This window comes from Scyliorhinus torazame, chromosome 8 (genome assembly GCF_047496885.1).
Source record: "Scyliorhinus torazame isolate Kashiwa2021f chromosome 8, sScyTor2.1, whole genome shotgun sequence".
In the NCBI taxonomy this organism is placed as follows: Eukaryota; Metazoa; Chordata; class Chondrichthyes; order Carcharhiniformes; family Scyliorhinidae; genus Scyliorhinus; species Scyliorhinus torazame.
Window position 1 is genome coordinate 258,584,794 of NC_092714.1, and position 69,008 is coordinate 258,653,801.

The 69,008-nt window shown below is 45.4% G+C and overlaps 1 protein-coding gene across 2 annotated transcripts; it reads left to right on the plus strand.

Annotated features, from left to right (window-relative positions):
* Nucleotides 1-14,159: 14,159 nt before the first annotated feature.
* pigu (phosphatidylinositol glycan anchor biosynthesis, class U) lies at nucleotides 14,160-49,276 on the plus strand. Of its 2 annotated transcripts, XM_072515183.1 has the most exons (12): nucleotides 14,160-14,337; nucleotides 26,973-27,037; nucleotides 28,622-28,681; nucleotides 28,772-28,834; nucleotides 30,064-30,173; nucleotides 32,514-32,614; nucleotides 33,662-33,759; nucleotides 36,158-36,312; nucleotides 37,612-37,755; nucleotides 40,822-40,946; nucleotides 46,866-47,008; nucleotides 48,342-49,276. In XM_072515183.1, the coding sequence occupies exons 1-12, from the start codon at nucleotides 14,208-14,210 to the stop codon at nucleotides 48,453-48,455; spliced, it is 1,308 nt and encodes a 435-aa protein (XP_072371284.1). In that variant the 5' UTR covers nucleotides 14,160-14,207; the 3' UTR covers nucleotides 48,456-49,276. The 2 variants fall into 2 exon arrangements, with proteins under 2 accessions (XP_072371284.1, XP_072371285.1); XM_072515184.1 differs by lacking the exon at nucleotides 37,612-37,755.
* Nucleotides 49,277-69,008: the final 19,732 nt, after the last annotated feature.

Sequence of the window (69,008 nt, forward strand, 5' to 3'; positions counted from 1 at the left end):
ACGGAGGTGTGTCTCCTGCAAAAAGACAACCCCCGCTTTCAAGCTCCTGAGGTGCGCGAACACAGGCAACCTTTTTAAAAAATAAATTTAGAGTACCCAATTCATTTTTTCCAATTAAGGGGCAATTTAACGTGGCCAGTCCACCTACCCTGCACATCTTTGGGTTGTGGGGGTGAAACCCACGCAAACACGGGGAGAATGTGCAAACTCCACACGGACAGCGACCCAGAGCCGGGATTGAACCTGGGACCTCGGCGCTGTGAGACAGCAGTGCTACTCACTGAGCTACTTGCTGCCCTCCCGCGACCTTTTAACCGGCCCATTCAATCCCCAGATGTTCCACGTTACCAACCTAAAAATCACCTCTACCGTCCGTCATCTTCCCAACTTAACTCCTGCCCCTTTAATTCCACTTTGTACCTAGCCCTTTCTTCGCCCTTGATCATGTCATCTCTCACCCCCTGCCGCATCGCAGAAACCCCCCTGCCTTCCCTCTTCCCCTTCTTCCCCCCTCACTTCCCCTTTCCCCCCTCCCCCCGGCCACCCCTCTTGGCCTTCTCCCCCACCACCTCACTTCCGTTCACCGGCATAACCTGCTGGCACGGCTGCCCCTGCCCAAAGGCACATCCTAATGACCTCCCCCTCCCTCTCCCCCCTCACTCCTCAGCTCCTCCAGTTTATGCTCCTTAATGAAGTCTCCGGCCGCTTCTGGGGTCTCGAAATAATACTCCCGGCCTCCGAACGTCACCCATAATTTCGCCGGGTAGAGCACCCCAATCCTGATCTGCCGCCGGTACAGCACCGCCTTGGCCTTGTTGAAACCTGCCGGCCGTTTTGCCAACTCGGCTCCGATGTCCTGATAAATCCGGATGTTATTTCCCTCCCAGTCGCAGCTACGCTTCCCCCTGACCCACCGTAGAATTTTTTCTTTCCCCACAAATTTATGGAGTCTCACGATCACCGCCCGCGGCGGCTCCCCAGCTCTAGGCTTTTGCCTCAGAGACCTATGCGCTCGGTCCACTTCAGGTGCCTTATCTGGCACCCCTTCTGTCACCAACCCCGCCAGCATCCTCGAGACATACCTCGTGGCACTCACACCTTCTACTCCTTCAGGCAGGCCCACTATTTGCAGGTTCTGCCTTCTCGAGGCATTCTCCTGCTCCTCCACCTTTGCCCTCAGCGTTTTACAAAGGTCTCCTAGGAGCCCCACCTCCGCCTCCAGAGCCACCACACGATCGCTGTGGTCCGTGATCACTCCTTCAATCTCCCGAACCTGTGACCCCTGCACCTCCAAACACCTCTCCATCTGCTCTAGAGTACTCTTCAGGGGTGCCACAGCTTCTGCAATGGCCTTTGCATGATCCTCATGCATTTCTTTCCTCTGTTTATGGAATTCCTCCTTGATAAAAGTCATCAGTTCCTGTATCTGGGGCCTTACAGCTTGCCTCTCCCCCGCCTGCAGACTGGAAGAGACTGTGTGTGAAGCACAAGACTGTTTCAACTTTCCAGCCAAACCTCTCACTGTTTTCTGCCGGGTCCAGTGATCAGAAGACAGACCATTCCAGGGGTAAACTACTCCTCTAACATTCACCTATGCCTTTTCATCAAAATTTCACCTGGATCTGTGTAAAACGAGCCCTTTTCTGTGACTTTGAACAGGAACAGCCCTTTATGTGGCTAATCACTCCGTGGTCACAAGCGGAAGTCCTTCCAATTTGTTTTTAACGTTACTCAAAGTCTAAACATGTCATGGTGGGATGTGAGCTCATGTTCACGGCATTATTAGTCAAGGCCTCTTAATTAATCTCCTTCTACATCTTCTTCAGGATACAGGTGAATGCAAAGTGATGTTTCCCTCCTCGAGGGGTTTGGTCACAGACCTCCAAGTTAACGGTAACATTTACCACATTTACCTACCTTCTTCCCGTGTAGGCTTGACCACTGACATGGGTGACTCTTTACTCCAAATAAGGAAAACCCTACCTTGCTGCGGCAAAACTAAAATTGAGGTCATGTTATTTAGTTTCCTGGACCTGGCCTCAGTCATTTCAAGATCACACAATGGTTACGTTAGGGTAACCCATGGTTCAGAAAGGATCATAGGAATCTCTCTTCAGTTGAGAGAGCTTCAGGGGGCCCATTTTGCAAGCATGGGGCATGTCAAGGAGGCAGGCCTCCGTGAACTGCCACAGCCAGTACGGGGATTGAACATGTGCCATTGGCTTTATTCTGCATTACACTCTTGCCCTCACCCATAATGACCTGGCAGTAAAATATCCTGTTCTACCAAAATGAGGAGAGGACCTCTTTAGATAACAGCATTCTTTTTTTCCAATTAAGGGGCAATTTAGAGTGGCCAATCCACCCAGCCTGCACATCTTTGGGTTGTGGGGGCGAAACCCATGCAAACACAGGGAGAATGTGCAAACTCCACACAGACAAGTGACCCAGTGCCGGGATTGAACCTGGGACCTTGGCGCTGTGAGGCAGCAATGCCCAACAGCAGAGACCTGATGTCCTAGATGTTACATCTGGGGTAGCGTGGCCCCTTTAAAGGGGCGGGCTCCACAGACCACATGACTGGCTCAGGGCCAATCGTGCGGAAGGGGTGGGGCGTGAACCCAGGCCAATGGGGAGTTTGCATCGGGCCTGGGAACCCAAGTGTAAACACATGTTGTATTGTGTTACTTAACTGCCTTTTACCTTTCATCGATAAACCCCTTTGTTAGCTAATGGAAGCCCCCAGGTGTCTCAAACCACCACACCATCCCAGATATTGAACAACAAAACAGGTGGTTACTAGAAGGAGTGTCAATCTGCCCGACAGCCAAACAGACCATGTAAACAAAAGTGCACCCCTATATCTCACTTAAGAATAGAGGAAGCTGTACCATCTTGGTAAAGATTCAACACTTTCTTTTCATTTTTAACTCTGGTCTTCAAAGTGTTATATATTTTTCTTGTAGAATCTAAAAAGAAAAAGAAAAAATTGCTGGGTGATTGAGATTTTAAAAAAATGTTCCACTCGTTCTGACAGCCCGGAAGAGTAGAGCAGTTATTACATCCTTCAGCTCACAAGCCTTGTCAATCGACTACGCTCTAAGTGTCAATCACAGACCAACCTAATTACAAGATCAGGAAACTGCTTGGAATGCTGCATAAAATCTGTAGAAATAAATAGACAGAGGGAAGGAATGGAGCTGGGGGTGGAAAGCGACAGCACGGTAGCATAGTGGTTAGCGCAATTGCTTCACAGATCCAGAGTCCCAGGTTCGATTCCTGGCTTGGGTCACTATCTGTGCGGAGTCTGCACATTCTCCCCGTGTCTGCGTGGGTTTCCTCCGGGTGCTCCGGTTTCCTCCCACAGTTCAAACATGTGCAAGTTAGGTGGACTGGCCATGCTAAATTGCACTTAGTGTCCAAAATTACCCTTCGTGTTGGGTGGGGTTACTGTGTTATGGGGATAGGGTGGAGGTGTGGGCTTGGGTAGAGTGCTCTTTCCAAGAGCCGGTGCAGACTCGATGGGCCGAATGGCCTCCTTCTGCTCTGTAAATTCTATAAGAGAGGCGTTGGGATGCTAATTGTACAACCCAATCAATGATGCACGTTGACTTCAAATAGAGAGTAAAATCAGACAGGGTCTAAAACCACCATTGCACCAAAACCCATTACTTTTGAGACTGGATTAGTGAATTAAAATTCCCAATTGGATGGGATGTAAAATCAGCATCCCACCTCATTCCAATGGGTTTTCCCCAAAAAGCTGGAGAGAGATGACGGGAGACAGAAGGGGAAGATTAGCAGATGCAGAGACGCACAGGGGATTAATGATGGATTGTGAGAAAGAAAAGAAAAGAGGGAGAAACTATCCAAAAGCTAGTCATCATCAGTTAGCGAAGGAGGGATGGGGAGGATAGACGGAGGAAAACAAAGAGAAAGAGATAGAGAGGGACTGGACAACTGGCCAGGAAGCAGGCAAAAATTCACTATGTGAACATGGGAAAAGAAGAGATTGAGAAAGAGACAAAGACGGACAGAGACATGTAAGAGATTAGAATAGATGGCAGATTGAGAGAGCACAGGGCACACATAGACAAAGAGATTAGAAATGCAAATTAGAGAGAGACAAAGATGTGAACAAAAAAGAGACAAAGGAGTGAGAGAAGTACGACTGAAGCAGAGATACAGAGTGATAGATAGAAAAGTAAAGCACAAGCTTGATAAATTAGAGAGGCAGAAATAGAGTGAGAGAGGTAGAGACAAAAGTACAGAAAAACATTTCGAAGGATATTTAATAGCCAGAATCAATCCCACTTTAGCCGAGAAAATGGGTGATGTTATATTGTACTGGTGATGTTATATTGTACTGGTGATGATAAATTGTACTGGTGATGATATATTGTACTGGTGATGATATATTGTACCGGTGATGATATATTGTACTGGTGATGTTATATTGTACTGGTGATGTTATATTGTACTGGTGATGATAAATTGTACTGGTGATGATATATTGTACCGGTGATGTTTTATTGTACCGGTGATGTTATATTGTACTGGTGATGTTATATTGTACTACAGGTTTGTTTCGATGTCACTAGCTTTTGGAGCGCTGCTCCTTCCTCAGGTGAATGAAGAGGTATGTTCCAGAAACACATATATAGACAGATTCAAAGATGCCAAACAATGCTTGGAATGCGACCATTAGCAGGTGATTAAATCTTTACTCTGGATCTGTAAAGATTTAATCACCTACTAATGGTCGCATTCCAAGCATTGTTTGGCATCTTTGAATTTGTCTATATATGTGTTTCTGGAACATACCTCTTCATTCACCTGAGGAAGGAGCAGCGCTCCGAAAGCTAGTGACATCGAAACAAACCTGTTGGACTTTAACCTGGTGTTGTAAGACTTCGTACTGTGCTCACCCCAGTCCAACGCCGGCATCTCCACATCATTATATTGTACTGGTGATGATATATTGTACTGGTGATGATATATTGTACCGGTGATGTTATATTGTACTGATGTTATATTGTACTGGTGATGTTATATTGTACCGGTGATGTTATATTGTACCGGTGATGTTATATTGTACTGGTGATGTTATATTGTACCGGTGATGTTATATTGTACCGGTGATGTTATATTGTACCGGTGATGTTATATTGTACCGGTGATGTTATATTGTACCGGTGATGTTATATTGTACCGGTGATGTCATATTGTACTGGTGATGTTATATTGTACTGGTGATGTTATATTGTACTGGTGATGTTATATTGTACCGGTGATGTTATATTGTACTGGTGATGTTATATTGTACCGGTGATGTTATATTGTACTGGTGATGTTATATTGTACTGGTGATGTTATATTGTACTGGTGATGATATATTGTACTGGTGATGTTATACTGTACCGGTGATGTTTTATTGTACTGGTGATGTTATATTGTACCGGTGATGTTATATTGTACCGGTGATGTTATATTGTACTGGTGATGTTATATTGTACCGGTGATGTTATATTGTACTGGTGATGTTATATTGTACCGGTGATGTTATATTGTACTGGTGATGTTATATTGTACTGGTGATGTTATACTGTACCGGTGATGATATATTGTACCGGTGATGGATCCATAGAAGGGGATATCCAGGCTAAATTCTGCTTTTTCTGTAACATTAGTGATGTATGACTGACTGTTATGCATCAGTGAGCCGTGAGCATGTACTACAGAGTGCATTCTTGGCTTGTGTTGAAGTGTTTTGCATTTCCTAATTAGCTGCAAGATTCAAATAGAAGTAATATTGATTCAAATTCCGCTGCAGAGTAATCCTGCAGATTCAACATATGGTTATAAAGAGGCCACCTCAAGTATAGACATCGGTCCTGATTTTAACTGGGTCGGGGGATGAGTGCGAGCTACGCCAGGCTCTCCCTGATTACCAGTGTGTGACCAAGGCCATTTCAACACTAGGCCTCTTCTTAAATAAGTTGAGCCTGCAGTCCTGCCAAATCCAGGCTCAATAACCAGCTGGTGGGAGTGAACAAGCATGAGAGATGGTCCCCAGTTCAAACCTTTGGGAACATCCCCTGGCAAAGCAGAGCCTGGCATAGGGGGCATGAGGGTCGTGAGGAAGTGGATGGAGGACATGAGGTGGCATGGATGGGACCTATTTGGAGGGTGAAGGATGTGCGAGGGGTGAGGCCTGGGGGGCCTTTGTGTTTTTTTCATAGGGACAAAATCCCATGACACCGAGGTATGACTTTTAAACATCTCGCCTCGGCACCCGGTAGCCTCTTTTTCTGCCTCCGCATTTCTTCCCAGGCCTGCTAGCTGTACCCCAGCTTACACCCAGCCCCCAACACTGAAGATCCCACCTTGGCATTTACTCTTTCCCAAGGAGAGCAGGCCCAACCATGGCTTTTCACGAGTTCCCCTGACCACCTCGAGGATGAAAATCTAGGCCATGATGTCATGTTTTCACCATCATTAACACCATGGTCTTGTTAATGTAACGATTAAGCCATTACTCTTCAATAAACAGGAGTTAAGCCGGCCTCCAGCCTACAATGTTTAAAACTGGATGTGGCTGCAGAAAAATGTGGCACCAATCGCAGCTGCATTGAGCTTCTCAACACGTGTATGAACCACCTTCTTTAGAGGTACCACTTCCATTATCCACACAGACATGAGTTTCAACTTCGACAACAGTTTTGTTGCAAGCCAGTTTGAGCTGGTAAAACACGAGGTTGCATGGATCAGTAAGCATGAGGATCAGGGTCCCAGGTTCGATTCCCGGCTTGGGTCACTGTCTGTGCGGAGTCTGCATATCCTCCCCGTGTCTGCGTGGGTTTCCTCCGGGTGCTCCGGTTTCCTCCCACAGTCCAAAGATGTGCAGGTTAGGTGGATTGGCCGTGATAAATTGCCCTTAGTGTCCAAAATTGCCCTTAGTGTTGGCTGGGGATACTGGGTTATGGGGATAGGGTGGAGGTGTTGACCTTGGGTAGGGTGCTCTTTCCAAGAGCCGGTGCAGACTCGATGGGCCGAATGGCCTCCTTCTGCACTGTAAATTCTATGATAACCACCCGATGAGGCAGGTTTCAAATTTACACTGAAGCAGATATCACCAGTGACCGACAAAAGAGCTTGAGCGTCTCGCACCAATGAGATCAAAAAAGCTTTGAAACAGCAATCAAATCGATCACTTGCCAATTTTCACACCTTCAAAAATACACTTGCAAAGAGGTGCAACACTAATTGGTAAAAGGGGTATCAACTCTTAACTAAATCAAGACTTTTGGCAATTCATTAAAAAAAAATTTTATTGCCGAGACAGATGTTGTCGAAGTTTTTGGTTTTGCACTCACCAGGACAATGCGCAAGAATACCAAATGTAACGGGAACAACAATTTACACTTCAGAAGAAGAGTGCTGATTGGTTAGCAAATAGACTCTGTTTGGCAGAAGCAGAAGCATTGCCATAGGTCAAGGTTTTCCGGCCCCTTCCCACCCAGCGGGTTTTTATGGTCCAATCGGTTGGGTTCTCCGGTGGCGCATCTGGCGAGCAAAAGAAATGGCCATTGACCTCAGTGGGACTGGAAAATCCCACCAGCAGCCAGTGGCAAACCGTCTCTGCTGCCAGAAAACTTGCTTCTCGGGGGGCCAGTAAATCCCGGCTCATGGAAGATGCGCCAGTTAACTGATGGTTAACGCACGGTCTCAATTTTGATGTGCCTTTGTCCCACATCAAACAGGAAAGGCAAAAAGGTTTGTGCATGGACTGCTCCTCCTCTTAAACCTCTTATTGTTTATCAGTTATTCATGGACGTGGTGATGGAGTGCACTGGCAGAAAATGGTTTTGATCGATTTTCTTAGTTTGAAAACAAGGACAAATCAATGATTTGAGACCTCTGGTAAATGTTCACTTTGAGCGCTCTTGACAGAGAACTTTGTATGCTTTAAACATTAATTGGGTATGTGTCCTTTTCCACGTATGGGACTACGTGGGTTCCTATTTAGCTGGACGAGGCAGGACAACACATTTTACAGAATCCCAAAAAGAACATTGAACAGTTCAGTCAATGCTCCCTGCTTAATGTGGGGTGGGGGTGGGTTCCAACTCTGTATTTTGCACTGTGGCTACACATCCGCTGTCATGAGAATGTCGCGTTAAGAAATGCTTGGCTGCTCATGTTACTGCAGTGATGTCAGAGTGTGGGTGGAGCTGAGCTCTGGCTCTGCTTTTTAGTTTCACTTTGAGAAAAGCTTGGGTGTGTCTGTGTCTTTTTGGTTTCGCTTTCAATGTTGGAACTGAAGCCAGGCAAAGCAGCTGTACTGTTGTTCTCTCTGCCGTGAAAAGACTATCTCTTGATCATTTGGTGAATTCAGAATTATAAATGTTCTGAGTAGTGACTTTAACCTGATGTGCTTCTGTTAAAGGTTATGTTTTTTGTAAGACTTCTGGATGTTAAAAGGACAGCATACGCATTACTAAGTGTTGTATTCTTTGGGGGTTGTATTTGAATTAATGGTTGCTAAGATGTTCACTATTTGTTTTAAAAAGGTTAACTTGAGTTAATAGAATAAACATTGTTCTGCTTTAAAAAATACTTCTCCATTTCTGCTGTACCACACCTGTAGAGTGGGCCGTGTGCTCCCCATACACAACCTATTAAAATGGGTCGGGTGAACTCCATGATACACTTTGGGGTTCTCTAACCCCTGGCCCATAACATCCGCATTAATCAGTAATTAGCCATGTCCACAATCCTAAAGTCCTCAGTTGTACGTGATATAATCCAGAGCCAGTTGTGGCTGTGCTATTGGGGCTGACACAATTTAGCTGCTCCACAGTAAACTGTAGCTATTCCTACCAGCTGGTCAGCTGTCACAGTCTGTGTCGCTCGTCTGCCCTGCGCCATCCTCTCACATCCACTGTAAACCGTCCTTAATTGTTCTGTGACATCCGTCATCCAGCCACGCCCTGGTCAACCCCTCTTTCTGCTACCCCATCCCTCCCCACTTTGCCATCTGGAAAAGATCTCTGTAGCTTTTCAGCTTTGACCTAATGGCCAAAATACCGACATTTTCTTTTCTGGGTGTAACTTTTCAAAGTTCTATTCGTTCTTGCAATTTCATGCACCTCCTCTTTTTGTCTTGTGCTCTGCATACGTCTTAGCACCCAGATTTCAAAGGCCTCGTCCACGGATCTTTACATATTGTCTTTTATTGTCTTCAAATTAACCAACACCAAATTAAAATGTTGGAAGCAACCAAATCCCAAACCGAAACAGGCTTGCATTTATATCTCGTTACCTCAGGACATCCCAAGCTCTTTACAAAATACTTTTCACAATAATAATCTTTATTATTGTCACAAGTAGGCTTACATTAACACCGCAATGCAGATACTGTGAAAATCCCCTAGTCACCACACTCCGGCGCCTGTTCTGGTACACTAAGCAAAAAAATCAGAATGTCCAATTCACCTAACAGCACGTCTTTTTGGAACTTATGGGAGGAAACCGGAGCGCCTGGAGGAAACCTAGGCAGACGGCGAGAACGTGCAGACTCTACACAAACAATGACCCAAGCCGGGATCGAACCTGGGACCCTGGCGCTGTGAAACAACAGTGCTAACCACTGTGCTACCGTGGTGCCCTTTGAAGTGTTATCACTCTCTGAACATGGGAAATTCTGTGGAGTTTCTGGAGTGGAGAAGTTAACACTGGGACAATTGAATGTAGGATTTGCAAAAAAGTAGCAACGGATGCGAGGGAGCTGTCAAAGATCATGGAGAAATCTGACTGAAACTCTGGTTAACCTTCTGAGTGCAATGCTGAGGACACCTTCAGTTTGCAGGAGGCATTACAGGGGCCCAAATTCAAATGGTTTTGTTCTGCCAGTGGAAGTGAGAGGGGGCAGAAGCCAGAGTTACCAACTACAAGGAGCAAGGTGGACATGAGAGTACCCTGTGGAATTTCATTTAGTTTCAGAGCTGTACTCTGGGCATAACAGGAATGAGTGACAGTGCCAAATAATGTGTGAAAACATCAATTTTATTGAATATTGAACAATTATAATGGTGATATAAAAATTCAATTGATAATATAGAAATAATGGAAGGAGAAAACAATTTATATATTGGAAAAAAGGCAACTCTACTAACATACTATACATAGTCTAGAGAACAGATATATATATATATATCACAAAATGGATAAGCCCAAATTAGTCTGTTCCACGACAGAAACCTAATTTGGTAAAATTCCCCTTGGTTCATACATCACCAAATCTCTGAATAACCTGACGATGTCTAGGCACTATGGTCAGTCACTCACTTCCTGATTCTTCCTCCCATAATCGCCAATGGAGATTAAGCTGCAGCAGGGATCCCTGGAAACAGTGTCCCTTCGAGCCAAATTTCTGTCTCCATTCCAGCACTTTGAGGCCTTGTTCAGAATTCTCAAAACCGGTCTGGTAAACCTACATCCTTATCAATTTCCCCTCACAGGCACTGCAGACTTTCGCAGACGTTGCCATGTTCAACTTGCTTACGCATCCTTTAATTTGCCATTAATCAGGTTGTATGTATGTCATTCAAGCTTTGACTCCTGATTCCACACTATAGTTGACCATGTCTGAGGGGAGACCTGATCGAGGTGTACAAGATTGTGAGGGGCATGGACAGGGTGGATAGGGAGCAACGGTTCCCCTCAGTTGCAGGGTCAGTCACGAGGAGACACAAGTTTGAGGCGAGGGACAGGAGGTTTAGGTGGAAATTTGAGGAAAACCTTTTTTACCCAGAGGGTGGTGACGATCTGGAAGGCACTGCCTGGGAGGGTGGTAGAAGCGGGTTGCCTCACATCCTTTAAAAAGTACTTGGATGAGCACTTGGCACGTCATAACATTCAAGGCTATGGGCCAAGTGCTGGCAAATGGGATGAGGTAGGCAGGTCAGGTGTTTTTCATGCGTCGGTGCAGACTCGATGGGCCGAATGGCCTCTTCTGCATTATATTTTCAGTGATTCTGTGATGTTAGGCTATTCATTCTCCTGACTTGTAGTCCATGGGTTGTCAAATGGAGCAAGAAAAAGGAATTCTGAATTATAAAAAAAACAACTTTTATAATAATTATCTTTATTATTGTCACAAGTAAGCTTACATTAACACTGCAATGAAAATACTGTGAAAATCGCCTATTCGCCACACTCCGGCGCCTGTTCGGGTACACAGCGAGAATTCAGAATGTCCAATTCACCTAACAAGCACGTCTTTCGGGACTTGTGGGAGGAAACCGGAGCACCCGGAGGAAACCCACGCAGACACGGGGAGAAGGTGGAGACTTCGCACAGACAGTGGCCCAAGCTGGGAATCGTACCTGGGACCCTGATGCTGTGAAGCAACAGTGCTAACCACTGTGCTACCGTGTAGTCTATCTTAGAAAGGGAAAGCACACCACCACTGATTATTATTGACAGCTTCCACACACACCCAGCTGACAGTATTGTTACATTCATCTCCCTTTGGACTTGAGTGACAAGTATTCAGCTGTGAAACTAACCGTAACATTTATAAACATCAAGCTTTGATTGGCAGCTTCTGGACCACATCAAAGAGTTAAGGATTAGTTTTACTGCTGACTACTTCAAAGTCCTGAAAGTCCTTTTTTTTTATTCGTTCATGAGACGTGGGCGTCGCAGCTGTGCCAGCATTTATTGCCCATCCCTAATTACCCTGGGGTGGGGGGGGGGGTAGTTAAGAGTCACCCACGTTGCTGTGGATCCGGAGTCAAATGTACGCCTGACCAGGTCAGGACAGCAGATGCATTGGAGGCCAATCAGAAGAGGTTTACCAGATTGCGACCTGAAATTAACAGATGTATTATCAGGAAAGGTTGGACAGATTGGGTATGTTTCCATCGGAGTTTAGAAGAGTGAGGGGTGACTTGATTGTGGGATCTAAGATCCTGAACGGTTTTGACAAGGTGGACCTGGAAAGGATGTTTTCTCTTGTGTGTGTGAGTCCAGAACTAGGGTTAACTGTTTTAAAATTAGGAATCGTGCTTGTAGGACAGAGATTAGGAGAATTATTTTCCTTGAGAGTGCTGCGACTTTGGAACTTTGCTTCAGAAGGCGTTGGAGCCTGGGTTATTAAATATTTTTAAAGTGTAGATAGTTTCTTATAAGGAAAGTGAATCAAGGGGCAGCACGGTGGCGCAGTGGGTTAGCCCTAATGCCTCACGGTGCCGAGGTCCCAGGCTCGATCCCGGGCTCTGGGTCACTGTCCGTGTGGAGTTTGCACATTCTCCCCGTGTTTGCGTGGGTTTCGCCCCCACAACCCAAAGATGTGCAGGGTAGGTGGATTGGCCACGCTAAATAACCCTTAATTGGAAAAAAAAAGTGAATTGGGTACTCTAAATTTATTTTTTTTAAAAGGAAAGGGAATCAAATGATATTGGGGCTAGATGGGGATGTGAAATTCGAAAAACGGATCAGCCAAGATCTTTTTGAATAGCAGAGCAGGCTCGAGGGGCCAAAAGTCTTTCTTCTGTCCCATTTCATATGTTTGTATGGTTTGTACATATGTTCAATATTCATCCTGATTTTCAATTGTATTTTCTACCTGACATCTGTGACAAGCATATTTTTTCTTCCTAATCTTAATTTGAATCCCATTTGCCAACCAGGGACGCCTGGCTTTGTCTCCCTTTCCTTTTCAAGGGAATATACTGAACTATCTCTTCTTTGAAAGTAGTCCACTGTTCAGCTACTCTTTTTCTCAAATCTGTTCATTTCCGTTAAAGTTGACTTCCCCTCCCCCGTCAATTATTTTTAATTTTGATTGTACTTTGTCCTTTCCCATAATCAGTCCAAACCTTCCTTTATTATACAGATGTATATCCTAAACTCCAATCGTTCCTCATAAGATAACCCTTCCCCAATCCCGGGGATAGGTCGCAGGCACCTTTCCTGAACTGCATTTATATCCTTTCTCGAGGATCCCTACTGTGTAGAAGGAGGCCATTCAGCCCAGCTGTCAGGCAGCAGTGCCAACCACTGTTCCACCGTGCCGCCCTCCAAATGAATGTCCTTTTTAAATAGGTGACAAAACTCTACACCGTACTCTTCATCTCACTAATACCTCCAGACATCTGGAGCAAGCTCCCCTACTTTTACATTCCATTCCACTGGCAATAAACTATCACGTCCAATTTGCCTTCCTAATTACTTGCTGCAGCTGCACACTTAACCATATCACTAATCCTGTAACAGACCGAAGGTGCTCAGCAAAGCACTTGCATCTCTTTCAATCTGGTACATGGCATTCGCTGCTCCCAATATGGTCTCCTCTATATCGCAGAGACCAAACGCAGAATGGGTGATCGCTTTGCTGAGCACCTTCGGTCTGTGCACATTCAGGATTCTGACCTTCCCGTTGCTTGCCATTTTAACACAAGGCCCTGCTCCCATGCCCACATGTCTGCCCTTGGCCTGCTGCAACGTTCCAGTGAAGCTCAACGCAAACTGGTGGAAGTTAGGCCTTCCACATCTTTTGTTCTCTCTGGGGACTGCCATTGACCTTCCCCTTGGTTTCTGTGGCTATTGGCACTCTGTTCCCTTGGTTTCTGTGGCTATTGGCACTCTGTTCCCTTGGTTTCTGTGGCTATGGGTCATCTTTCATTCTCTCACGCCACAGCATACATATTTCCCACTTTATCTGTCTTTTAGCTTTGACAAAGGGTCATCCGGACTCGAAACGTTAGCTCTTTTCTCTCCCGACAGATGCTGCCAGACCTGCTGAGATTTTCCAGCATTTTCTCTTTGGTTTCAGATTCCAGCATCCGCAGTAATTTGCTTTGATCACTTATCCTGTAACTCAGTTGTGTTTTAATAATTCGCTGCTGAAGCAAACTGCTGCGTTATCTGCTCAGGACCTGGATTGTTTTTGCTCAACTCCACCCCCCCCCCCCCGCCCGAGCCCCAAGCATGCCAGTTTTAAGGTTTCGCGTTTCCGTGCGCTGACTCGAGGGGGTCGGCGCTGGAGCGGTCTGGGTCGGTGCCGGTTCGCGCACGCGTGCGCGCTGTGCTCCACGGTCCAGGGCGGCGGGACTTCGTTTCCCGACCTGCCCGGCGGGGATCTGCGTCACGTCCGCTTCCCTTCGCCCCGCCCCTCCACCGGGCCGGTGGTTGGGACAATGGCCGCCTCCTTGGTGTTGGCGCTGGTTGTGGCTGTGACGGTCCGGGCTGTGCTCTTCCGCTCTTCGCTGGCGGAATTTATCTCGGAGCGAGTGGAGGTGGTGTCGCCTCTGAATTCTTGGAAGCGAGGTATTTGTGTATTTCCTCTCCGCGTCAGCTCGCCCGCTGCTGCTGTCACCTGGCAGGGTGGATGGGCTGAAGGGCTCGGGGGTTTGGATGGTCAGTTCACACTGGAGAAGGGGTGGGTGCAAATGAAACTTCAAAATGCCCCCAATTCATGGCCAGCCGCATTTATCATTTCATGTGTTTAATGTCATATATATAATATGTATATGTACACAATTCCATTGTTCTTGCTAGGATTTCAGTAAATGTAACTATATAGGTTTTACTGCTTAATTTACTGCTTAAGTCTTGAATTGAGATAGTTCCAAATAACACCTTTCAGCAATAAAGGCCTCTGAAATGTAGTAGCACTTGGGCAGACAACATATGGGCGGCACAGTGGTTAGCACCGCTGCCTCACAGCACCAGGGACCTGGGCTCGATTGTGGCCTTCGGTGACTGTGTGGAGTTTGCACATTCTCCCTGTGTCTGCATGGGTTTCCCTCTGGGTGCTGCGGTTTCCTCCCACAGGTTGGCCATGCCAAATTGCCACCAAGTGTCCAAAAATATTAAGTTGGGTTTACTGGGTTATGAGGGTACAGTTATTGGGAGGTCTTTCAGAGGGTTGGTGCAGACTTGATGGGCCAAATGGCCTCCTCCTACACTGTAATGATTCTATGAACTACTGCAGCTATTTTGTTTGACATTGTTTAATCGGTGCAAAGAGGTGCGGGACCAAGTTGTTCAGTTTGTTGCGTTAACTTTTGTATTTGTGTAGCGCCTTTCATAACGTCTGGGCAGCCCAAAGCACTTTCCTGCCAGTAAAGCACATTTCTGGTGTGTAGTTGTTGCTGTGGTGTAAGGAATACAGTAGACCATTTGTACACAGTAAACTCCCACAAACAGCAATGTGCTGAGACTAGATTTTTAAAATTGTGATGTTGATTGAGGGATAGATATTGGCCAGAACACCAGAGAGAACCTGCCTGCTCTTCTTTGAAAGAACGATGTCGGATCCTTCACATGCATCTGAGACAGCAGACTGGTACCAGTTTAACATCTCAATTGACAGACTGCAACTTGCAGCACTTACTCAATACTACACTGGATTGTCTGCCTACAGTTTTCTGCTTCAGTTATCGTGTTGGACTTTAATCCATAGCTTTCTGACCCTTGAGTTGAGATGTATTGGTGAGGACACCTGAAAGAGCACAGGAATAGATGAAACCTTTTACGTTTCTTGTGAAGCAAAACTCACTACTGCAGTACTTCATGTGTGCTGTGGTAGACTGCTAGCCTGGATTATGTGCTCAGTTTTCACATTGTATGGTGTTCCCTGACAGTGTTGACTTTGGAAAATTTGGGCTGTGCAGTAGCACAGTGGTGAGCACTATTGCTTCACAGCGCCCGGGACCCGGGTTCGATTCTTGGCTTGTGTCACTGTCTGCTCGGAGTCGGCACGTTCTCCCCGTGTCAGCGTGGATTTCCTCCGGGTGCTCCGGTTTCCTCCCACAAGTCCCGAAAGACGTGCTGTTAGGTGAATTCTCCCTCAGTGTGCCCGAACAGGTGCCGGAGTGTGGCGATTAGGGGATTTTCACAGTAACTTCATTGCAGGGTTAATGTAAACCTACTTGTGACAATAATAAAGATTATTATATTATTTGCAAAGCTTCCAGCCGTACCATTGAAACCTCAGCTTGTTTCTGGGAAGGGCATTTTTGAGCTGTATGACATTCTGATGAAGTACTGTTGGTTGTGCAAGAAGTAGTTTGACCTGTTGACTTAAGTAACTAGTAGGCCTGTCAAATGTTCTATAAAAGTTCATTCTGATTAATCTCTTAATTGCATATTTTTCTGTTAATCTTGATTTTAATTACATATTTAAACATTTATATGTCAGCTTTGCTTTTATAGTTTCTGACAACCCTATATTGGTTTCTTATTTTGGCTTGTGCTCGTCCGTGCATGGGGAATTTGCCTGGTAAGGTAAAGACTGATTAGAAGTTGGATATATTAGTTATCGTGGGCTTTGTGTGGGGGGGGGGGCAAGCCCCCGCGGGTGAAGAGGACAATGCTCGAGCGGAATCGGGGAGATGGTGGGCTGGCGCTGCTGAATTTCAGTAATTACTACTGGGCGGCTAACATAGCCATGGTTAGGAGGTGGCTGGTGGGGGGTGAGCCGGCGTGGGTGCGCATGAAGGCAGCTTCGTGTAAGGGCACAAGTTTAGGGGCACTGGTGATGGCGCCCCTGTCGTTCAGCGAAAACAGCGCGAGAGGAGAGAGAGCCGGGACAGCGAAAACAGCGCGGGAGGAGAGAGCCGGGAGATTTTAAAAGCGCGGGAGGAGAGAGAGCCGGGACAGCGAAAAAGGAGAGAGCGCGGGACAGCGAAAACAGCGCGGGAGGAGAGAGCCGGGAGATTTAAAAAGCGCGGGAGGAGAGAGAGCCGGGACAGCGAAAACAGCGCGAGAGGAGAGAGAGCCGGGACAGCGAAAACAGCGCGGGAGGAGAGAACCGGGAGATTTTAAAAGCGCAGGGAGGAGAGAGAGCCAGGACAGCGAAAACAGCGCGAGAGGAGAGAGAGCCGGGACGGCGAAAACAGCGCGGGAGGAGAGAGCCGGGAGATTTTAAAAGCGCAGGAGAAGAGAGGGTCGGGACAGCGAAAACAGCGCGAGAGGAGAGAGAGCCGGGACAGCGAAAACAGCGCGGGAGGAGAGAGTCGGGAGATTTTAAAAGCGCGGGAGGAGAGAGAGCCGGGACAGCGAAAACAGCGCAGGAGGAGAGAGAGCCGGGACAGCGAAAACAGCGCGAGAGGAGAGAGAGCCAGGACAGCGAAAACAGCGCGGGAGGAGAGAGCCGGGAGATTTAAAAAGCGCGGGAGGAGAGAGAGACGGGACAGTGCTGGGAGAGGTGAGTGCACAAAAGGTGTGGCAGGAGCGCCTTTAGTCACGGAGTGCTGATTGGAACAGAGTGCACCTGAGTTTAGGTGAGTGATTTGAGTTTGGGCGAGTGGCGAGAGAGGGCTGAGTTTTTGTTGGTGTTCGGGTTTATCCTTGAGGTTCTATTAAAAAAAATTTTTTTTTTTAAAAATTATTTAAATTAAGTAACTAATTGAATATGGCTGGACAGGTGATTTGCTGTTGCTTTATGATGATGGAACTGGTGGATCCCATTGAGACCGTCAGTGACCACATCTGCAGCAAGTGTTGGCTGCTCGAGGAACTTCGGCTCAGAATTGATGAGCTGGAGACCGAGCTGCACACACTGAGGCACATCAGGGAGGGGGAAAATTACCTGGACGCTTTGTTTCAGGAGGCAGTCACAGCCGGTAGAATAAGTACTGTTAATTCGGACAATGGTCAGGGACAGAGTGGTGTGACTGCAAGGGAGGCAGGTAGGGGGATCCTGAGTTTAGGAGTTGAGGAGCCTCAGCCCTTGAGCTTGTCCAACAGGTATGAGGTACTTGCTCCCTGTGTGGATGAGGAAGAGGGCTGTAGGGAGGATGCGTTGACTAACCACTGCACCGTGGTACAGGAAGCCATTCAAGAGGGGGGAGCAAAAAGACAAGTGGTAGTTGTAGGGGATTCTATAATTAGGGGGGTTGATGGCATCCTTTGTAAGCCAGATCGAGAGTCCCGCATGGTATGTTGCCTGCCCGGTGCCAGGGTGAGGGACATCTCTGATCGGCTTGAAAGGATTTTGGCGAGGGAGGGGGAGGATCCAGTTGTTGTGGTCCACGTTGGGACTAGCAACATAGGTAAGGCTAGGAAAGAGGACCTGTTTGGGGATTATCAAACACTAGGGACTAAATTAAAGAACAGGTCCTCCAGGGTTATAATCTCTGAATTACTACCTGAGCCACGTTTTTAAGAAAAAGATAGATACCTTTCTAAAGAATAAAGGGATTTGGGGATATAATGTACGGGCCGGAGAGTGGAGCTGAGTCCAGAAAGATCAGCCATGATCTCATTAAATGGCGGAGCAGGCTCGAGGGGCCAGATGGCCTACTCCTGTTCCTAGATCTTATGTTCCCGCCGGCACGGTACGCCACCAGTCCGATGGATGGGGGGGTTCCGAATTTGACGGGTATTGAGAGGATGGGGGACTTGTTCTTGGAAGGTAGCTTCCCGAGTATGAGGGCACTGGAGGAGAAGTTTGCATTGGCTGGGAGAAATTAATTCTGATATTTACAGGTACGGGACTTTCTGCGGAAGCAGGTACCTTCCCACTCCTGCCGCTAAGGAGGATTCAGGATAGGGTGGTCTCTAGAGGATGGACAGGAGAGGGGAGCGTCTCGGACATATATGGAGAGCTTCTGGGTTCAGAGGAGACGCAAACCGAGGAGCTGAAGCGAAAGTGGGAAGAGGAGCTGGGGGGCGAGATAGAGGAGGGCCTCTGGGCGGACGCGTTAGGAAGGGTCAATGCTACCGCAACATGTGCCAGGCTCAGCCTGATCCAATTTAAGGTTGTTCACCGGGCTCACATGACAGTGGCCCGGATGGGCAGGTTCTTTGGGGTGGAGGACAGATGTGTGCGGGGGGGGGGGGGCAGCGAACCATGTCCACATGTTCTGGGCATGTCCAAAACTGAGGGAGTTTTGGCAGGGGTTTGCCGACACCATGTCCACGATATTAAATATGAGGGTGGCAATGAGTCCGGAGGTGGCGATTTTTGGGGAATCGCGGGACCCGGGAATCCAGGAGGTGTGCGAGGCGGATGTTCTGGCCTTTGCTTCCCTGGTAGCCCGGAGGCGTATATTGCTGGCATGGAGGGACTCAAAGCCCCCGAAATCAGAGACCCGGCTTTCAGACATGGCAGGCTTCCTCAGCCTGGAGAAAATTAAGTTTGCCATGAGAGGGTCTCTGCTGGGGTTCACCCGGAGGTGGCAACCATTCGTCGACTTCTCGCAGAGAACTAATCGTCAGCTGGAATGGGGGGGAGGGGGGGTTGGTTTGCGTAGGTTAGGGGGGTAAGTAATGGCAAGACCTGTGGGAGAGGGTGGTGGAATGTGCACTATGTATATATTTTTCTTGTTATGTATATTGTTGATTTTGTTGCTGTTAAAATGCCAAGAAAATACCTCAATAAAACGTTTATTAAAAAAAAAGAGTTGGATATATTAGAGCAAGCCACATTGATGGTTATACCTTTACAAATTAACTGCATGATACAGAAATATGGAAAACTCTCATAACCGAAATCTGAAGGAAAAGTAAGGGAAAATTACTTAATTTCTAGCATTTGGTGAAGGTACCGAGTGTATCATGCCCCAAAACCTATTTCACGATCAACCTCCTTGATATTTTCCCATTATCTATTAATCCCTCCATGTGGTTCTTCTCAGGTTTGTAAATATAAAACACAAGTAACCTTTTATTATGTGCAATTTTATAATTAAATGGACAAAAAAATGTAACTGACTATTTACTACCCCTTTCCCACCCTGCCTTCCTAACTTGCCCCACTCTCTCTCTCACACAGACAAACAGCAAGGGGGGAAAGGGTAGTGGAAAGGAAAATAAAATGTTCAACAAAAATAAAAGGACAAGGTTCTTGATGCTCTTGGATGATTTGCAGTCAATGTCTTTCTGAAGTTCAGGCTTTTATTTTGGTACGTCTTCCTTCTCGCCTTGAGATGGTTTTCTCTGGCAAGGTTGTCTGCTTTCTCTGCAGACTCCATATCATTTTAGGTCACAACAGAGGATGTGCCAGGCACTCTTTCAGAACAAAGATTCCAGAGATTCCGTACATCAGCGCCGAGCCAAGTTGCATAGACCCATTGTCACAGCCACACCAAAAGTGGCAGGGGGCTGGGAACCTGAGCGGGGCGACATGAGAGAGAGAAAAACAAAGATGGAAACTAAAGACAGAAAGTAGAAAGCAAAAGTGGAAGGCAAAGCATGTGTGCAGGAAGAGTCTCCGGCTGCATCTCCTGGAAGCCCGGGTTTCGGAGCTGGAGTGGTGACTGAACACTGTGGAGCATCCGCGGGGTACTGCATATGGGCAGCTGGTCACACCGCAGGCTCAGACCCCACAGACAGGAAGGGAATGGGTGACTCCCAGGCAGAGCAAGAGGACTAGGCATGCAGTGCAGGAATCTCCTGTGGCCATTCCGCTGCAAAACAGATGTACCGCTTTGGATACTGATTGGCAGCAACAGCCAAATTCATTGCACACGGTTGACTCAGTGGGCATTTTTGTGGCTGCAATCGAGACTCCAGGATGGTATGTCACCTCCCTGGTGCGAGGGCCAAGGATGTCTTAGAGCGGCTACAGGACATTCTAGAGAGGGAGGGTGAGCAGTCAGTTGGTCGTGGTACACATTGGTACAAATGATATAATTAAATAAGGGGATGAGGTCTTAAAAGCAAAATATAGGGAGTTAGGAAGCAAGTTTGAATAGTAGGACCTCAAAGGTAGTGATTTCAGGATTACGACCAGTCACATGCTAGTCAGAACAGAAATAACAGGATATATCAGATGAACACTTAGTTGAAGAGATAATGCGAGGGGGAGGGTTTCAGATTCCTGGGACATTGGGACCGATTCTGGAGCAGGTGGAACAAGTACAAACTGGGTGGGTTACACCTGGGCAGTACTAGGACTGATGTCCTATGGGGAGTATTTGCTGGCGTGGTTGGGGAGGGTTTAAACTAAAATGACAAGGGCCACAAGTCGGAGGAGGGGAAAACACGGACAAGAACAAAACGCAGAGGGGAGTCAGAAGAGTGTTAGGCAGAGAAATCTGGAGTCCATTATTAAAGATAAAATTGCAGAGTACTTGGAAAACTATGGCAGGATTGGACAGAGTTAGCATGGATTTATGAAAAGGATGCTTGACAAATGAACTGGAATTCTTTGAGGATGTGACTCGTAGAGTTGTCAAGGTGGAACCAGTGGATGTTTATTTGGACTTTCAGAAGGCTTTTGACAAAGCCCCACATAAGAAATTAACGTGTAAAATTAAAGTGATAGAAAACTGGTTGGCAGACAAGAAATGAAGACTAGGAAGAAATGGGCCTTTTTCTAAATGGCAGGCAGTGACTAGTGGGGTACCGCAGGAGTCAGTACTTGGACCCCAGCTATTCACAATATATATTAATGATTTAGATGAGGGAACTAAATGTAATATCTCCAAATTTGCAGCTGGCAGAGCAGGCTCAAATTGCCGAATGGCAGCCTCCTGCTCCTATTTTTTATGTTTCTATGTGAATACAGAACATTGAGCAAATATCAACAGGATTAGACAAAGTCATGATGATATTAGAAAGGAAACTTATGCTTGACATTTTGGAGTTTTTTTGAGGACTTAATGAGCAGAATTGATAAAGGGGTACCGGTGGATATGCTGTATTTGGATTTTCAGAAAGTCTTTGATAAAAGTCCCACTTAGACTCGTGTGCAAAATTAAAGCACAAAATTGGGGGTCATTTATTGGCATGGACTGAGAATTGGTTAGCAGAAAGGAAGCAGTATGGATAAATGGTGGAGTCCTGTGGGGGTCAGTGCTTGAGCCCCAGCTATTTACAATATACATTAATGATTTTGATGAGGGAACCAAATGTAATATTTCCAAGTTTGCTGATGTCCTAAATGTGTCTGAATGTCAGTGGTGAGGAAGATGTTAAGAGGCTTCAAGGTGATTTAGACAAGTTGAGTAAGCAGGCAAATGCATGGCAGATGCAGTAAAATGTGTATTTATGTGCGGATGAAGAAACCAAATGGCAGAAGATTTGTTTAATGGTGATAGATTAGGAAATGTTGACGTATAAAGGGACCCGGGTGTCCTTGCACACCAACCACTGAAAGCACGCATGCAGGTACGAGCAGTTAGGAAGGCAAATGGTTGGTTGGCTTTCATCGGAAGAGGACTTCGAGTATAGGAGCAAGGCAGCTGTATGGGGCCTTGGTGAGACAGCACCTGGAATATTATGTGCAATTATGGTCTCCTTCCCTAAGAAAAGGATGTACTTGCCACAGAGGGAGTGAAGCAAAGCTCTTTCCACAATCCGTGCACTGGAACGCACTCACTCGGATGTGTGCGCGCCTCGGTGCTTTTCCAGTCACGATGTTGAAGTACTTTTCCATCGGCAGACATTTTTCTTCCCAAGGTGGATGATATTCAGACCTGATTAATCAGATGACTTCAACCATGATGTTTGATTTCAGTTTTGTATCTGAGAATTCTTCCCTTCTAATCCCCCGCTTCCAAGTTGCTGCGCTGCCTCCGGAGTCCTGCTTCATAAGGTTCACATTCCTGGGACGGCAGGGTTGTCATGTGAAGCGAGATTGGCCTGTATTGACTGGAATTTCGAAGAATGAGATGGAATCTCGTTGGAACATATAAAATTCTGACAGGATTGGGCAGACCTGGATGGGGGGGTGGGGTCTAGACCAAGGGGTCACAGCCTCAGGATATGAGGTTTGGACTGAGATGAGGAGAAACCTCTTCACTCCTGTGGAATTCTCCGCCTCGGAAGGTTGTGCAGGCCGAGTCACTGAATATATTGAAGAAGGAAATGGATTTTGAAACTAAAGATGCCAAAGGGTTTGGGGGAGAGCACGGAGGTTTGGCATAGAGGATCATCCAAGATCATATTGAATGGTGGAGCAGGCTCAAAAGGCCGATAGGCCTACTCCTGTCCCATTTTCTATGTTTCCATGGCCCTTAACCCCCAGCGTCTCATTTGGAGGGTGTCCCTATGATGCACGGGATGCCTCTTGGCAGTTCCCACGTAAGGGAAGTGCTGACTTCCGCTTGGCTGGGAACCATCCACGAAACAATTTAAATCGCTAACTTGAGATGGTTCTGCCAGTTACTCTGAAAGAGTTAGACGGGAACAAAAACTTCTAACTCCAGAGTAACAATGTAAACATCCAGATCCAGTCTCACATGCGACACAATGTACAAAGGCGACCACCCCAGGGGACCCACCATGCCCAAAATGTCTCTGTTTCTCCACCCCCCCCCCCCCTCTCCCGGATTGAGCCCCCATCCCACCAGGACCCATGTGTCCGACCCCCCCAACACCATTCCTTAAGTTTATAACTTACCTGCTGCCTGTATATTGTTTGCACCTCCCCTTTACATGGCAGCTACTGCCATAAAAAGTGGGCGTAACTTAGCTCTCTACGTGTCAGTTACCCCACGACAAAGCTGCCGGGGGGGGGGGGGGGGGGGGGCCCAGCCTCACCACTATGTCTCACTTAGCCAGAGTGTGGGAGGTTAGGCGAGACAGGGTGTAGGAATCTCAGCACAGGTAAGTCTGGCGAGCGTGGCAATCCGCCGGAGGTTGCTACTCGCAGAAGTTACGGGCCTATGTAACACCGCTCCACCACTACGCATTGGGGTGTGGATGGTGAAGTAAACTACTTACAGTTAAAGGGTGTGTGCTGGGATTTCTATGTACAAGCAAAATGCAGTTGCTAGTTCTTGGTGGGATTTATTTAACTTCTGAGTGTGAAGTCTGTTGTAGCTGCAGTCAGCTGTTCCTCCACACTGCATTCATGCGTTTCCACCAACAGCCTTGGCCCATTTTCTTTTTCACTTGCTAACCCTGAGTGATAAACCTGGTCCGGGTGACTGGCAGACATAAATTGAACCATTACCATAAGACCATAAGATATAGGAGCAGAATTCCACCATTCGATCGTGACTGATATATTCCTCATCCACATTCTCCTGCCTTCTCCCCATAACCCTTGATCTCCTTATAATCAAGAAAAACCCCCTTATCAATCAAGAAGACCAGATTTGTACTTGAGGTGCTTTTACAGGGCTACAGACCAAGAGCTGGAATGTGGAATTAGTCAGAATAATTATTTCTTAGGCCATCAGAACTAAGCGCAGGAGTAGGCAATTAAGCCTCTCGAGCCTGCTCCACAGTTCAATACGGTCATGGCTGACCACCATAACAGGCCAAGGATTGACTTGAACACCTTCCATGACCTAATGTCATTACAAGGACATTTAAAGTGTGAGCACTGATATTGTTAAAAAGGTGCTTTAAACCATTTTACTCACCCTTATCCATCTGACTCATGTGCTCCTAATTACAATTTTCATTTCAAAAGGATCTCTCAGCATCAAACTTGGCACCAAAATTGAGCTTGACCACTGTTGGTTCATGAAGGTTAAAACCAACCCGGATCCCAGCTCCTGGTTGCCATCCAGTGACTTGCAGAGAAGTTGCACTTTGGATTGACGATGGGTGAGGATGACCGGATGAGGAGGAGATTTGGCTGTTATGCCCACTCCAGTCAAATAGTTTGTCAGCCCCTCGCAGTGTAGGATCATCTGCGAAAATGGTCTGTCACTCAGATAAGGTGCCCAAAGGCTACCTGTGTTGTGGAATTGTATTTTGGTACATTTCAAGGCTTTCAGGAAAGGCTGGGAGAACTTTGGGAAAAGTAGTGCTATAAAGAATACACCACTGGAGTAGTGAGCACTGTCATGAGACTTCAGGTAAAGCTGCTCGGCTATAGTCTGTTCATAGAGTCATACAGCACAGAAAAGGTCCATGGGCCCATCAGGTCTGTGCTGGTCAAAAACAGCCACCTAACTATTCTAACCCCATTTTCCAGCACTTGGTCCATAGCCTTGTACGCCTCTGCTGTCTTAAACGACCAGTGTACATGCACCAATTTTCATATTATCTAAACTTGCTGATCAACCCTCCTACATTCATATCTAAATCTTTTATGTAAACCACAAACACCAAGCGCCCCAACGCTGATCCCTGTGGGAACCCCACAGGACACAGGCTTCCAGTCAGAAAAACACCCCTCAACCATCACCCTCTGCTTCTTATCACTCAGCCAATTTGCCAAATTTCCTTGGATTCTATGGGCTCTTACCTTCGCTATCAGTCTCCCATGTGGCACCTTATCAAAAGCCTTGCGGAAGTCCAAGTAGACTACAAAGAACAAAGAAATGTACAGCACAGGAACAGGCCCTTCGGCCCTCCAAGCCTGTGCCAACCATGCCGCCCAACTAAACTACAATCTTCTACCCTTCCTGGGTCCGTATCCCTCTATTCCCATCCTATTCATGTATTTGTCAAGATGCCCCTTAAATGTCACTATCGTCCCTGCTTCCACCACCTCCTCCAGTAGCGGGTTCCAGGCACCCACTACCCTCTGCGTAAAAAACTTGCCTCGTACATCTACTCTAAACCTTGCCCCTCGCACCTTAAACCTATGCCCCCTAGTAATTGACCCCTCTACCCCGGGGAAAAGCCTCTGACTATCCACTCTGTCTATGCCCCTCATAATTTTGTAGACCTCTATCAGATCGCTCCTCAACCTCCTTCGTTCCAGTGAGAACAAACCGAGTTTATTCAACCGCTCCTCATAGCTAATGCCCTCCATACCAGGCAACATTCTGGTAAATCTCTTCTGCACCCTCTCTAAAGCCTCCACATCCTTCTGGTAGTGTGGCGACCAGAATTGAACACTATACTCCAAGTGTGGCCTAACTAAGGTTCTATACAGCTGCAACATGACTTGCCAATTCTTATACTCAGTGCCCCGGCCAATGAAGGCAAGCATGCCGTATGCCTTCTTGACTACCTTCTCCACCTGTGTTGCCCCTTTCAGTGACCTGTGGACCTGTACTCCTAGATCTCTTTGACTTTCAATACTCTTGAGGGTTCTACCATTCACTGTATATTCCCTACCTGCATTAGACCTTCCAAAATGCATTACCTCACATTTGTCAGGATTAAACTCCATCTGCCATCTCTCCGCCCAAGTCTCCAAACAATCTAAATCCTGCTGTATCCTCTGACAGTCCTCATCGCTATCCGCAATTCCACCAACCTTTGTGTCGTCTGCAAACTTACTAATCAGACCAGTTACATTTTCCTCCAAATCATTTATATATATATATATACTACAAACAGCAAAGGTCCCAGCACTGATCCCTGCGGAACTCCACTGGTCACAGCCCTCCAATTAGAAAAGCATCCTTCCATTGCTCCTCTCTGCCTTCTATGACCTAGCCAGTTCTGTATCCACCTTGCCAGCTCACCCCTGATCCCGTGTGACTTCACCTTTTGTACTAGTCTACCATGAGGGACCTTGTCAAAGGCCTTACTGAAGTCCATATAGACAACATCCACTGCCCTACCTGCATCAATCATCTTAGTGACCTCCTCGAAAAACTCTATCAAGTTAGTGAGACACGACCTCCCCTTCACAAAACCATGCTGCCTCAAATGCACACCCAATCACCTCTTTTAAAAAGTCAATCAAGTTGGTCAGACATGATCTCCCTTTAGTAAAACCAGTCTGACTGTTCACGATTAATCCTTACCTCTCCAGATTAATTCTGTCTCTCAGAATTGCTTCCAATAGATTCCCTACCACAGAGGTTAGACTGACTGGCCTAGTTTATCCCTTCCTCCCTTCATTGGGTGTACTCCAGTCCTCTGGCGCCATTTGCATTGAGTGGGGCTGTCAGCTGAAACATAGCTCGATTGCTCCTGCTTTCCCGCTCTTCTGTGTGCGGCTAAAATGCTGCTTTTCTTAACCCAGAGTCAGACTATTAGGAATTTTAATGAATTTATCAGGGTACATCTCTTCAAAAACATTTCCTTCTCTGTTTTTGTATTTTGCAGCTTGTTTAAGTGCCATAATATTTGTTTTCTTTATGTTTTAGTTGTGGAAGGGCTTTCTTTGCTGGATCTAGGAGTGTCCCCATATTCTGGAAATGTGTTCCATGAAGTAAGTACAATATTGTCAGTTGTGTATCTCTGCTCATCTTGGGAAATGGAATGACGCAGGTTTCGACATGGATCTATTGATGGTTAAACCAGCAGCAGACAGTAGAAAAAAGGGAGTGTGGCACTGCAATGTACTGGTGAATGTGTCCAGATGTTCCAGTGCGCACATTACAATGTACCTCTTCCTGTCCCTTGTGCAAGCTTCCCCCAATTTTAGCAGAACTGGAAGCATGGCTACCAGTCAGCTCCCACAAACAGCAATACGATAATGGCTAGATAATCTGTTTTAAATGTTGGGAAATAGACATTGTCCAAGACACTGGAGATCTCCCCTGCTGCCCTTTGACTAGTGCTGCAGGATCTTTTGCACCCACCTGAGGAAGCAGTTTGTGTGTTGATTTAATGCCTTGTCAAAGAAATGGCAGATATGACAGTGCCCTTAAGTACTGCCTGGACTATGTACACAAGTATTTGGAGTGGGACTTGATCTCCAATGTTCTGATTCAGGCGAGAATGCTCTCACAGGTTTATTATTGAGCACCGGCCTATATGACAAGTAAACCGGATTGATATAGTAGGATTGGGAGAGCTGTTAACTGAAAGTACAATTAAACTTTGGTGCTTTCAATTATGTAAAACAATCGTTTTGGAGATCTCATAAGTAGTCCAGTTCAGGCACTGCAAGTATGTAACTGAGTCGTATAGGCACAGAAACTATCCAGCTCGATATCTGCATTCTCTGGCCTCAGCTAAGATAGTTGTAGAGATTGGAAATAACGCTACATCTGTGGGCTCTGGGGAGTGGGGCAATCAGTTAGAGTCCATCAATATCCAGCCATCTTTTTTGCAAAGAATATGTTTGAAGATTTTGGTTAAGGTTATAGGATTGATCCCTCCAACCAAACAAATGCTAACATTCCACGTGGGAGCTCTCGCCTTAACAATGGCCATTCAAATGAGGCGATCGAGGGAAACAGGTATTTACAGACAGATCATATGTCCCTTAAAGTTTAATGTGGGAGCTCACTCCTTTCAGGCAGTGCTTGATCCAGTCAACCTCATCAATGGATTTGATTGCTTACAATGCTCTTGCACTGATATTTGTTTAACTCGTGGACAATCAGCATCTGTGTACCTGTACATGACACAATCTCCCCCTCTTTTCCTGCTGGCATTTCTCATGTGCCTTCCAATCCTGCCACTGAACAGACAGAGCTGGAGATGGCTGTGTAAAGGTTTGGGGCGGTTAGTGGGCTGCTCGTCTTCCATGATCCGATCTAAGCAGGCATCATTGTAAAAACACCTTTGGAGTCATATGGGCTGTGAGATGTGGGTAAACGGGGGTTACCGATCTGTTAATTAACCTGCAGCATCATGTTTGTTCAAGGAGGACCCACCCTAAAATCCTCCTTGTAAATTATTTCATTCTGTTGCCCTCTTGTTCGAACAGAGGAAATTGGGGACCCAATGTTCTACTGAAATATTCCAGGAAATATTGCTGTCTTTACTGCTTTTATCTGTCAGTTTGCTGAAAATCTATCTTGCAAATATTAAGTCATACTTTATTGTTTCTTTTATTTTGCAGACACCTCTTATTTTATACCTCTTCCATTTCCTTATTGATTATGCAGAGTTTGTCTTTATGGTAAGTAATATGATGGAGAGCCACTTGCTTACATCCCTTTTAAATGCTTTTGTGTGGATTTTTGAATCTGGATGAATTCTGTTTCCACAGGCCACGGATGTTATAACCGCAGTTGCACTGTATATTGCCGCTGAAGATTTCAACAAAGTCGTGGTAAGAAAATGGTGATTTAGATTATAGTACCAAGATGTATAAATTTGCAGTTTCTGTCTTCAGTTACTAAAAATGCTAATGCTAGCAGGAGCTTTTATGGGCAAACTTAGTGATGTGTCACAGCAGGGGATTGTCCCACAGTCAGGGGAGAGAACGAGCACTTGGATGCACAAGTTAATTTTGTGAATTGATAGTACTTGCGTGTAATCAGATTTTTTTTTTCCAGAGGGATTAGAAAGGCGGTTTGCATATCTGTTGAGAAGAAATGTAAGGGGCGGCACGGCGGTGCAGTGGTTAGCACTGCAGCCTCACGGCACTGAGGACCTGGGTTCGATCCCAGGTCACTGTCCGTGTGGAGTTTGTACATTCTCCCTGTGTCTGCGTGGGTCTCACCCCCACAACCCAAAGATGTGCTGGGTAGGTACATTGGCCACGCTAAATTGCCCCTTAATTGGAAAAACAGCATCGTACTCAACTGTAAAAATGTTGAATTCCCAGTGGCTTGCTGCATGAATGCAATATGCAGCATGACAAGTTATACATAGAACATACAGTGCAGAAGGAGGCCATTCGGCCCATTGAGTCTGCACCGACCCACTTAAGCCCTCACTTCCACCCTATCCCCGTAACCCAATAACCCCTCCTAACCTTTTTGGACACTAAGGGCAATTTAGCATGGCCAATCCACCTAACCTGCACGTCTTTGGACTGATAAAGTCCTAAACCGTTGCTGATTTAATCTGGAGCTGGTGCGATGTACAAGTGGATTGGGGAGAAGAAATCTATCGGTTTCCAACCACGATCTGATACCATTCTTCTGGGAAGTGAATGGATTTGTACATTGAGTGAGAATTTGATTGCCCTCAGCTGTGATGCCGTCTCTGGTCAAATAGCTTGGCAGTGCATATGACTGTGGTTCACTCATATGTAGGATAACCACTTTGGCAAGTTCCCAGAGCGCTGTGGAACTCTGCTCCAGCATGATGCTTCCAGGCAAAAGGTGGTGAAATTGAGTTGGAAGAGATGTGAAAACCCTTTCATTCTTTGTGTTAGATGTGTTACTGTTACAGAGCAGAATGTCTTGATATTTAACGGCTGCACATTTCATAAGAGCAGTGGGCCCACTGCTCAGGAGCGAGTAGAATTTAAAGACAATTGGAAAAAAAATGTGCAGAGTTGAATTCTAAACTTGACGTTGCATTTTTTTCAACGTAATTTTTATTTCTCAGTTTAGAAAACAGCGGATTGCTTTTGAATTCCAGAAATACGCTCCCGACATCATCACACTGGTCAGGACTCCGAAAGAAATGTATCATATTCCTCTTAAGGTAGCACTGTTGTAAGTAAGAAAGCACATTGCCATTATCAGTACTGTAATATCTGTGCTCGGGTATGGCTCAAGTGTGGCCATGCAGCACAGCGTGTTTGTACAGCGTGACAAAGTTTGGGAAACACTCATGTTTTCACCTGTCTGGCATTGGCACCCGAGAAACATTCCGGCACAGAACGATAAAAGCCAATTACTGTGGATGCTGGAATCTGAAACAAAAACAGAAAATACTGGCAATCACAGAATTGTGGAGAGAGAGAAGGGAGCTAATGTTCCGAGTCTGGATGACTCTTTGTCAAAGCTGACAAAGCAGCTGTGCATTCCAGACTCGAAGCGCCCTCCTCTCACTCCCTTGCGCCCTCCCATCAGCTCCCTCTTCTCTCTCTCTTCCCCCTCCCCTCCCCCCATTGTAAATTAACTGTATTGTTTGGGCATATTTTTAAAACTCTTAACTTTCTAATTACTTCAGTCCATGCCCATCGCCTAAACCCTCATCAAACTTGAGCATTTTAAACTTTTTTCATAATACTTTGACAGCTCATAATTAACTCTTGTTAGAAAAGGGCTTGGCTTGCCAATGATGGCTGTAGCTTGACTAGCCACGTGGACTATTGCAGTGGAATGCATTTCAACACACCCTGTGTGTGTTACTACATTCTCACGGGCAAGCTACTTGCAAAGTTTAAACCATGTGAGGTAAAAATACAACGTGGTCTGTCATTTTCCCATTTTTGTGTACATATACATGCAAATCAAAATGCTTGTGACCTGTTATTCCTGAAGCGTTATTGCCAACTCAAGAGCTGCGGAGAGGGAGTGTTGGAGGTATGGAGTGGACACGAGGAGAGGATCTCCGAAATGAAGTGATGGGGAAAATTGTTTGACTCCTCTCTACCCCCCTCCCACCCCACCCCGAGTGTGCAGTATCTTTAACATTGTAAGAAAAATGATCAAAACATTTTGCATTTTGTACAGTTGTTTTGTGGTCTGAAATGATAAATCTGTGAGAGAAAGGTTACATTTTGTGAGAGGGAAATTGAGAGCACATTCATGTATATCTACATGAGAGGGGGAAGCCTTGAGACCGAGATGCACAGGAAGTTGTATTATCCAGCCCCATTTGGGTCAGCTATGTCAGGTTTTGTACTTGCTGATGACCCAGCAGTCAATGGCAGTTTTCAATCCTTCTGTTCGCTAAACACTCACTTTGAATCTCTAGTTGATGTTTTACAAATTTAAATCCCCCTTCTTGCTCGTCATTGCGCACTTTTGATTGGTGACTATATTTTTCGCACTAACCCCACTACATGTATCCGACATCCCTCTCACCAAGGAGGCACCCTGATAACATTCTCGCCTCTGCTCGTTCACATTAAGCTGTCATAAAAGAGAGTGCAACTATTTTTTCTGCGGGGAGGGGGAAGGGGCAAGCCCAAAATAGTCAATAACCTGAAAATTAAATCTAGCATCATCAGCGGTGCTGTCAGGAAGCATTTATTCAAATAAAGGGGAGTAGAAGTCAAGAATACTTTCCTCCGAAAAATTAAAACTGGGATTGGTGATTACATGAGGCTAAGGGACCAATTCAAGGTTAAGGTACCAAGTCAAGTAAATGGCATTAAAATACAGATCAGCCAGGATCTAACTGAATGGTGGGAAAGGTTTCAAGGGTTTGAATGGCCCACTCCTGTCTCAGCAGTTTGCTTTCTGCTGCTTTATATAGACCTTAGTAGCATCAGATCTTCAGCATTTAATAAAATATGGTTCAAAAGAGAGATCTCGACACCTGTGGTATATACACATATATATATTGCTTTTGCCATGACTTTATCTGAATTAATACAATTAGTTTGAGCGATTTCCCAATTGACTGGAATAAGCCCACAAAATTAAAGTTTATAAATTATTGAATTTTTAAAAAATGTATTTTATTCCCCAATTAAAGGGCAATTTAGTGTGGCCAATCCACCCACCTTGCGCATCTTTGGTTTTGCGGAGGGTGAGACCCACACAGACAACGTGGAGAATGTGCAAAAAGAATTATTGAATTTTAATGCGTGCCACATAATCAAGAAAATATTAGATACAACTTTGTATTCAAGATAAGGTAGCCTGGACTGATTTTTAGAGATGCTATATATCAACCAAAGAACAAACAACTGATGGCCACAGCTTACTCAAGGGTGCAGAGATCACAGTTGTAACATCTTTGATTCATGTGTGTACAAGCCATATGCAACATGTCTGCCATCTTTGCTCTGTGCACTTCACTGATAGATGTGATGAGCTCTGTCTCTTGCAATCGTTACAAAATGAGATGCATAAAGGGAGCTTTCTGTTCTGTTCCAGCTATCTCCTGAATCCGTTCACCGTACTTACCTGCGTGGCAAAATCGACTTGTGCCATCCACAATGCAATTATTGCAATTTTTGTCTTGGCCACTGTGAAAGGTGAGTCTTGCTTATTTCTTCGTTGCAAAACAAGTGGCATGTTAGGTCCATTCCGTGTGTCAGGCATCATTATGTTTTTGGCGATTGATCCAGCGCATTAGACTGTAGAATGAGCTAGACTTGAATGAGCCTAGTTTATTATTCTTTGCGTCCGCACAATTTACTTGGAAATTAGGACGCTCGAGACACAAATCACAAATATCACTGAACACCTCAAGGAAGTGGAATAACAGCAATACTGTTGAATATTAGAGTATCTTGTTCTAACCGTTGAGAGGAAGTTGCAGAGTTAAAGGAAGAGGTCTCATTGGATTCTATTGTAACTTGCTGCAGAGAAATATTGGTTTCAGCTTACTCATGAAATAGGGGAAGGTGGATAACGTGGATAACGGTGCTAACTAACGTAGCACCGAAGTATATAGTGCAGAGTTCCAATTCCAATTCCTCGTCCACCCTGAGTTGTCACGACTCTACCGCAATTGATCTTCATGCACCTGTGTTTGGGATGGGCAGATCAGCAGGGTTCTTATTTGAGTACGTCTGCTGAATGTGTCTGTTTGTGGACACCAGATCAAGTGGGAGTGGGCTGAACTCTGATGATCCCCACAGTCAAATAGTTTGCCAGCACATGCAAGGGAAGAAAGGTCAATTGGGTGAGCTCCTGAGGACAGTCAGTACCCATGGGACCTGCATCTTAGGATGAAGTAAGTACTTTTAAGAGTAAGGGTGGAAAAACTGGCGTGAGAAAATATTTGAAGATAATGTACCGTACTTTGATATAAAATGTTCCGTTCCTGAAACACTATCAATGATAAGATGAGTAGAAATCTGAAACCGTAAATGCTGCTCTTTGTAACAACTTGTGTAGATGTTGTCTCCGGTACAATCTTTTGTTTGGTGTCCTTTGGAAGATTAGATGCAAAACACTGGCTTATATTTTTCTTTGCATGTTATACTTTGTCCCTTAAGGCAGCTTTCCAAAGATTGTCAAGCATATATAATGTTCCATGATTTGAATTGACATATTTTCTGTTTGTCTATTTTCAGGAAGTGCCTTTATTAGTGCAGTATTTTTGGCTTTGGCTACATACCAATCCTTGTATCCTGTTGCACTGTTTGCCCCAGCGTTACTATACCTTGCACAGGTAATTATTTTTAATTGCAGCTTTGTTATTGAAGAAAGGAACTAAATGCTGACAAATCCTTTACTAAAGGATAGTGTTCCCTCCCCCGGATGGCACAGTACGTGGCAGTGTGAGTCTGCACCGTGGGGATCAGGACAGTGGCAAGATTATTGTCTGAACTGTGCTGAGTTAGCCAAGGGTGGCATCAGACCCACATTGTCCACACATCGGTCAAAACAGCCTGTCTGAGCTCACCCCCTACCCTGAAAAATCTTCACTTGCAAGAAAGCGTTCAGCGTCTATGAGGCTGTATCACGTCCTGAGCCTGTGATTTGGGAAAGGGGCATTTGACTATGGATGTATACCCTATAGATTTTGGAAAATGAATGGCCCCTGATTTTCAAATGAACTGTTCCAATGGCTGTCGTACATTGAGCAATGAAAGGAGTTTGGTTAAGATTGAACCTGTCGTAGCAATCACCGGGATAGTAATGTGCTTCAGATAATAAATGTTGAAGCTATGCATTGTAAGTTTGAAATATTAGCGTGCTATGTTTAGTGCAGTATTTTTCAGAAATCTAATTTTTTAAACACTCCATGTAAGAGCACTAGGTGCTGTGATGTTAAATCTACCAGGAAAATTTAGGGTTCGATCTAAGTTAGCTAATTTCAGTCTGATGATATAATTGGCCCCGGTTTCTGGGGCGAGGGTGGAACAGCCAGATTTTCAGAGTGCAGCTGAAATGACTGCTGCTGCAAAATGTGCATGTCTGGGCGTTGACTGAGGCCTGCAGCAGTCTCGGCTGAGCTAACATTTAACCCATCGCCCACCACCATCACCCATTCCCATGGTCTTAACAACAAGCTGAGATGTGCTGACTTCAACAAGAATGATCAATTGGGAATCTACCAGAATCTGGACCTAAGAAGCTGTCCTTTGGCATTTCAGGCAAGGTGACGAGTTCTGTGGGCTGGAATTTATGTCCAGAGCATAAATTAGCCCTCTAATATGAGGACTCTGGGGCGTTGTTGATGTAAAAAAAGAAAAGATAGAAAGACTTGTAATTGTATGACGCTTTTCGCAACCGCTGGATGTCTTGTAGTGTCTTGCAGCCAATTAAGTGCTTCTTGAAGTGGTGTAGCATATGCGGCAGCCAAATTGCACTCAGCAAGCCCCCACAAACATCAATCCGATGGTGGCCAGATAATCTGTTTTTTATTATGTTGATTGAGAGATAAATACTGGCCATGGCATCTGAGATAACTCCCCTGCTGTTCTTCAAAATAGGCCTTTGGATCTTTTGCATCCAGCTAGCAGGCAGATGTGCCTCGGGCCAACACCTCATCTGAAAGACGACATCTTTGACAGTGCAGCGTGCTAACAGAGCCATAGCTGTACACAAAGGAGCTTTCTTCTCCGTTCCAACCAACTCCTGAATAAGTTGAAAAGCAAACTATTGTTGCTCAAAATCTGAAATAGGAACAGAAAGTACTGGGAATATTCAGCAGGTCTGGCAGCAAACTATTATCATCCCAGACCAAACCCGAACAGCGGCAAGGACACTGGACCGAAACCCCAATATTTTAGTTTATTTTAAGATTGTGCGGAAAGAATGATTCATCCCAGGATTGATTGCTTGAAAAATATAGGACTTTGGTATTTTTAAAACAAACTATTATAAATACATTATTAAACTTTTTAACTTCGCACCTGAAAAGAACAGCTAGCAATTACCATTTAGCACAACTACACAATTTCTCATTGAACAACAAGAAAAGAAACATGCAGCTCTCCTTGTATCTTAATATTAGCAGGGCATAAATGCTTGCGCTACAGAACAGATTCGGGCTCTGGTTCGAACCACTTCAGACTCTGGCTGAATTTCTTCGAATAGCTACTTCAACTGAGTTGCTTCAGCCTCTTCCTAAACTTCAGACGAGACTGCTCTGCTTTAAAATATTATTACTCTTGTTTTTAAACACTCCTACTTGGATAGAATTGTAGTCTGAGTCAGGCAGATCAAAACACAAATTCTCTCTCTCACAGCTTCTCCAAACTCACTGCCTTTTTGAGCTCCACCCAGAAATGACCTCATCTCCCGAAGCTGGAAAACACTACCTCTGCTGGGTGCAAAAGCACATTAATTCCCCAGGGACTTCCCCAGGGAAACCACTATGCATTAGCCCAGACTGATAAACACATTCCTGTGTCAATTTCACTTGCTGGCTACTAAACCCACCCAGGCTTTGCAAACAATTATTTTTGAACAAACCCATTCTGACGCATTTAACCCTTAAATTGTCCACCTCATTTATAATCCAATTTTCCTAACATCTTCCAATCGTCACTATGTGAAAAAGGGTGATTTGAAATTCATCAAAGTATATATGTTCATGTTTTTATTTTAATTTGTCACAGAAACACTATATATTGGTGAACCTACATAGCACGACCTTCTTGGTACTTTTGCTGAAGTATGCAGTCATGTTTTTGGGTTGCCTGATGGTCACCATATGCTTGTCGTTTTTCTTGCTGAATTCGTGGAGTTTCATTCCCTCTACCTATGGCTTCATGTGAGTTGTTATTGAAAAAGATTATTCCTAAACATCTTTTTTTTAAAAAGTCATCTGTACGTTTTAAAATAATGACTTGCCGCCAATGTTTAGGGCTTTATTAAAGAGAGGTGTGCGATGCTGTGACAGGTGAAGAATACAGACAGCAGGGAAATGGAACAGAATGGCATTTTTGTTTTGGATTATGAGCTGTGCAAAAAAAAAAAAAATTATTTTTACACCACCTTCCCCAAAAAAGAAATGTGTATGTGTCTCTTCCCCCCCCCCCCCCCCCCCCCACACACACACACACACAACTTTCTATCTGAAGAGCCATGCCACTTTAGGCCTGTTGTCAGGCAGATTTCAGAACTAGTCTATGGCCCTCTTCGTTTTGCTCTAAATTAAAGGCACGGTCCCAAAATATAATCATTTTACAAACCTCATTTTAGGAACCATTGGCACAGTGATTATGTTCCTAGACTAGTAATCCCGAGTCCTGGGCTCGCGTTCAAATCCCATCATGGCAACTGGGAAGTTTAAGTTCAATCAATTAAATAAATCTGGTATTAAAAATCCCACATCAGTAACGGTGACCAGGACACTGCTGGGCTGCAGTAAAAACCCATGTGTTTCACTAATGTCCTCAGGAAAGAAACCTACCCTCTTTACCTGGTCTGGCCTCGATGTGACTTCAGAGCCACAGTAATGCGGTTGACTCTTCAGTGTTCTCTGAAATGGCCTACACAACTCACTGCTCCTCCTCGAGTGGAGCTATAGGATCTTTCTTTCATATTATACTTGAATAGCCAGCAGACCCTTAACTCAGCTAAAGACAGTACCTCTAACAATCCAATATGCTCTTAGTACTGCACTGAAATTAGTTTTAGATTGCGAGCTTAAACTCAGTTAAATAGCTCATTGTTCCGGGCAGCACGGTGGTGCAGTGGGTTAGCCCCGCTGCCTCACAGCACCGAGGTCCCAGGTTCGATCTCGGCTCTGGGTCACTGTCCGTGTGGAGTTTGCACGTTCTCCCCGTGTTTGCGTGGATTTCGCCCCCACGACCCAAAGATGTGCAGGCTAGGTGGATTGGCCACGCTAATTGCCCCTTAATTGGAAAAAATGCATTGGGTACTCTAAACTTATTTTTAAAACCTCATTGTTGACTTAGCTAAGCAATGTCATATATAAACTGATACTGAAGAACGTAACCGCATGCAAATCGCGATGAAAGGCTCCGATGTGTGTCCTGCGCGGTTTGGATTTTGTGAAAGATTTCAAACCCATTGTTTTGGGCTAAATCTTCTTGTTTTCTTTTAGTCTTTCTGTTCCAGATCTTACACCAAACATTGGTCTTTTCTGGTACTTCTTTGCTGAGATGTTTGAGCATTTTCGCTTGTTTTTTGTGTGCGTGTTTCAAATCAACGTGTTCTTCTACACACTTCCATTGTCAGTGAAATTAAGGTGAAACTTTCTTTTAAATCAGCTTTTTCATTGCCATATTTTTATGCCTCTTAATATTTTTTCTCTCAGTAGCTTCCACCCTCCATTGTTGCTGGGGGTATTGTTCCGTTTATGTTAACAGCCCTCTGGTACCTCACCCAAGCTGCCATTATGCACGTTAGCCTGAGACCGTTGTTGTCTATCCACTCAGCTTTGGGGGGAAATACAGCTGAGTGGATAGACTCCTTTCCCAGTAACCCCTCGCACACTTTCTATTTGGTTTCTATATGGCTGTCAGATGTAGACAACCAGTGTGCCACTGCACGGGGGTCAGTTGTTTGCCACTCTCGAACCTCGAAAGAAAGCAAGACACGCGTTTATGTAGCACTTTTGACAAACACAGGGCGGCATGGTAGCACAGTGGTTAGCACTGTTGCTTCAGAGCTCAAGGGTCCCAGGTTCGATTCCCGGCTTGGGTCACTGTCTGTGCGGAGTCTGCACGTTCTCCCCGTGTCTGCGTGGGTTTGCATCCGGTCCTCTGGTTTCCTCCCACAGTTCAAAGATCTGCGGGTTAGGTGGATTGGCCATGCTAAATTGCCCTTAGAGTCCAAAAAGGTTAGATGGGGTTCCTGTGTTGCGGGAATAGGGTAGAATTGTGGGCTTAAGTGGGGTGCTCTTTCCAAGGGCTGGTACAGATTTGATGGGCCGAATGGCCTCCGTTTGGACTGTAAATTCTATGAACTATGAACAAACAACCTTTGAGTCAATTAGTTGCTTTTGAAGTATGGTTGCTGTTGTAAGACTTACAGCAGCCGATTTGCGTGCATTAAGCTGCTACAAATAGCAATGTGATAACGACCAGTCAATTTTGTTCATGATAAGACATAGGAGCAAAGTTAGGCCATTCGGCCCATCGAGTCTGCTCCGCCATTCAATCATGGCTGATTTATTTCTCAGCCCCATTCTCCTGCCTTCTCCCCATAACCCTGATCCTCTTATTATCAAGAGCCTGTCTATCTCAATCTTAAAAGATATTCAGTGATTTGGCCTCCACAGCCTTCTGCGGCAATGAGTTCCACAGATTCACCACCCCCTGGCAGAAGAAATTCCTCCTCATCTCAGTTTTAAAGGATCGTCCCTTCAGTCTGAGGCTGATTAATGCTGATTGAGGGGAAGATATTGGCCAGGACACCAGGGATAACTCCCCTGCCTTCATCAAAAATAAGGCTCATGGGATCTTTTACATCCACCTGAGAGAGCAAAAGGGGCCTCTGTTTCACATCTCATCTAAAAGGCGGCATACTTGACAGTGCAGCACCCCCTTAGTACCGCACTTGAGTGCCAGCATAGAGACCTATTTTTGGCTGTCCCAAGTGGGATATGAGCCAACAGCCTTATAATTCAGAGAGGTGAGAACTGTGAAACTAGACCTTCCTGGTCTCTGTGACCTACTATTCCATAATACACCCTGCTGAATGAATGACTGACCAGACCAGGCTCAGGGGTGTAAGTCTTGTGCTTATCATGGGCAGCACGGTAGCACAAGTGGTTAGCACTGTTGCTTCACAGCGCCAGGGACCCGTGTTCGATTCCCGACTTGGGTCACTGTCTGTGCGGAGTCTGCACGTCCTCCCCGTGTCTGCGTGGGTTTCCTCCGGGTGCTCCGGTTTCCTCCCACAGTCCAAAGATGTGCAGGTTAGGTGGATTGGTCATGATAACTTGTCCTTAGTGTCCATAAAAGGTTAGGTGGGGTTATGGGGATAGGGTGGAGGTGTGGGCCTAAGAGGGGTGCTCTTTCCAAGGGCCGGTGCAGACCCGATGGGCTGAATAGCCTCCTTCTGCACTGCAAATTCTATGATTCTATAAGTCCCGAAAGACGTGCTTGTTAGGTGAATTGGACATTCTGAATTCTCCCTCGGCGTACCCAAACAGGCGTCGGAGTGTGGCGTCTAGGGGCTTTTCACAATAACTTCATTGCAGTGTTAATGTATGCCTATTTGTGACAATAATAAAGATTATTATTATTGTGTGTAGAGGATACTTAAACTGCTCATTTTAAATGTTGTTGCTCTCAACAGTATAAAGTGCGGTTTGGAAATTTTTTTAAAAAATGTATCCGTGTGTACTTGTGATTGGCCAAGTATATGGTGGTGCACTCTTCTTTGAAGTTCTGATATTGTTAAGTGAAACTCACTGCCCAGTGGGAGCACTTGTCCAGGAGTCAGGAAGTGAGGACAACAAGGGACACTGAGGCACTCCTGTTTTCCCCCTCGCACAACTCCTGGTGGCAATGAATCCTGTGAGAGCACAGGAGAACAGATCGCCTTTTGCATGAGTGCATTAATACAGAACCGCATTAGTAAAGATTCGGGGACTAATGGATTGCCCTCTGGCTGAGCTGAACTGAGTTGTGACGGCCGGCACAGGAAGACCCTAAAAATGCGTTGCAATATATATATATATATATTTTTAAATAACAAATGACTTGCATCCAGTTCACAAAGGCACAATGCTGCAACTGCAGGCAATTGAAATGAAATGAGACCTTTTGAAATACCCCCGCAGCTTTGGGCAGATGTCGCCTGGCCTGAGTATGTCCAACATTTTCTGTTTTTATTCCCATGTGCACGATTATGTTATGCATAATTTGGGGTATGATAATACTGGTAACCATTGTGGTGAAAGTATTGAAATGGTGTTCATCAGGACGTCCTCTTAGTGAGATGCAGTATATTTTTTATAGTTCTGGTTTCTAGCATTGTACGTGGAATAGATGGTTCTGCTGATCTAATCTTAAACCTCTGTTTTCCCCCCTTTATTTATTCTGTTGATGAAAGGACCACTTAATATGAAAAGCCGAGATCGGGCTCCTAAAAACCCTTGTTGTAAATTGTTATTTGGTATACAGCACTGAATATTAATGATAGATCATTAGCTGCCAGATTTGTGAAGCATGCTGTTGGCTATGGAGCAGTTTGTGTTTAGTGCTGACTCTGCAGTTTACAAGTCGTAAGCTCAACTATTTGTTGGCCTATCTGCAGTTTTACTTCTTAATCACTTGTTTGCTACTCTTTCTTCCTTTTGCAGAGATCATCCCATGTTTTTCATGTTCGTTCAGCTTGCAATCATTGCAATTTTTAAGTCTTACCCTACCGTTGGAGATGTAGCACTGTACATGGCCTTCCTGCCCATGTGGAATCACCTTTACAGATGTAAGTATGACATTCATGGCGTGTATCTGGAATTAACAATACGATTTTATATTTTTCTCCAGTGCTGTCCTTCTGCTGAAGCGGCATTCAGAGAGACATTCTTCCCCTCCCCCCACATCTACATCTGTCACAGTTTACCCTCTGACGTTAGTTTCTCTGCCATTTGGCCTTTCACACCTTTTATTCTGTCTGGGGACTGCCATTAGCACTCTTTCTTTCCTATGGTTTCTGTGACTATTAGCACCCTGTTCCCTTGGTTTCTGTGGCTATGACTCATCTTTCATTCTCTCACTCTACAGTATAAATATTTCCCACTTTCTCTGTCTTTTAGCTTTGACAAAGGGTCACCTGCACTCGAAAAGTTAGCTTTTTTCTCTCCCTACAGATGCTCCCAGACCTGCTGAGATTTTCCAGCATTTTCTCTTTGGTTTCAGAGAGACATCTTTGTTGCCATCTTTGCTGGCCCCTCAGCCGTGAGATCATTATTTCTTTCTGCACAAGAGTTAATAGTGAATTGACAGACTTCAACCGTGGAAAGCACCACACTGGGTCCTGAGCCTCTCATTACCTGCCATCCACACATTTACACCTTTCTGCAGAGGTTACTCATGGCAATGCATAATTCCTATCCCTCAGCTTTGGACACTCCAAACAACTGTCCGATAAATGGGGCTACGGCAATGTAGAGGTTATGTTGCTGGATTAATAATTAAAGCGACCTTGCACAGCAAAGGAGAATTGCAGTGACCATTAAATATGACAACGTACCATTGATATTTAGACTCAACTGGTTTGTTAATGTCCTTTAAAAAAGGAAAGGCTGCTGTCTTTAGCGGGTCTCGACTCTATTCTCATGTCAACATGGGTAACTTTTAACTGCCCTCTGACTATCTTGCAAGTCACTCAGTTGGCCCAGCACTGTCTTCTCGATGCAATCAGGCCTGGGCATTAACTATTACTCTTGCCAGCAGTGCCTGAACTCTGGTTAGATCAGTTAACTCCTCACCGATCCGGAGTCAAATTTCTTCCTGAACGTAGCCATTGGAACCCTCATCTCCCCTTGGATTTGGGACACCTTTAACGAATGTTTCACCGTCTGTACAAAACGTTCTGCCAGCCCGTTTGTGGCAGCTTGATGAGGATCGGACCGGATGTGTTCAATTCCGTTCTCCAAGTAATTTATGAATTCCTGAGATATGAACTGCGGCCCATTATCGCTCACCAGTTGTTCAGGGTAACTGAACCTGCTGAAGATTTCACCAAATCTCTCAATTGTTTTCTCCGATGACATTGACTTCATGATGGCAACTTCGGGCCATTTCGAGTGAGCATCAACTAGAATGAGAAACATGGGTCCTTCCAACAGTCCGGCGTAATCAACATGAACCCGTTGCCAGGCATCTTCTGGCCATTTCAATGGGTGCAACAGGGATAAAGGCAGAAAATTCCACGCTTTTGCACAAGGTGAACACGTTCTCATCTTCTCAATTTTGGCATCTAATCCTGGCCACCAAGCATAGCTCCCCTGGCTATCTCCTTCGTCCTTATGATACCACAGTGGCCTTTGTGTAGTTGGTTTAATGAATGTTTTCTTAATAATGGTGGAATACTCTCATTCCCCAGAGGAGACAACCTGTCTGTACGGATAACTCATGTCTTCGAGTTGGATATGGCTTTAGCTCGGGGTTTGCTCATGTCTCTTGCCTGAAACACCATGTCCATAACACCTCACGGTACGAGGTCACTTCTGATATGCTTCTTCACCTGTCCCGTGGCCCCAAGACTCTTACCTACTTGTTGAAACTAGAAAATGCTTCCACACGAATTTGGTGAGGATAGTCGGGAGAGTCCATGTGCATTCCCATGAAGGTTTGACTGACGATAGTTGATTGTGCATGTGTGTGCTGACAAGAGCAATGCCCATCTCTGCATTCTGCGAGTGATGGAATCTTGGCATGAAGTCCAAAAATCATTGTTAGTGATGATGGTCTGTCCGTCAATAAAGCAAATTTCCTCCCATACAGGAATTGGTAGAACTGTTTTATTCCAAAAATGATTCCTAGGGCTTTCTTTCCCTATCTGCGCATTTTGCTTTTGACTTTATTCAGGATCCTCGACACAAAGGCTATCAGCTTCTCTTCACCTGTGGGGATTATGTGGAAAACCACCACCCCAACCCCATAAGGTGATGCATCACTTACCAGTTGCTGGGGTAAATTTGGATCAAAACGTGTCAGGACTTCTGACTTGAGTAGTCTTTCTTTAGTTTGCTCAATTGCTCCGACATTGATTCACCCATGTCAATTTCATATTTTGACACAGTAGATTGTGCAAGGGTTTGAGATTAGTCACCAAATTAGGAGCAAACCTTTTGTAGTAATTTAGTAAGCCTGAGAAAGATCAAAGTTGGCTTCCGGATGTGGAAGGGGAGGGAAGAATTGGGGATATATATAAGTGGCTGGGGGAGCAGGGAGGCGAGCGGGTGGCGCAGATCAAGGAGAAATGGGAAGCAGAGTTGGGAATGGAGATCAATTGGGGAGTATGGAGTGAGGCACTGCGAAGGGTAAACGGGACCTCCTCTTGTGCAAGGATGAGCCTGATACAGTTTAAGGTGGTGCACAGGGTGCATATGACTCGGGCGAGAATGAGTGGGTTCTTTCAGGGGGTAGCAGATGAGTGTGAGAGGTGTGGGCGGGGGCCAGCGAATCATGCGCACATGTTTTGGGGTTGTGAAAAATTGGGAAGATTCTGGGCGGGAGTGTTCGCGGTCTTAGCCAGGATAGTGGAGGAGGGTGTGGACCCGGACCCTTTGATGCTGATATTTGGGGTTTCAGAGAAGCCAGAGCTCATGGAGAGGAGGAAGGCCGATGTCTCTGATTGCACGGCAAATTTTGCTGGAGTGGCGGTCGGCATCGCCACCGGGGGTAGCAGCATGGTTGGGTGACCTGTATGACTTCCTGCGGTTAGAGAAGATAAAGTATGATTTAAGGGGCTCAGCGGGGGAGTTTGAGAAAAGGTGGGGGATGTTTGTGCCTGTATTTGAGGAGCTGTTCGTCACAGGGGGGAGGAGGGGGGGTGAAAAAGGGAGAACAATCTGTACAAACTGTATAGTTGATTGTTGGGAAGAATGTTTCCCGGGGTGTTTATTTGCTGTAACCTACTTTGATACAAGTTTGAATAAAATGCGTTTTAAAAAAACAAGAAAGATCAAGGTTTGTTGATATTTTGAGGTGCGGGTGCCTCAGTAATGGCTTTGACTTTCGAAGGCAACATATGCAGTCCCTTGACGTCAATGACATAACCCAGATATTCAGCTGAAGGTTGGGAAAATTCACATTTGTCTTTTTGAACTCTTAATCTATATTCTTCTCATCTCTGGAGTGTGGCATTTAGGTTGCGGAGATGTTCTTCCTCATTCTTCCCAGTGACCAAAATGTCATCCAGGTTGGACTCCCGTCTAATCCGCTTTAGATTTATTCCATAGCTCGTTGGAACAATGCTGGCACCGAAGTGATGCCAAATGGCAATCTCTTGCATCAAAGTAACCCTTTGTGTCACAATCATCAATAATTGATGTGAATCCTTAATCACATTTATTTGAAGATATTCTTGACTGAGGTCAGTTTTACTGAAGTGTTGTCCCTGCCCAACCCAGCAAATAGGTCATCAATCAGGTGTAGAGGGTGCTGCTCTGCAAATAGTATAGGATTAATAGAGACTTTAAAATCTCTACAAATGTGTAAAGATCCGTCTCTTTTCATCGCGCTATAGTGCTCTTAAGGTACGATTAGCATAGCCCAATTTCTCATGTTAACAGTTCAAGGACTCCTGTTCTGACCAGCCCTTCTAATTCTACCTCTACCTTCGATCTGATTGCATACAGCACTCAGCTAGCCTTTAAGCCTTGATCTTCAGCTTTGCTGCTTTATCCTTCATGCTTCACATCTCAACATTGAAGACAATGGCATGTTTCTTCAAGATTTTGGGTAGGCCTCATTGGTAATCGGTACGAGGTTTGCCTCAGCCAATTTAATCTGATCTTTTCCAGCCAAGTTCTTTCCACTAGTTCCAGATAATTTCCTTTGACTATGTGCAAGGACAAATCTGCTGTCTGTCCATCTAATTGCACTGTTACACCAATATGGCCCCTTATCAGGACCACTTCTCCAGTGTAGGTTTTTAAACACTTATCTTCAAGGATTGCAGAGCAATATGTCAGAGCTTTTCTTAATAAACAGTCTCTGGCACCAGCGAGACGGCTGTCCTAGTGTCCACCTCCATCTTCACCGGCTGACCGTCCACTAATAGAGTGACCCAATATTGGTTTGTTGCACCAGCAGTAGTTCGTCTCCGGTGTGTGAATCGTGTTCCTTCTCGGGTCCTTTTTTTAACCATGTGGACACTTTTTCTTTGATTCAGTTTGCCATTTGTTTTATTCAGCTCTTGCTTCCTGCAATCTTTGCCTGAAGCATGTTTCTTTTTCCAACAAGCATGTGTAATGTGCCTTTCTGCCACAATTTCTGCACATGATGCGTTTGCACCAATAATCTGCCACTGAGTGCTTGGTTTTTTGCACACCGATGGTAAGAGCGAGTCTGTGTTTATGTTTGAGTTTTAGCTGGCATCTTGTGAATTCCTTGCTTGAACTCAACTGTTGAGCTTCTTTGGCTATTAATTACATTAGATACAGCAACTTCCAAAGCTTTCTTTTAGTTGATGTGCCTTCAGTTAACTGCTTTTGAATAGCTTCACTTCTTAAACCACAGACCAATTTTTTCTCTGATGGTATCGTTTAACACATCTCCAAATTGAGTGTTCGGCCAATCTTTTCAGGGTTGGTACAAACTGTGTAATTGATTCACCTTCCTCTTGGTTGTGCTTATAAAACCTAAACCTTCCTGTGATGATGAAAGGTTTGTTGAATAATGGCCCTGCAAAATGTTCACTATTACTTCACATGTTTTTGTGTGTGGCTTTTCCGGATGTACCAGACTCCTAAAGAGGTTAAATGTTTTCCCCCCTCATTATTATGCTCAGGAATTTGGGGTCTTTTGTATCTGCTGCTATCTTGTTAGCTTGACAAAACAGTCGAATTGTATATGAGCTCCATCACTCTGTATTCTTATCAAGCGGTCCCACAGCGCCAAAATCTCCCACCATCTTTCTCCACATAAAAGGACCTGCGTGTGCACTAACTTGCTTCCTTTCTCCCCAAAACAAGGCACAACCTGAGCTCAGTCTGCTTTCCTTTGTGTTTTGCAACACCCCCTGCTCTAAATGTGTTGTTGCAGGGTACTTGCTACTCACGACTACTGAGTTCATTTTGAGCGAAACAGACCTCTCTCCTAGGTTGTTTACTTTGGATTTTTCAGTTCCTTCAGTGGCTGCAACTGCTGTTCGCCTTCCTCATCGCCAGTTTTTAATGCGGTGGATTCAAGGTTGAGTCTGCAGGCCTTGGAGGTTCAACCGATACGCCGAGCTTTGTTTACAGCATGTTAACACAACCGGCTGCGATGTTAGACTGCCCGTTTGCCCATGTAAACGGAGGTGACGTTACCCTATCGTTCTCTTAAAGTGCTCCTGTTCAGCTACAAGGCTGCTTGTGAGGAAACACTAAAAACATTATCTACTAAAAGCTGCCAGGGAGAAACGGGGAGTTTTGCAAATCAATAAATGTGGCGTACTGCTCCCTTGGTGCTACAGAGTAGGTCAATGCCAATTTCTTGAACTTGGCTGAGGCCCAATGAAGTTCCAGCATATTGTTGTTTGCTTCCTACAGGAAAAGTTGGAATGAGAATATGGTTTTCCGAGGTTGGCAATAGCTAAATAAGTCATCCCACCCGTCCCTTGCATCGGCTTGGAGCATACCCATAGTGTGCCAGGTAAAAGTGATCAAATTGAATTGTTTGTGTTTTTCAGTCCTTCGGAATATCTTTGTGGTCACGTGCATGCTGATATCTTCGTCAGTGCTGTTCCCTGTTCTCTGGCACCTTTGGATTTACGCAGGAAGTGCAAATTCCAACTTCTACTATGCTATTACCTTGGCTTTCAATGTGGGGCAGGTTAGTGTAAAATTTAGACCGTCAGAATGTCTGTACCTATGTGGATTAATGTTAAAGAGAAAGCCCTGTCTGTGTGAATGGGATCACTAGATTGTAGGTACCATTCCCCATTGGGTTTGCCACCAGATGGAACTTCATAAAGCAGGGGAAGTTAAAAACACAGATGCTGATCCGCTTTGCCTCTATTCAGCAATTCTAATGCATAAAATGGGGCAAAAGGTGACTGTGCAGAGTTATTAAGTGTACATCTAGCTTACTCGACCTTGACTTTGGAGTGTTTCAGTAGAATATATTGCCCCTTTCAAAACAAAAAGAGTTACCAATGGTATGTACTTGTGTATCTCCTTACAGACATAGTCATAATTTTAGTCTGCTTAACAGTGGCTAAGTAATCTTTCTAGAGGAAAAGCCTGAGGCCTGCAAGTGGACCTAAAATGGTACATTTTAGGATATTAATGGAGCTCCTATGGTTTGGGTGGCCATGTCAGATGATTAGGTGCATTATTGGACCATATTATGAGGAATGTATTATTCGATTAAAAAAATATATATATATATATAAATTTAGAGTACCCAATTATTATTTTTTTCCAATTAAGGGGCAATTTTAGCATGGCCATTCTACCTAACCTGCACATCTTTGGGTTGTGGGGGTGAAACCCACGCAGACACGGGGAGAATGTGCAAACTCCTCACGGATAGTGACCTAGGGCTAGGGTTAAGGTTATTCGATTTTAGTGAAGCTGCAGATCTTTCATGCCGCAAAGTTTAAAGAAACTAGTATTTCTATAGCACCTTTCACAGCCTCTGAGCACAACGAAAGAGCTTTGTAGCCAATTATGTACTTTTCCTAAATTGCAAACGTTGCAGCTAGTTGATGTGTAGCAAGGTTCTCACTGACGGCAACAATATGATGCTGGCCAGATAATCTGTTTTGGTGAATCTTGGTTGAGGGGTGAATATGGGCCGCACACCAAGGAGAACTATATCTCAAATTGATCTGAGGAAGGCACCGCAATTAAATCTTCTCACATACTGCACATATTGTGCACCAAACGATATGTTGCTGACCTCGATGTATTCCCATAGCCTGGTCTGAGCAGCACCCCGGGACATCTCATTTATTTTAATGGTCGATGGGTAAATAGTCACAGGCCCTGGTTAGTAAGACGTGTTCTGAATCACTTGCATAACCCCCATGGAAGGAGCACTTAGCTAGCACTTATGAGTATGCTCCTTCAACTATTTTAGTTCTATAAGATAATTGTGTGACCCTTATTTAACATTGGTGTGTGTGGCGTGATAGTTTGTAACGTCTGATATTCCTCCGCAGATCCTATTGGTTTCTGATTACTTCTATGCCTACATTCGGAGAGAGTATCATCTCGTCGAGGGACTTAATTTGAAATCCCCGGATGGCAAAGAAGCCCATGTTGTTCTTAAATAAGGGACCAATTAATGCCATGTATTAACATTAAAATCCCAGCACACTCCTGTTTTATTTTGTAGGGAAGGTACTGTTGCTCAGGACATCAGTGTCCCTTATTGTGGCGCAGCTATGGATTGCAGGATTCAATCACTTAAATGTATTTGTTTTTTGGTGCTTGAAGCACCAGGAGGACAAGAATTTAAGTTCAAAGTGCTGTCAATTGAAAACAAAGTTTTAGAAATCTTAAAAGTTTTTTTTTAGAAGTTGATTCTTAATTCTTTCATTTCCGGGCAAGGCGAGTCATGATATTGCACTGGAGCTGTACTTGCCTGGGATTTCAGATGCTTGTGGCTCAGTGTTCATGTTTATGTGTGCTCCTGTTTCTCTCCTCTTCCCCCCCCACCCCCGGGTAATGGATGACTAAGGACGAGGATTCTGATGGAGTGTTAGTCAACTCCAGGCGGGTTTCTCTTCCCAGCTGTATTCTAATGTGACGTTTCTTATGGTGGCTCCCAACTTTATTCCCATGGAGGCTCAGCTGTACCTGGCCTCCAGGCTGCATTACACAAGTATTGGACTGAAGGCTGTCCTTCCTGATGGGTTCACACGGCGCGCGTCTTCCGCTTCTGAGAAGTGGAACTAGTCTTTCTGTCCGAAATCTTAAGAAGTGGGTCGAGTGTGTAATAAATGGGCTAAAAATATAATTGTCAAGTCTAAATCATTAAATGTACAATACATCCTTTTCATATAAACTTCTGTTATAACACCTTCTGCTATACACCTCCAAATGATTGTAAGATTCTGTTGATAAAGCTAATCAAAGCCTTTGGATTCTGAAATGTTCGGTTTACATTATTGACCAGTGTTATGGAATAGCTTTTCCACTGTTCAGCACGCACCTCATACTAATAGAAAAAAATGCTTTGGTAATGAGTGGTAGGTATCTCACTTGCTCCCGAATAAGTTCAAATAGTTATATATAAACTGTGTTGTGCACTTTGTTGGAGACTGTTTGAGTGTAGTGCATTCTAGCTCAAAGCAGCAGCACAGAAGAATAGTGGCGAGTGGGATAGATCATGAAGTGATATCACAGGACAGCAGTCCTGTGGGGTAAATACAGTGGTAAGACTGGAATTTTTATATCATTTTTATTTAAATCAACTTTTAAGACTAAATCAATGAATTAGCATAAAATAAGGTCAATTTGATAATTCAAATAATTAATCAAATCTACAGGAAAACATTCAAATTAATCCGCATGGGATAGTGACAATAAAAGGTTCTGTAATTTTCATCAAATTAATGTTTAATGTGTTTAGGAAATAAGAGTTAAGTAAAGACATTTCAGTTAACCTCCCTCTAAAATTGTTAATTCAGCAAAAAAAAAGCACTTGATTGATGAGCAGCTGGTGAATCTTTGTCTAATAAATAGAGAAGTGACAAGGTAGCTCAGACATGTGGGGTGCACATCCTGTTCCATGTGGGAACGTCAGGACACTTCAGGATATCCTAGACAACCACATGTGCAGGACATGCCATAAGCTGCAGCAACTTGAGTTTCCTGATTTGGAGTTTGAGTGACCTCTGTGATCATGCAGGTGCATCTGTGAGCATGATAGTTTCATGCATAGCACATCTATTGAGACAGTGAGAATGGGTAACCACCAGGTGGATGGGATCTGTACAAGCTGGACGTGTTGCACCTAAATAGAGGCAGGACCAATGTCCTTGAGGGGTGATTTGCTAGTTCCATTGGGAGGGTTTACACTAACCTGGTCGGGTAGTGTGAAACAGGAGTTTCTGACCTTGTCACCTTCCACGGACTTAATTTTTCATAACCTATGCTTGGGCTAGATAAATCACCAGGTCCTGATGGTCTGCATCCCAGGTTCCTAAAGGAAGCGGAGGTGGAGTTAAAAGATGGCCTTGCCTTAATTTTCCACGCTTCCCTAGATATGGGTGGGTACGGTGCCAGAGGACTGGAGAGTGCCAAATGTTGCCTCCTTATTCAAGAGAGGGTGCAAGGATAGTATTAGCAAGTACAGGCCAATTAGTCTAACATTAGTGGCGGGTAAAGTTTTGGAATTTATTACAAAAAATCAACAGGCAGTGTAGGGTTTGAGAATCGAGGAGAGCCAGCGTGGATTTCTAAATAGCAGACCATGCTTGATTAAGTGAATATTTTGATGAAGGGAATACAGCAGATGGTACCTATATGAATTTTAGGAAAAACTTTGATAAGGAAGGGCTGGCTAACAAAATTGAGGCTTATGGAATAGACTTGAGGACAGAAGGTAGAGCATCATGGCAAATGGTTGTTTCTCAGGCTAGAGAGTGGCAGAGAGCAGTGTTTCTCAAGGCTCTTGAAATATGGGAGTGTTATTTCAAAATTTGTCAATGTTACCAAACTTGGAGTGGCAAACGGTGAGGATGATGCAAATTCCCTTCTGCTGGACATAGACTAGCAGAGTGGGTAGATAAGTGGCAGACGGAATTGAATACAGACAATATTTGGCAGAAATGAATAGGCGATATAAGCTCAATGGCACAGTTCTAAAAGGGAACAGAGCCACCTGGAGATGCACGTGCATTGATCTCTGAAGGTGGGAGGACATATTGAGAAGGTGGTTAGCAAAGTATATGGGACCTTGGGCTTCATAAATTTAACAAGTGCAAAAGTAGGGAAGTTTTTCCGAGCATATACAAAGCTCTGATTAGTCCCAGCTTGAATACTGCACTCCACTCTGGTCACCATATTTCAGGAAAGATGTGAAGATTCTTGAGAGGGTGCAGAGGCAATTTATCAGAATGATTCCGCTGGAGGTTCATTTAGTTACAAGGTTAGACTGGGGTTGTTCTTTGAGCAAAGGCGATTAGGGAAGATTTTGTCAGAGGTGTAGATGATTATGACCGGCTTAGATAGGGTAACTTCCCACCTGCTGATTATACAAGGAGAGCACAGTGGTTAGCATTGCCTCCTTACAGTACCAGACACCTGGGGTCAATTCCAACCTTGGGTGACTGTGTGTGTGGAGTTTGCACGTTCTCCCTGTGCCCACGTGGGTTTCCTCCGGGTGCTCCAGTTTCCTTCCACAATCCAAAGATGTGCAGGTTAGATGGATTGGCCATGCTAAATTGCCCCATCGTATCCAAAGGTTAGGTAGGGTTACAGGGTTATGGGGATAGGATCTAGGTAGGGTGCTCTTTCGGAGTGTCGGTGCAGGCTCAATGGGCCGAATGGCCTCGTTTCGCACTGAGATTCTATGACTAGGGGACACAGATTTAAGACTTTGGGGAAGAGATCAGGGGAAATATGAGGAAGCGCTTTTATTGTGTGTGATAATGACTAAACAATGATTTCAAAAGGAAATTGAAGGAAATAAACTTGCAGAGGCTGGTAGGAGACCACGAGAGGTATTAACTTGTTCCACAGGGAGCTGGCATGCACTTGATTGGCTGAATAGCCACCTTCTAATCAAGGATTTCACCCTAACTGTTCAACCTCTCTCACTTTTGCCCTGATATCTTCACCTTTGTTCTAGAAACACAATGCTCTCACCTTGCACCTTATCAGCCTCCATATTTACAAGTCACCTCTGCCATCTCTGACCCCTCTAGCTTGATGCCATCATCACATACCTCTTCCCCTGCTCCCCACCCCCCCTCTCAGGAATCCAGATGGATCCTTCCCTGCACAACACCCTGGTTCACTCTTCCATCACCCCAAAACCCACTATCCTTCCTTTGCAAGTGCTGAAGATGCAGCACCTACCTTTTCATCTCCCTTCCAAATGTCCAAGGTCCCAAATATTACTTCCAGGCGAAAGTGACTTGTAGTAGTTTCAATTTAATATACTGTACTTTCTGTGCACAGTGTGGTCTCTACACTAGCAGCACGGTAGAACAGTGGTTAGCACAGTTGCTTCACAGCTCCAGGGTCCCAGGTTTGATTCCCGGCTTGGGTCACAGCCTGTGTGGAGTCTGCACGTTCTCCCTGTGTCTGCGTGGGTTTCCTCCGGGTGCTCCGGTTTCCTCCCACAGTCCAAAGATGTGCAAGTTAGGTGGATTGGCCATGCTAAATTGCCCCTTAGTGTCCAAAAATAAAAGGTTGGGTGGGATAACTGGGTTACGGGGATAGGTTGGCAGTGTGGGCTTAAATGGGGTGCTCTTTCCAAGGGCCGGTGCAGACCTGATGGGCCAAATGGCCTCCTTCTGCACTGTATATTCTATGATTACATTGGGAAGACCAAATGCAGATGGGCATTTTGCTGAACCACTCCATTTAATTTCTAAGCACAACCCTGAGCTTCAATCACTTGTTATTTTAACTCTCCCACTCCTGTGACCTCTATCTTCTGCCCCCTACACGGTTCCAATGAAGTTCATCATTTGATTAGGTAGTCTGGACTCAACATTGTTTTCAGTAACTCCCCTCCAGAACTATCCTTTGTTTCTTTATTTGTCTCATTTCCACCGTCTTTTGCCTTCCACCATCATCCTTTTTGTCATTAATCATTCCTACTTTCCACCTTATCTCTTTTGTTCTTTTCTCTCCTCCCCTCGCCCCACTCTTTCCTGTGCCTCCATATCTGCTTCAAAACTGTTGACATCTCTAACTTCTAGTTCTGACAGGTCTTCGGCCCGAAGGATTAACTATTTCTGTCTTTACACATTGTGCTTGACCTGCTGTGTATTTCCAGCGTTTCTTTTTATTCATCTCAAATTGGTTCTAGGTTGTCTGGTACATTCCGATCAATAAGGATAATGGAAATACAATGCTCCATACTCTTTGTGATTAAGTTTGCACCACACCATATCTGGGTTGGCAAAACGTTTACCTTCAAATTAGATAATTTTCCATTAATGCAGGAAGTCACTTTGGCATGCTGACCTCTGAAGAGCTTTTCACGTCCAGTGACTTTCCCTGCCCTACCCATGCATCCAAAGCTATATGTAATCTAGTCTCCATTTGGCCAAGTTTTCCCCAGTATGTGGCCTATTCTGGAATATGTACAGCAAAAACTTCATATTCCATTTAAATGTCTTTAAAGATGTAATATACTATCCAACTTACGAACAAGTTAATTTTGGTATTGAGATGTGTCGCAAATATCATAGATACATTGCAGCAAAGTATTACAGGAATGTTCCTTGTAACTGCCTTTTTCCTTGAAATACTCTATTACTAAGGCGTGAGGGCACCAAGTACCTTATTGATGAAGAAGCATTCACTCTGGATTAGGTGAGAATTTAGGTAGGAACAGGGATTACTTTCAGGAGTAACCCTCCAAAAGTGTATGAGCTGTGCAAAGGTTTGCACTGACTTGGTCAGTGGGCTCGAGTCACCAGCTCTGGTATAAATCTAGGGGTAGATTGACAATAACGTGCCTGTACTCGCCTCCAAGTAGTTCAAGCTTAACTCCAGAGACTTGAGCATATAAACTAACATTGATATTTCAGCACAGTGCTGAGGAAATGCTGCACCGTTCTGAGGTGTCAGCCTTTGAATATGACTTTCAGCTGAGAATCTTCATCCTCGGGTGGATGTCAGAGATCCCATGGTACTTTTTGAACAAGAGCAAGTAGAGTGTTGCCACTGTCCTGAAAAATCTTGATCCCTCAACCGTAATCATTAGATGTATCTGGTTGTTTATCTCTTTACTGCCAATAGGATCTTATTGAGCTGGAGTAAAGAAATGCAAGGCTGCAACGTAGTGGGCAGTACATCCAGTCCCAGCCGGGACCATCCGACGATGCCGGTTCCAAGGATAACCCAATGCCTCGGAACGGCCGATAGCCTTTACATCCCTTGTTCCAGGGTATGCCCATAGGCCTCTAGGAGCAAAGCCCACTGTTGGACCCGGGCGGATGTGATTGGGGGGATTACCCGATCTGCTTTAAATAATCCCATTAAGATCTTGTGATCTGTATAAATTGTAAAGGCGAGCCCGTACATATACTGCAAGCATTCCCCCGTGACTTGCACATAATTCTATTTGGCATCAACAGCGTGCGAGATGTACAGATTATAGGCCGTTCCAAGCCTTTGGGCATCTAGTGTGTTAGAACTGCTCCAACGCTGAAAGGTGAGGCATCGAAGGTGAGGAGCACCGGCTTCAACGGGTCGAAGTGCATCAGCAGTTCCTTGAACGACAGTCATCGCTTAATCTGTATGCCTTCTGGTGCGAGAGGCTGCAGTCCCATTGGTGTCCCTTTTTCAAGAGATGGTGGAGCGGGTTCAGTAATGTGGCAATGTTGGGTATAAACTTGCCGTAATAGTTGACGAGCTCAAGGAAAGAGCAGAGCTCCCTCGGGTCACGAGGGATGGGGGCCTGTCGGATCGCCTGCACCTTGTCGTCTACCGAGTGGAAGCTGTGACCGTCCACCCAATAGCCCAAGTAAGTGACTTCTGAGGCATGAAATACACATTTCTCCCGACAGAGTCAGATGCCGGCCTGCTCAAAGCTGCCGAGAGCTTCGGCCAGATTCTCCATATGCTCCTCGTCAGGGGTGCTGGTAATGGGGATGTTATCGAGGTACACAACCATAGGTAAAGCCTGTAAAATATTTCCATAACACGCTGGAAGGCAGAGGAAACCTCAAACCGCAAGCGGCTGTATTCGTAGAGCCCCCTGTAGTTGTTAATAGTGATGAATTTACGGGAACTCGGATCCAAGACCAGCTGCAGATATGCGTGGCTCGTATCAAGTTTCATAAATGTTTTGCCCCTGCTGAGATTCACAAACAAGTCCTCGATACGAGGGACCGGGTAACGGTTGAAGCGGGATACCCGGTTGGCAGTCATTTTATGGTCTCAACAGAGACATATGGAACCGTTGGGCTTCAATACCGGAACCACAAGCGTAGCCCAATCTGCGAAATGGATGGGGCGGATGATGCCCAAATGTTCCAACCGGTCCAGCTCATGGTCAACTTTGGGCCGCAGTATGTTAGGTACTGGGTGGGCGGGAAAGTAACGGCCGCTGAGCGTTCCCGTCCACCCTGATCGTGGCCATTGTCCTTCTTATTGTACCAAGGTCCTCAGCAAAGACTACTGGGAAATTAGCCAGCACTCCTGGCCCAGGGGGATGCACATGACAGGTGCGCTGCCAATCCAACCACAGGCGATGTAGCCAATTGGGGCCCAGAAGCTGGGCCCGTTGCCATGGACCATAACCAATGGTAAACACGCCGATGGTGTCCCTTGAGACCGGTCCGGATTGCGGCGAACGTCCGACAGCTGATTACCGAGACCACTGCCCCATCTGTCGAGCTCCATCATGGTGGGGTTGCCAGGTACTTGCAGTGTGCCCCGGATAGGTGCGGTCCTGGGGCACTTAAGACAATGTACTGGCAGGGAATGTCTTCTGTCTCTTGGTCATCTATGTAACTCATTTGGCCCGTCTGGGTGGCAGCACATGGCCCATTGGCGGGGAACGGTGTCCCCACATGATCACCCTTGCTCCTGGTCAAGGCATCCCACTCGATTCTGATGGCTGCCATCTTGGAATGGTGGGTCATGGGTGGCTTCGTGGTCGCTCCTAGGTGAGTCGCGGTGATGGCCACGGGACCTGCGGCGGGCCCCCACCTCGCAGAGCCCCCGGTTGTTGACTTTGGATTGCAGCCGGCCGGCAGTCATTCCAACGTTCGATGGTGAAGACCGCTAGGCCCTGAAGTTCCTGGAGGCCGTGCTCAGCACTCTTCCTAGAGACTCCGATGTCCACTGCTCGCTAGGGGGGTCAGGGGAGTCTACATGAGCAACCTCCGCTGTGTTTCTCTGTCCCGTTGCCTGCAGACAAGACAGTATTGCCAAGGCGGCCCCAAATTCGCAAGGAACCGCGCACATCTGTCAGTGTACCATAAACTTCCCGTTGGACTCGGCTTGGGCTGCAAAGCCGTGTGGAATCGATACCTCTGGACCATGATGGGGCTGCGTGTTCAATTGTCTCTCAACCAAGGGGCCCAACATCGCGAACGGCAGCGTGTCTGGCCTGTCCAGTTATGCAAGGATTTTAATCCAGGCATAGGTTAGACCACCGACAGTGGTCAGTAACCTGACAGTCTGTCTTTCACACCAATGGTGATGTTGATACAATAAAAAAGTTGCATTCGCTTGACGTATTGGGCCCAATTGTCAGCATCAGAGTCGAACGGCTCCAGTTTTATAATAATAAATCTTTTTACCGATAAGTGCCATCGTTCTACTTGGGGTGGAGGCCTCTCCAAGCCTAGATGAAGCGGGTCGGTGGTGAAAAATCGATGGCTGCAGCAGCTCCACTTTATCCTCATCGCCAGTGTAATATCCGAAGGAAGAGACTTCATGGAATGCACGGTAGGCTTGTTAAGAACAAGGTTTATTTACACTCGACACAATAACCACAAGTACTACAGTTCCTCACCCCGAAGGGTCATCCTCTCTGACCTGCACCCAGGCCGGGGTTTATCTACTGTGAAGCTCCTCCCAGTCAGGGGTTGGCTCCACACCCTTAATTGCCCGGGGAGTTCACATTCCATGATGTAGATGGGGAACCGGATACAACATAGCCTGTGAGAGGGTCATAACATCAACCACCACTGCATCCATTATTTCTAGAGCCACTTGCTTGTGTAGATGGGGTGTAGATTACCAGTCCCTCGGAATTTATCAGCCTTCAATCCCATTAATTTCCCATTTCCCGACTAACACTGATTTCCTTTAGTTCCTCTCTCTTACTAAACCATGTGTTCCCCAACATTTCTCGTATTTTATTTGTGTCTTCATTTGCTAAGACAGAACCAAAATATCTATTTAATTGCTCAGCCATTTCTTTGTTCCCCATTATAAATTCCCGTTTCTTTGTCCCCCATTATAATTTTCCCTGTTTCTGACTGTAAGGCTCTTAACCAATCTTTTTTTCTTCACATACCTATAGAAACTTTTACAGTCAGCTTTATGTTCTCTGCGAGCTTACTCTCATACTCTATTTTCCTTTTCTTAATCAATCCCTTTGTCCTCCTTTGCTGAATTCCAGACTGCTCCCAATCCTCAGATCTGCTGTTTTTTCCTGCCAATGTTTATGCTTCCTTCTTGGATTGAATACTATCTCTAATTTCTCTTGTAAGCCATGTATTGGCCACCTTTCCTGTTTTCCTTTTATGCCAGACACGAATGAACATATGTTGCAGTTCACCCATGTAGGCTTTGAATGTTTGCCACTGGCTGTCCACTGTCACCCTTTTCAGCAATATTTCCCAATCCACCATAGCCAACTCGAGCCTCCTGCCATCGTAGTTTCCTTTATTTTGATTCAGGACCCTGAATCAGATTCAGAATCAACAACATCAATCTCCAGCTTGAAGAATTCCATCATATTATGGTCACTCATCCCCCAAGGGGCCTCACACAACTGTTACAGCCCAAAACTTTCAGACAATTGTCTACAGGCAGATACAGGCAATCCTGAAGATATTATCATCTGTAGCCATAACAAAAGGGAAAAAAAAACAGATGTACCCACATTTTTTGAAAAGCCATGGAAAACATGCGTGAGCACTTTGATGTAGCACATAAATAAAAAAATTAATAACCTTTATTGTCACAAGTAGGCTTACATTAACACTGCAATGAAGTAACCGTGAATAGCCCCTAGTCACCACATTCCACCGCCTGTTCAGGTACAAAGAGGGACAATTCAGAATTCTCAGCTGGTACGGGAATTGAACCCGCGCTGCTGGCCTTATTCTGCATCACAAACCAGCTGTCTAGCCCACTGAGCTAAACCAGCCCTCCAACATCCACTGCTCTCACACAGTAACATATCACAGAGAATATATAAACTAAGTCAGACAGTCAGGTGCAACATGGTGATGCAGTGGTTAGCACTGCTGCCTCACGGCGCCAAGGACCCGGGTTCAATCCCGGCCCTGGGTCACTGTCCGTGTGGAATTTGCACTTTCTCCCCGTGTTTGCGTGGGTTTCGCCCCCGCAGACCAAAGATGTGCAGGCTAGGTGGATTAGCCACGATAAATTGCCCCTTAATTGGAAAAAAAATAATTGGGTACTCTAAATTTATAAATCAGAAACCAAGTCAGTCAGTTGACAAAAGTTTTCTCGTCAAGGAAGTCGAGAGAGGAAAAATATAGGACAGAAACCCAGAGAGAGATTGAGGAGGTTAGGGCAACAAAACCTTGGTAAAGTTCAGGGGAAAAAAACCAAAACAGAGACGAGGTGCAAAACAACAAACAGAAAATCCAGGTGCATCGAACCAACCTCCACGAGGCCATCGGATTCAGTACACCCGACAAAACAACAGAACGCATAAAGAATCTGAAAAAGATATACAACTCTGCCTGAATAGGGACGCGGTTCACCAACAACAGAAAATAAACAGAAATGAGTGGATGAAAACACGCAGTTCGAGAGGAGAGACCGAGGCAGTGGCTAGAGGCAGCACGCCTGCTGCCTTCTCTACACTTGTACCTCTTCCTCCTTCCATCTACACTCTAGGCAGCTTTATAATGACCACATTTCTGGTCACGTGTTCATCACACTACACCCCCTCCACCCGCCCCCCCACCCCCAAGCAATAAATAGGGGAACATGTAAAACATTTTTTGGCGACCTCCAGTTGCTCTACTCTTAACTTCAGGACTGGACATCCACTATAACATGGTCTTTACCACAGATATGCTTGATTTTTATCCCCTATTTTTTGGTTTTCTGTCTGTCCGTGTCTGTTTTTCAGAGAGTCAGACAATGTTCATATGTAGTAATTGTTTGAATGAAGCAAGGAAAGAAGAGTAGATTGACACTCTATCAACTTCAATGGCTGGTATCATTTACCTTCGATATGAAGCTGCTATTGGATTCTACTTTGGGTTGTGAGGGCAAAACCCTTGCAAACACAGGGAGAATGGGCAAACTCCACACGGACAGTGACCCAGATCCAGGACCTCGGCGCCGTGAGGCAGCAGTGCAAACCACTGCGTCACCGTGCTACCCTGCCAATAACATTTCTGTGTGCAATAGAATGAAGGAGACTCTGTTCAAGATGCTGCACCTCTTGCATATCATAGTGAGTCTGAGACACAGGTTTGATCCTGCTTCAGCTCTGATGTGCCTAAGGTGCCTGGTAGTCGAGTGTGATATATACACTGCATATGGACCTGTATCAAGATTCAATGCTATTATTCCGGTGTAGTTAAGGTGCTGGAGAGGATATTTGACAAGGCCTTAGAATTTGATCCTTTGTTTCTAATTCTGGGTCTTCCAGATAGGAGAAGTATTGACATTAATGAAAAAGGATGTATAGCATCGTAGCTTTTGCAGCTCATAAACATCCTTGTCATGATATTCAGATAAACATCATGGTGCAAACATACATACACACTGATGGACAGATCAACGGACCAATCAATACACACACAACATCACAGCCAATCACAGGCAAGAGCATACACACTATAAAACGGGGAACACGACACTTCCCGCTCATTCCAGCAGGAGACAGCTCAGGGCACACAGCTCACAGCAAGCCACTCAGACATTCACCATGTGCTGAGTGCTTCTCCAAGATAGTGTTTGGGCTAGGTCCACAGGTTAGAGGGTAATGAACGAACCACAGTAACCAGTTTACAGATGTTGTTATTGTTAGTAATAAAACTGAGTTGTACCATCCGCAACCGTGTTGGTTTGTCTATGTAGCAGAGCACCCAACACGACAATCCTCTGCTCCTGGATCAGTGACAAGCATCCTTCAATTCAAAACCAGCATAAAATAGTCGTGGAATGTAACCCTATGGAATTCCTGACATCTGTGATCCGTTCTAAGTTGGATACATTCCATAAAGTGTGGGACCCCCACCCTCAAATTTATAGGTTCCACTTTGTCTGACCTGCTCCTGCAAGGTTTTCTGTGTGACGTACTGCAAGTCGTGTTCTGGCTATACATAAAGGTGTCCATCTTGAGGTGTTATTCTATCATGTTTATATGGCCTTATTCTCTTCCCCCCCCCCCCCCCAATTTTCTGACTGATCCGATCCATAAATAGAGGCAATATTTCTTAAGAGCTCTAATTGTATCCTGGCTTTCTCTGTTCTTCCATCTACAGAACTATTTGTTCTGTACTGCACCAGTTGTGCTTTGAAAGTTTGTTGCATTTTCTGTAAAGAAATGATAAAACGCTAATAAAAGTTTTTTTTTAAAAGCCGTGGAAAATGTACGAGACCACCTCCATGCAGCAACATCCGCTGCCTTCGCGCAGTGTCAGCACGCAGAGAATATGTAAAGGAAGTCCGTCAGTTGATGATATTTTTTTTCTCGCCAAGAAAGTCGAGAGAGTTAAAAACTTAGGGCAGGAACCCAGAGAGAGATTGAGCAGGTTAAGGAGACAAAACCTTGGTAAACTTCAGGAAAAAACATAACAAAACAGAGACAGGGTGCAAAACAACAAACAAAAAACTCAGGTGCACCGAACCAATCTTCTCAAGTCCGTCAGATTGAAATGAAAATGGCTTATTGTCACAAGTAGGCTTCAAATGAAGTTACTGTGAAAAGCCCCTAGTCGCCACATTCCGGTGCCTGTTCGGGGAGGCTGGTACGGGAATTAAACCATGCTGCTGTCCTGCCTTGGTCTGCTTTCAAAGCCAGCGATTTAGCCCTGTGCTAAACCAGCCCCTCCAGGCACACCCAGCAAAACAACAAGGCAAAAAGCTGAAAGAAATATGCACCTCTGCCTGAATATGGATGCGGTTCTCCAACAACAGAAAATAAACATAAATGAGTGGATGAAAACACGCAGGTCGAGAGGAGAGCAGAGGCAGCGGCCAGGGGCAGCACACCTGCTGCCTTCTCTACACTTGTACCTCTTCCTCCATCCGCCTCTTACACCTACACTCTAGGCAGCTTTATAATGACCACATTTCCCGCTTCCGTCGCACAACTAACTAGATTGCCAATGATTCCATTCTCGTTACACAGTACCCAGTCTAGGATGGCCTGTTCTCTAATTGGTTCCTCAATGTATTGGTCCAGAAAACCATCCCGTATACATTCCAGGAATTCCTCCTCTACCGTACGCCCAATTGACATGCAGAGTAAGTCACCCATAATTACAGATGTTCCTTTATCGCATGCACGTCTAATTTCCTGTTTCATGCCAAGCCCACATCATCACTACGGTTTGGGGTTCTACATACAACCCCGGCTGACATTTTTGGCCCCTTGGTGTTTCTCAGCTCCATCCATACAGGTTTCACATCATCGGAGCTCATATCCTTCCACACTATTGCATTAGTTTCCCCTTCAACCAGCATGCAACACCACCACATTTTCTTTTTTGCCTCTCCTTCCTAAATACTGAATAGCCCTGCTTGTTTAATTCCCATTCCTGGTCAGCCTGCAGCCATGTCCCCCGTAATTCTGACTAAAAATACCCATCCACATCTAGTTGCACGATTAATTTATCCGCCTTATTGCGTATGTTCCGCATGTTCAGGCACAAATCCTTAAGCTTGTCTTTTTAACATTCCTTGCCTAATTCCCATTATTTTTCACTGTGGCCCTGTTTGATTCTAGCCCTTGATTTCTCTGCTCATCACTCTTCTTATTCCCCTTTTTGTCTTTTGTTCGTGTGATTGATGCAGGTATGGAAGTGGATGTTGTCTATATGGACTTCAGTAAGGCCTTTGACAAGGTCCCTCATGGTAGACTGGTACAAAAGGTGAAGTCACATGGGATCAGGGGGAGCTGGCAAGGTGGATACAGAACTGGCTAGGTCATAGAAGGCAGAGAGTAGCAATGGAAGGGTGCTTTTCTAATTGGAGGGCTGTGACTCGTGGTGTTCCGCAGGGATCAGTGCTGGGACCTTTGCTGTTCGTAGTATATATAAATGATTTGGAGGAAAATGTAACTGGTCTGATTAGTAAGTTTGTAGACGACACAAAGGTTGGTGGAATTGCGGATAGCGATGAGGACTGACAGAGGATACAGCAGGATTTAGATTGTTTGGAGACTTGGGCGGAGAGATGGCAGATGGAGTTTAATCCGGACAAATGTGAGGTAATGCATTTTGGAAGGTCTAATGCAGGTAGGGAATATACAGTGAATGGTAGAACCCTCAAGAGTATTGAAAGTCAGAGAGATCTAGGTGTACAGGTCCACAGGCCACTAAAAGGGGCAACACAGGTGGAGAAGGTAGTCAAGAAGGCATACGGCATGCTTGCCTTCATTGGCCTGGGCATTGAGTATAAGAATTGGCAAGTCATGTTGCAGCTGTATAGAACCTTAGTTAGGCCACACTTGGAGTATAGTGTTCAATTCTGGTCGCCACACTACCAGAAGGATGTGGAGGCTTTAGAGAGGGTGCAGAAGAGATTTACCAGGATGTTGCCTGGTATGGAGGGCCTTAGCTATGAGGAGCGGTTGAATAAACCCGGTTTGTTCTCACTGGAACAACGGAGGTTGAGGGGCGACCTGATAGAGGTCTACAAAATTATGAGGGGCATAGACAGAGTGGATAGTCAGAGGCTTTTCCCCAGGGTAGAGGGGTCAATTACTAGCGGGCATAGGTTTAAGGTGCGAGGGGAAAGGTTTAGAGGAGATGTACGAGGCAAGTTTTTTACACAGAGGGTAGTGGGTGCCTGGAACTCGCTGCCAGAGGAGGTGGCGGGAGCAGGGACAATAGTGACATTTAAGGGGCATCTTGACAAATCCATGAATAGGATGGGAATAGAGGGATACGGACCCAGGAAGTGTAGAAGATTGTAGTTTAGTTGGGCAGCATGGTCGGCACGGACGTGGAGGGCCAAAGGGCCTGTTCCTGTGCTGTACTTTTCTTTGTTCTTTGTTTGTCCTTGTGCTCCCCCAACTCTGACTCCTTGCATAAGTTCCCAATCCTCTGCCTTTTTATTCCCGAAAATACTCCCACTCCTCGCCCTGCCTACGTGTAGCCCATTCAGTTTGTACTGGCCCCACCTCCAGCAGGAACGGTCCCTATATCCCAGGAATTTGATACCCTCCCTTCAACCAAGTTTTCATCTGATATATCCTGCTATTTCTGTTCTGACGAGCACGTGGCACTGGTAGTAATTCTGAGATCCATTCCTTTGAAGTCCTATTTTTCAACTTACTTCCTAACTCCCTATATTCTCGTTCGTACCAATGTGTACCACGACCACTGGCTGTTCACCCTCCCCGCTCGAACCTGTCCTGTAGCCGCTCTGAGATGTCCTTGACCCTAGCACCAGGGAGTCAAAAGGCCATCCTGGAGTCTCGTTGTGGCCACAGAAGTGTTTAATCCATTCCCCATACAATGGAATCCCCTATAACTATTGCATTCCCACACTTCTTATTCCTCTCCTGTGCAGCAGAGTCAACTGTGGTACTGCGTATTTAGAATCCTTACAGTGCAGAAGGAGGCCATTCACTCATTGTGTCTGCACCGACCCACCTAGGCCCACTCCCCTGCCCCATCCCTATAACCCCATAGTCCCACCTAACCTTTAGACACTACAGAGCAATTTAGCACGGTCAATTCAGCTAACCTGCACATCTTTGGACTGTTGGAGGAAACCAGATGACCCGGAGGAAACCCACGCTGACATGGGGAGAACGTGCAAACTCAACAGTCACCCAAGGTTGGAATTGTACCTCGGCCCCTGGCGCTGTGAGATAGCAGTGCTAACAACTGTGCCACCATGTCGCTGTTTCTGTTTTCCCCTGAGAGGCCAACAATGGGGAATGCTTTGCAGGGGATTTGGCCATAGGAGATTCCTGCACTGCCTGCCTAGTCCTCTCATTCAGCCTGGTGCTCACCCACTTCCTTCCTGTCTGTGGAGTCCTGCGGTGTGAGCACCTGTCTATACGTGCTATCCATCATGCTCTCTGCCTTGCGGTGGCTTCACAATGTTCCGGCCGCTGCTCCAGGTCTGAAACTCAGACTTCTAGGAGCTGCAGCTTGGGTCACCTCCTGCAAGTTTGCTGGACCCAGGCACTGGAAATGTTCCTGGCTTCCCACACAGCGTAGGAGGAGTACACCATGGCTTTGAACTCTCTTGCCATGACTTACCCCTTTAAATTAAACCTTTTGGAAGATACTTAAAATCAAATAATATCAATTACTCCAGGGCCCTTCTTCCTTGGTGCCTGTTACTACAGAATATAGCTCTTGCAAACTATAGACCACAAAATATAGACCTTAGAAAGTATAAGTGAAAGAAGTAGTAAATACCTACCTGGCTGTACTCACCTACTCAGCTGCTTTCACTCGTCCTGCGTCACATTTGAAACGTGACATCATAAACGGGGCAGCACGGTAGCATTGTGGATAGCACAATTGCTTCACAGCTCCAGGGTCCCAGGGTCGATTCTGGCTTGGGTCACTGTCTGTGCGGAGTCTGCACATCCTCCCCGTGTGTGCGTGGGTTTCCTCCGGGTGCTCCGGTTTCCTCCCACAGTCCAAAGATGTGCAGGTTAGGTGGATTGGTCATGATAAATTGCCCTTAGTGTCCGAAATTGCCCTTAGTGTTGGATGGGGTTACTGGGTTATGGGGATTGGGTGGAGGTGTTGCCCTTGGTTAGGGTGCTCTTTCCAAGAGCCGGTGCAGTCTCGATGGGCCGAAGGGCCTCCTTCTGCACTCTAAATTCTATGTTAATCTATGTTAAAAAAAACCTCAGCAGTTCCAAACTCCAAGCTAAAACACGACTCTCAGTCTCACTTTTTCTCATGCTCTTTTATCCTCCTGGCTCTGTTCTCAGTCTCGCTCTTTCTTGTGCTCCACTTTCATTTTGTGTTATCTCTGATTTTCTGCCTACCACTAGTTCACTCTCTTTATGTTTCTGTGTTTCCCTGTTCTCGTCTCTGTGGCCTCCATCTATCTGGTAGGTTGTGTATTAGCTTTAATTGGATCTCTACCAAAGCAAATGGCTTTTGTGCATTGCAGTTCCAGAAAGTAAAATAGAGAGAAACCATAAGTGACACATTGTTGGCAAAGGCAATTAATGCCATTGCTACTTTGAAAGGATTAATGGTTAATGATCAGCCCAACGTGTCCATGGATTAGCTTGGTTCAGTTGGTAATCCTCTTGCTTCAGAGTACAGTTTATTGGTTCAAGTCCCGTGCCAGACTGAAACCCACGGTGCTTTATGGAGAGAGATGGTAAACTCATTCCGCTGGATGGAAAAGATCCTCCATAAGTACTTGTCAAACAAGAAGAAAAATGTTCCCCTGTGCAATATGCGTCTGCAAACCATTGGCAACAGACCTGCACCTGACTTTTCACCGCATTGGTGCGTGTGAGTTGGCTCTGGGTGAAATTTGACTGATGTATCTTTCCACATGGCAATGGCTGTACTTCAAAAGTATGTCGGACACATTCTAATACAGTCTTTCTACAAAACAGCTGAGGTTCCATTCCCTTGGTGGATTACACACAAAGAAGTTTGTGTTTAACAGATTAGCACTTGACTGTTCATTGTGATAACTTGATCCAACCTAAACTCGAAGTAGATCTAATCCTGTAAACTGAGAGAGCGATGAGATTAAACTCTGGATAAACTTGTATCAGAGAGATGACATCCAACGCTGTGAAACTGCCATTCCTCAGTTACCAGTGTTGTTTATTTCTCTTTTGTAACTTGTTGATATCAACAACATCCTTGTTAGCTGACAACCTGAAAGACCTTCATTTTGTTCCTTCCTCCCCTCCACCTGTTTCCCACCAGGCTTCGTGTTTGCGTATGAACTGCTAAATCTCTTAACTTCTTCCATCTTACAAACCTGAAATATTGACCTCTGCTGAGGTGGTAGGACCGTTTGAGATCAGCTACCTGGCCCTCTTGATTCGTGCATCTGGCAACTGCTCTTTCCCAAACCAATTAACATCCCACACCCGGGTTCTCCAGCCAAATAGGGAGAATTAATGTGTCCATTCTGTCGTAGGAGGATTTCTAACTGAAGGGGCCATCACACGGGTTACGATGGCCCACCAGCAATTGGATTTTGGAGGTTGCAACAACCACAGGAGATTGGGGAGACCTGGCAAGGCTAGTTCTGGCTCTCTCACTCCTCCCTGGGGGTCCTCCTGCAGTGAGGTGGGCTGTCCCAAGAATAGGAGGAAGAGGACAACCTGGCTAACCAAGCAGGCTGACCAGCAGGAGCATGCTCCCTCCACCAGGAGACAGCGCAACAAGGTGAGCTCCATAATCCTAATTTGTCCAGCGTTCTCCCGCAAGGCATTCCTCAGGACAACACACCTTGCAGCTCCACTGATTCTTGGTCAGAACCTCACATTCCCATCGGAATAGCCAAAACTTGAACCCAGTCCTTTTGCATCCAGGCCTCACAGTCATCCTTCACAAATGGTGCCCCCCCCCTCCTCACCACAGAGGTCATTATGGACATTCAACCCTCTGATTTCTCTCCTTGCAGAAGAGAACGCACAACCTGATGAGAAGCAGAGTGAAGGTGAGGAGAGGGTGTGGAGACCTCCAGTGACGGGTACCTTGTTGGCCATTGAAATGTGTACCCACCTGCTCCTCTGGGAAGGAGGTCTTGTTCCAGGAGACTACAGATGTCAGCCTCGACCTGCATGAGAGCCCTAGCCTCCTGAGGCACTGGTACTCAGAGATGCTAAGAGAGTTGATGCTCAGCCTCTGGATGCTGTCTCATGGGTCGCACCTCCTTCCATTTGGATCTCTGTGCCCAAACCCTATACCAAGTGGAGGGGCTCGCAGCCGAGGAGACGGCAGCTACGCTGCTGCAGCTCCTGCTCTTGCTGGTTGTACGCCTTCTGCTCTTGTTCCTCAGTGGTTGACGGTGAAACTGCAAAGGCTGACCGCAGGGGAGTGCTTGATAGATGGGAGTGCCTTCCAAGGAGTTTGCAATCACTCGTCAAGCAGCGAAGGCACCCCAAGAGAAGAAATGGTCTGAACAGCAGTCTCTCACCTGGCCATGGCTGCAGCTCTTTGGCGTAACTGCTAAAAGCCTTCCCAGCTTGTCAGTTTCACTGAAAAAAAATTATTTCCCCTCAGCAAGCTGTGGACACAAGCACAGTTGGGAAAAAAAGGATTTTGTGGCTAAAAGGACTCCTATTTATCTTTTTAATAACCTCAAATGTTTTCTCACCAGTTAAACTATTTGGAACCCGCCGCAGGGAAAGCTGGAAAAGGGAGGATGCCATTGGGGCATCTCCATCATTTTCCAAGTCCCTCAAATTCCACGCACATTGGAACCCACCTTGTTTAGCAAGGAAACCTCTGCCCATTAATTCTATTTCTCTCTTCACAGTTGCTGCCAAGTGTTTTCCAATATTTTCTCTTTACTTCAGTGTTGTCAGTATTTTGCTTTATGAACTGAAAAAGGTGGCAACACTGGGGGAACCCCAAGAGTTGCCAAATTTACCAACAGTGTTGCAGTGTGAATCTCGCCACCTCTGCACGGAATTGGCAGCCACAACCGTTTCATTTTCCATAGAATAGAATCCGTACAGTCCAGAAGGCCATTCAGCCCATCAGCTCTGCACCGACCCTCTGAAAGAGCACCCTAGCTAGACCCATTCCCCCACCCTATCCCCGTAACCCCACCTAACCTGCACCACTTTGGACTCTCGGTCAATTTTATCACGGCCTATCCACCTAACCTGCCCGTCTTTCGAGGAAACCGGAGCACCCGGAGGAAACCCACGCAGACACGGAGAGAGCATGCAAACTCCACAGACATTCACCCAAGGTCAGAATTGAATCTGGGTCCCTGGTGCTGTGAGGCAGCAGTGCTAACCACTACGCTACTGTGACGTCCACCTTTGTAAAATACAAAGGGAAGGTAGTGATTGTAAAACTCTAGAATCTTTGAACAGTTCATAGTCAGCAATGCAACACACTAGCCAACAGGGCACCGTCTATAAAGTTCATCAATGCCTCTCTGCTCTGCACATATGGATATTATCTCCAGTCCTATTTTTAGAACTGGGTTCCAATCTGGGGAGTACAGGCAGGTGAGCAATAAAAGATAATTCCAGGAATCAGGAACTTAAAAATATTTGAAATAGTTAAGGAGCTTGGATTTATTTGCTTTGGAAGAGAAATTCTGAGGTGCCCTATTTATGTTTGCAAGATCATGAAGCAAGTTGGCAAATTTTTCACTTTGATTAAATTATAAATGATGCAAATTAACCAATGGAATAAGTTCACCATAAGACATTGGTAATGCATTACCATTGAAAAACCATTGAAATGGATGCAGTAAGGCTCAACAGCCAATCCAACCCATTTCTGGATCAAGAAGGGATTGGAGGGACAGCACGGTGGTGCAGTGGTTAGCACTGCAGTCTCACGGCGCTGAGGTCCCAGGTTCGATCCCGGCTCTGGGTCACTGTCCGTGTAGAGTATGCACATTCTCCCAGTGCTTGCGTGGGTTTCGCCCCCACAACCCAAAGAGGTGCAAAGTAGGTGGATTGAACATGCTGAATTGCCCCTTAATTGGAAAAAATGAATTGGGTACACTAAATTTATAAAAATAAAAAATAAGGATTGGAGAACAGTTATGAAGGAAGTAGTAGCAAAACATTTAGAAAATCATAAGGTAACCAGGAA

Coding starts and splice junctions, on each gene's coding strand:
- pigu (XM_072515183.1), top strand. CDS start 14,208: ATGGCCGCCTCCTTGGTGTTGGCGCTGGTTGTGGCTGTGACGGTCCGG. Junction 28,682..28,771: donor ATGCAGAGTTTGTCTTTATG/GTAAGTAATATG, acceptor CTGTTTCCACAG/GCCACGGATGTTATAACCGC. Junction 40,947..46,865: donor GTGGAATCACCTTTACAGAT/GTAAGTATGACA, acceptor TGTGTTTTTCAG/TCCTTCGGAATATCTTTGTG.